Here is a 71,073-nt window from a genome sequence, read left to right on the forward strand (position 1 = left end):
CGACGACCGCGTCATTTCGTAACGGACAAAACTAAATAATAATAATAATAATTTTGTCGTTTCGCACTAACAAACGAATTTTAACAATTAAAAATTTTATGTCGTCGTCGTCATTATTTTTTTTCTTCCGGTTTTCTGTGATGATAATATCAACTTTAAAAAAATAAACTGATAACGTGAATTAAAAAAAAAAAAAAAAGAGAAAAAAACGTTAAAACGATGATGAGTGAAAACGTTCCTTTGAAACAAAGTATCCGATTAATTTTTTTGTTTATCGTCTGCTTTCCCCTCCCCCTCCTTCTCCCTCCTATCCACGTTTAACCGCATTCTATTCCCCCCATACCACCGGGATCATTTCAAACGTTTTCCCTCCCCTTCTTTTTCGCAAACAAACCGCGGCTGGTCCGCCATTTTTAATTTTTTTGCGACAATTTTTTTCTTTTAATGTTTACCTTACGTGATTATTTGATTTTATTTTGTTTTAAATCCACCATTTCGTACTACTCGATATAAACATAAACAATTTATTTATTTATTAATAAATTATTAATCACAAACAAACGACAAACGACAAACAATAACAAACACAAAACGTAAAAAAATGTCGGGATTATTAAACTACGCGAAATAAATTAAAAAAAAAAAAAAAAAAATTTATTTTTAGTTTTTCTTTGTTTTTTAAACGTTAGCTGCTAAATCTATCAAAATTTAATTTTTTCGTTTGTTTCTGTTGTTTGTTTCGTTTTTTTTTTTTTTTTTTTTTTTTTTTTATTCCCTTTTTGGGCCAAGATTGGTTGTTACATAAAAAAACGTTTCGATATTTATTTCGTTAAAAAAAAAAAACAAAAAAAATTTATCTAAATACCCGTTAAAAAAAAAAAGGAAACGATTTGAATATCTGATTAATGCAAAAAAATTTTCTTTTCTTAATTAATTATTTATTATTCTCGAAAGGTTTTCTTTTCTTTTTGACGTCAAAGGTTCGAAACGTAATTTATGTCAAGGTTTTTTTTTATAAGTCACATTAATGCCACCGTAATTACCATCGATTTTTTTATAAGAAAAAAACGTTGGAACTAATTTTTTAGTTGGTCGCCATTTTTAAAAGGAAAAAAAATAAAAATTTTTAATAATTTTTAAAAAAAATTTTTTTTCGCAGGTAAAATAATAGCTTAAAATGATTTATTATGAAAACGTGAAGAAAATAATAAATTCGTCGTTCGATCAAGAATAATAATAATAATAATAATAATAATAAAGACGTTTTATTTAAAAAAATTGGGGAAAATGAACATAACGCTCGATCCTAAACAATTTAGAATTGAAAAAACGACGAGAGGAGCGCCATGTTTGATATTTGAAAATTATAAATTTCGATACGGGAATAAAATGAAAGATGAAATACGTTGGAGATGTACAAACAAACTTTGTAAAGCAACAATAAAAACAAACGAAAAAGGAATAACGGAAAAACGAACGGTTCACGATCACGAACCCATGAACGAAAGACGAACGGTTAAAAAAAATACAAAAATGATCGAAAGGTTAAAGGTCAAATCCTTTATGTTACCCACAAATAGTAATTATAAAGATGTCAAAGGTAGGTGAGAAGTTTTCACAAATGTATGTGCAAACCGTTTTTTGTGACGTCATCAAACAATCGTTTTTTTTTTTTTTTTTTTTGTAGGTGACGTCAAAGAACAATTTATTAAACCGAAAACTGATAAAATGGCGGCTACGATAGCTCCAAAATGTTCTTCTTCATCTCTACCAGTTAGATTCATACCTGGAGAATATCGTACCGTACCTGGAGAATTATTAGTCGTTAAAGATAGATCGAATCATTTTATGGATTTATTACGTAAGTAATAATTTTTTTTTTTTTTTTATCGCGTAAAAAAGCGAATTTTTTTTGGCAAATTTTTTTGTCTTATGGATGAAAAATATTTCTGGCCACGTTTTTATATGTCGTAACCTAAAAACATTTGAAAGAGAGAGAGAGAGAGAGAGAAATTAAATTAAATTTGAGTTTTTTTTTTTATTATTTAAATTTTTTGATTCGTTCACACACGAAAATTTGCAATAAAATACAATAAAAAAAAGAAAAAGGAAAATTCGTTTTAAAAAAAATATTGATTTTTATATTTCTAATGTGCCTAATTTGTCATAGAGAAATAATTAATGTGAATTTTTATTTATTTATTTTTTTTGGAAATGATTTTCTAAACGTAATTTGAAATTAATGAGTATTTTATAATTTTTTATTTATTTTAAATAATAATAATATTTTTTTTTAATCGGTTTTACAATCGTAAAAGTTCTTATAAAATGAATTTTGAATTTTAACGGTTTTTAGCGTTACGTTTAAAATTAAAGTGGCATTAGAAAAAATTTAGTTTGGTAAAAAAAAAAAAAAAAACGCAACGAAATCTACCGGACGTATCGTTACCCATTTGCTAAACACTGTTTTCGTTATACTCCGATTGGTACGATTCATAAGCGGTAAAAAAAAAGCGCGAAGTTGATGTTAATATGGCGGCATAAAAGTGTTTTATGTGTTTTGTTTATGTTCCATTATTGAAATATTATTTATAAATTGTGCAAAAAAGGAAAAAGTTTTATATTTTTTTTATTTGTTTTAATGTGATAAATCATTTCAAAACAAAACTACAAGTTTGCCGTAAGTTTTTTCATCTTATTTTTTCTACTAATTCTTTTTACTGCAACGCATATTGTCGACATTGGTTTTTGTTTAATTTGACATTTCACTTTCATTTTGATCGTTGGTTAATTTGTAATGATGATGATGATACACTCGTTTACTAGTTTTACAAAGTTTACTCTAAGTTTATTATTATTATTAAATGCATTTTCCGTTAAAATTATTTGGAAAAGGGAATAAGTAATTAATAATCTCACTTATACTAATAATAATGATTATGTATGGTTGAAGTTATAAAATGTACATATATGTGATGTGAGTAACTTTTTTGAGTTTTTTAACATTTTAAAGAACTTTTATTTGATATTTTTTACACTAAATTAAATTAATGAAAGTAATGAAAGGCCCTATATAGAAAAAAAAATGGAAATGATGATTATATGTTAATCAGATTTAGAGTTGTCACACGATTACTATTGAAAGATCTTTATGATTCCTTCTTCTAAAACTTTTATTGAAACTTAAAATTGTTATCGATATAACCGACAGTTTTGTAAAATTATTTTTTTTGTAAATTGTTAACACAAATCTCATGTCTTACAAGACTACATTCGACAAAGGGTTAAAATTTCTTATTATGTATTCATTAATGTTATCGATTACCTGGGAACCCAAATTCATTTAGAGTCTTTTATTTTATTTTTTATTTAATAATATTTAATCAGTTTTAGACATAAGTGGCTTGAATTAAAACAAAAATGTATATAGAATAATGTTTTAAATAATATGGATTATGGTGATTCAGTTAGTCGAAAACTTATAATGAAACATAATTAAATTTTGATTACGATACAAAATTTTGAATTGATGGCATGGAAAAGGTTTTTTGGCATTTTATAATTTTTCTTTTTGTTTTTCTTTTTCAAATGAGGTAGTTATGAAATATTCATATATATTACAAGATTTTTAATTAGAATTTTCTTTTTCTTTTTTTTCTTTTCGGGATGAAATATGTAAAGTTTAAATTTAAATGAACACCTTGGGTACAATTAAAATATATAAATAATTGTTATAAATTTCTAAGGTAATATTAACTGAGGAGATTTGAGAATGTGTACAGGTTGTGGATTTTTTTTTTTTAAGGGGATACTAATTATGATTAATTTGAAAAGTTTTTTATGGACTTGAAATTCATATACACAAACTTGACAAACTAGTGTGTGTGTGTGTGTGTGTGGGGGGGGGGCTTTTGTGTATGTATGCAATATGTTTTGGGTGAGAATAATGAGCATTACATACAGTAAACATTGAGAGAAACAGAAAAAACTATATAAGAAACCCACAGCCATTGATTTATCATATCAATAACCTCCATTTAAAAATCATCATTATTTATTAATAATATTTAAAAAAAATTAAGTCTTAAAATAATTTAATTAAGGACTTACTTTATTTTATTTATTAGTTGTAAGCTTTAAGTGAAAAAATTTGATTTGAATTTTTTTTGTTTCTCTTCTTCATTGAAATGATTAACAACAAATATAAATAATAGAAATTATTATTATGATTATTTCCGGTGCAGACATGAATTAGTTTGCGTTTTAAATTTGCACGGGTTGTACGGTACTCTCTAGTTGTTTGTTCTGTTTCTAACTTGATTTAAGAAAAAAAATTATTATTATTATTATTATCGTTAAATCAATCGGTCAAAAATTATGAAAAATTATTTTATATATATATATATATATATATATATATATATATATATATATATATATATATATATATATATATATATATATATATGATTAATTAATTTTTTTTTTTTTTTTTACTTTTGACTAATATTATTTCATTTTTTTTTTTTTTACCGGGGATAAATTTTTCTTTGTTGCCTTTCATACCTAGCGGGGCAGAAATAGTTTCAACAACCAAAAAAAAAAAAAAAGAACCTAATAGGTATTATATTCATTCAGACATTAATGATTCATGATTTTCGTTTGAAAAAAAAAAAAAAAATCAAAACTTTTGCCACTCAAATTTTTTTTTTATACCTGCTCTAAAAAATTTGTGTTTAAGGTTTTCTATTTTTCAAATATATATAAATGAACGTGACAAAATTATTTTATTTCGTCAAGTGGATATTAATAATAATAATAATAATGAAATTATTATGTATGTTAAAACATTTACGAAACACGTTTTTCTAAAGATGAGAAATGTTAATCTAAAAAAAACTTTTTATTGTTACTTTTTTTTCCCCCCTTATTCATACGATTAAAAATGAAGTAATAATAATAATAATAATATAAAAAATGTTTCGAAAACAGTCGAATGGAGTCGTTAAAAAAAAAAAAAAAATTTATTATTTATATACGAGTTAAGCGAGGTCGAATACCTGAAAAGAAAAGGGGGAGGGAAAAATGTTCTAAAAAAAAAAAAAAATTATTTTAGTCCTTTTAAAAATGACGTTGGTAAAAAGGTTTTGAAGGGGAAACAAAAAAAAAAAAAACCTTAAATTTTTGTAAAACGACAACAGGTTCTTCGGGTAGGTACGACGACGACGACGACGACTCGTTTTTTTCTTACAATACACATCGAAATGAAATTTGCTATGATGTTCTAATGTAAAATGATACCTTTTAAGGTTTTTTTTTTTTTTTTAGGGTTTTTCAAAGAAAGGTAAATTTTTTTTTTTTCTATAGAAATTTTTTTAGGTTTCTCGCCCCGTGCCTTTTTTTTTCTGTCTTTTAGGATCGGTTGTTAGTCGTTCGATTGTTGTCGAATTATTTAGTCGTATTCGGTTAAAAAAGTTGTTTTCACATCACTCGGTACGTTTGACAAAATCTAAGGGTAATTTTTTGTATTTAATAATAATAATAATAGTAAAAATTTTCACGTAATTTGGGGAGGGGTGGGTTGAAACCCGGATCTACGAAGCAAAAACATTCAATTCGATTTATAATCGTTCGATTGATTTGTTTTTTTTTTTTTCTTTTTTCTTCGAATACTCGAACCTGTTTTAAAGGTTAAAAGAAGGTTTATTATTTTTGGGGGGAGGATTTTTCCCGACAATAAAATTATTTCTGATCTGCTTACGTTGAAACGACGACTTGTCGACTTGTAAAATATCAAATTAATTTTTATTAAAGGCTCACACAAATTGGGATAAAAGGGGAGAGAGGAGAGCGAGCGAAACGGTTTTAATTTTTATATTTAAAATAATAATAATAATAATAATAATAATTAGTTTTTGAATGAGACTAATAAAAGACATGAAAGGGATAGATGAGAGTGTTAATAACGATGGTAGTAAAGAATCCGGGAGATTAACGGCAAATGGCCTCCTTCCAACGCTTAACGAATCGCAAAACGATCAATTCGAAAAAATGGTTCTCCCGTGTTTTTTGCGAACCGTTAAGGGAGGCATGAAATTGTGCGACCTTAACGGATTCAGGTTCATACGAAACAGAGTTGATAGAACGAAAATATATTGGACTTGCGAGCGTAAAAAAAACGAATGTCGAGCCCGGGCCATATCGAACGTTGATCACACGGGAGTTTCATTCAACGAAGTCGATCACAATCATTCGCCTCCCGAATGGGGATCCCATCATCGGTCAAAGAAAAACGTTAAAGTTCGATTGGGGGTGTCATCGCAACCCCACCAAATCAAATACCACGTTCAAGGTAAGTTTTTTTTGAAATTAAAAAGAAAAAATATGGATTATGATGAAGGGAGGGGGGCGGGGGTTGATGTTGATGAGGAAGTGTGTATGCGTGTGGAACGTTTTCACCGAAAAAATCATCGACGATAATTTTTTGTACCTGAATTTTTTTTTTTTTGAAGGTTTCGTTCGGATTTCTTTTGGTGGTCCGGAAATTATTTGTGTCTCGAAATATTTTTTCTCGGGATTTTATAAAAATTTGAATTTATTTAATAATGTCGATGGCCTTCGTTTTTTCAGGCACACACACAAATTTTTTGTTTGTCGTATTTAATGGGTAAAGTTTTTGTCGATCGTAAATCAATTAACCGTATCAAAAAAAAAAAAAAATTTCTCTGGTTTATTGTGTGTGAGAAAACGTTTTCATTGTTTTTTAATCCTTCAGGAATCATATGGGAAGGAAAAACGGGAGGGGGTGAGGAAATTAGGTCATTTAATTAAGGAGAAACCAACCCTTTCCCACCCTCTTGCCACCTATGTAAAATATATGACGATATGCGACGTAGTAGTAGAATATTTTTACGTATTAAAAAAAATTTGACGTGGTAGTAGAAATATTAACGCGTTGACTAATTAAACAGGGATTTTATTTCATTAACCAGAAAAAAAATAAATTAATTAATTTTGGGTTTTTTTTGGGCCACGATTTTAAGACGATGAAATGGCGGCGACATTTTTCCCTGAATTTTTTTTTTTTTTTTTTTAAAAAGTTTCAGTCACGGGTTACTAATAATTTATTTTTTTAAAATTTGAAAATAATAATGATGATGATGATGATAATAAATGATTTAGGGTTGAAATACCATTCGTTGTAAAAATTAATATTTAAAAAAAAGGGGGGGGCCCACGAAGAATCTGCCTACCTAATCTGTCGGAAATTTTTTTTTTTTTTTTTACCTGAAATGATTCGGACGTTAATAATAATAATAATAATAATAATAACAACATTCCGTCGAGGATTTTTTTTTTTTTACGTATGTTTGTTTTTTATTTCAATTTATTTTCGTCGTCAGTGTAGTATTAAGGATTTAAACAAAAGTAACAAATTGATTTTTATCGTTTTCGCGTGAGAATTTTCACTTTTTTTTTTTTTTTTTACTCACGACGGCGGGAAACAAGTTGAAATCGAAAGTAAAATGGAAAAAATTATTATTATTATCTTTGGGGGAGGGGGGAAAGCGAAAGCTTGAAATGTTCGACACACACACACACACACTTGAAGGGGATGATGTTTTTTATAATTGACCTTGAACTTGAAAGAAAAATGGAAAATTTGATTTTAAAACGATCGTAGGAGACATGCCAGTTATTATTATTATTATTATACAATCGTAATTTCTAGAATTTTTTTTTTTTTTAAAGTTGTTGGTTTATGTTTAAACGATGAAAAGGTGGTGGCAAAAGAATTTATTAAATATGGCGGACGTGGAAGTAGCATGTGTTTGTGTGTGTGAATTCACCTGAAAATAATTTATGTGTACCTGTATGTCGGTGTTTCAAAAAATTACGTATATATTTATGGTACGTTTATATACAAAGAATAAGCAGAAGAAAAAATGATGATGATGATAATAATACAGAAAAAGAAAAAAAATTATGAGAATTAAAAATTGTAAATTATTATTTTTAGTTTAATTTTATTATTAAACAAGGAGAATTTTTTTTTTTTTTCTGTTTTTGTTTTTAATATTTTATATTCGCATAAATTTTCTCATGTTTCGATTTTGGGAAAGATATATTTTTAAAAAAAAAAAAAAAAAAAAATGAAAAAAAAAAAACCCCCGTTATATTTTTGTCTCCCTCCTTCTTCGTGCCCCCATCGCTTTACCCCCCTTCATCCTCAGTTCGTTGGTTTTTTTTTTTTTTAAACCTCCCCTTCCCCTTCTCGTCGCTTTTTTTTCTCTCTCTCTCTCCCCTTCTCCCACCTCCCTTATTCATCCCTCCAGTATTTTTTTTTCTATTGCCCCGACGCGAAAAAAAAAAAAAATTTTCAACAAAAAAAAAATTAAAAAAATTTTTCCCGCCTTTTTTTAGCTTATGAGTAACTCTTCCGTTTTTTTTTTTTTAAATATATATAAATTTTTTTTTCTCTCTCATTTTTGATTAAAATCGTTAAAAATATTTTTTTTTTTTTTAATTTGGGGATGGTGTTAAAAATGGAAGAAAAAAAAAAAAATTTTTTTTTTTTATTTAGCGCATGCTCAGTTTTCTCAAATTTCTCAAATCCTCTCTTTCAGCGGGTTAAAATTTTTTATGAAGAGTCGAAAAGTAGCGTCGAAAGTGGTGGATAGGGGGATGAATGTAGAATGGGTAGGACGGTGGTGGTGGTGGTGGAAGTAACCGACGGTAAAGTCGGAAAGATGGGGTGAAATTTTTTTTTGAGGGAACGAGGCAAAGCAATCCAGGTTGGGTGAGAGAGAGAGAGAGGGGGAAAAAAATGATAGGGGTAAGGGAGATAGAAAGAGGTGAGGAGGTAGGGAGGTAAAAAAAAAGCAGGGAAATTTTTTTTTCAACAGTTGTTTTATGTATAACAAATACAAAGAAACTTTTTTTTTTTTCCTGCTTTTTTTTTTTTTTTTTTTTTTTTTTTTTAAGCAGACTAAAATTTAATTAAACGATTTTCATTAAAAAACTGGTAATTGCATTCGCTTTTTAAACGTCGGTTCAGTCTTTTTGAACTCATTCAAAAAAATTTTTTTACAAAAAAAAAAAAAAAAAAAAAATTTTTTTAAGGGAAGATGAAATGGGGTGGGGGTAGGGGGTTGGGGGTGAAGTGTGGCGGGGGGGGAAATCGGTATTGAAAAAAAAAGCTTTTCTCGTCCATTCGAAAATCTCATTCTCTTTCCATCTTTTTAGATTGTTAATAAAAAAAAAAAAAAAAAATTTGAAATTTTTTTCCCGTCACGATTTTTAAGTTGAACCGGTTGTCCGCAAAGGATTGAACGGTCACGACACTGATCTTAGGTTTTGCAACGGCAAATTTTTTGGATAAAAATTTTACAATGGTGGTATTGAATATAAAAATGATCTAAATGCTCTCTCTCTCTCTCTGTAAATTTGTTTTTTTTTTTTTTTTTTTTTTTTTTTTTTTTTAAAAAACCATTCGGGAAAAACAAAATTTTTTTTTTCCCCTTTCTCCCCCCCTTATCCCCCCCCCCCCCCCCCTATCCCGTTTTTTTTTAAATTCCCAAGCATTAGGTCCCTCCCCCCCCCTGTTCCCCCCCCCCCCCCCCCCCTCCCTCTCTCTCTGTCTTTCCCCCCATTTTTTTTTTTTTTTAATACAACGAACGTTCTTCTGGAGACTACAAATAAATTAAAAAAAAAAAAAAATGAAATGAAATGAAATAAAAATATTAAAAAAAATTTCAAACGCCATTTTGACAAAGTTTTTCTATATACACGGGGAGGTTGCCAAAAGTCAAATAGAGCTAATACTTCTTTGAACCTGTTCCAAAAAAAAAAAAAGAAAATTTGCATACTCTATGTTAAAAAGACCTTTTTTCGCGTCATTCGCGTTTATATAAATTATCGCGAGAAATGCATTTTTCCGCGAAAACGTTTTGACGTTTACATACGTTTCGTGTTTACATATGATTCTTTCACGCGGATTTTTCTAGAATTTTTATCCTTTTTTTCCTTTTTGCCTTTTTCGCTTTCCTTTCCTTTCCTTTCCTTTTTTCGTGAGATAACATCAACAAGTGGTAGGTTTGTTATTATTGAAAGAAGAAATGAAATGATGATGACGATCATTCGGATTCTTTTGAGCGACAGCTGATTTCTTTATTATTATTATTATTATTATTACATTTTATTGACGCCTTTCGTAAATGCAAAAATTAAACTTTGAATCGTGGGATTAAATTATTACGTCATCAACGTGAAAAGATTAAAAAAAAAAAAAGGAGACACGCATCTTTTTCACACTCGTTGTTTTCTAATCGCACGTCAAATTTTTTTTTTACCGATTATTATTATTATCATCATCATCATCATTATTTAATGCTTCTTCGTCGTCCAATTATTTTTTTTTTTTTGCTTCCATTCAAATCTCGTACTCAAAAATTTTTTTTTTTTTTTTTTTAAATAAATTCGTGAGGGAAGTTGGGGGGAGGGTTGAAAGGTTGGGGGAGACGAGGGGAGGGAAGTAACGAATTCTTAATCTTTACCCGTCCTTTCCCGAAATTATCCAGAAATTATCGCGTCTGTTAAAATTTTAATTTTATTTCGACAGAATAATAATTTTGAAATAATTATTAATTAATAATTAATTAATTAATTAATTAATTATTATTATTATTGTTATTATTTAAAAAATCATTTTTTGTTTTTATTGTAAATTTTATTTTATTTTTTTTTTGACAATAAGGTGATTTGAAAATTATTATTATTATTATTATTATTATTATTATTATTATTATTATTATTATTATTATTATTATTATTATTATTATTTAAAACGAACAAAGAGTGAAAATAATTGACAAACGTTTAATTAAGCGGAAATTCATTACCGCGAATCGTTTTCAAAACCAGGAAACAATTTTTGGATAAATACAGAGCAAGAGAGAGAGAGAGAGAGATGGGGGGGAGGGGGGAAAGAGAAAGAGTGAGAGAAAAAGAAATGAGAAGAAAAGAAAAAAAGGAAATTTTAGGAAAATTTTTTCATTTTATTTTTATTTTTTTGTTTTTTTATTTATGGTTGTAACGGAAAAACCGAGAGGAAAGCGGTTTAACGGTTAAATAATTTTCCATTTTCCATTTTTTTTTTTTTTTAATGCAATGACTTCAACAACGATGTACTCGTCGTAAAATGTTTTTACGTATGGTTGTTAGGTTTATACACTCTATGAATTTAATTTTAATTTTTTTAATTTTTTTTTTTTTTTTCTCTTCGTTCGAAAATTATTATTATTTTTAAGTGGTTTACGATGAGAGGAAATGCGGATGAGAGGGGAGATGGGAGACGGAAGAGGAGGGGAGTCGGACGATCGCAGGAGCGTAAAAAAAAATGAAATAGGGGAGAGAAAGAGAGAGAGAGAGAGAGAGAAAACGAAATTTAAAAAAAAAATTTTTTATATTTTTTTCGACCCTCGATGAATTGTTTTCATTTAAATTTTTTTTCTAACGTATGTTCATATATATACATAAATTTTTATCCCGTTTGAATAATAATAATAATAATAATAATAATAATAATAATAATAATAATAATAGCAATAATAATAATGTATAAGAGTACACGCGGCGGAACATACATATACACCACGTTTGTGTTCCGCGGTGAAACGCGCCTAATAAAGGGGAAGAAGATACGACCAAACAGAGCGTCGGAAGCGTTACCAACATCGGAGAAAAAAATACAAAAAAAAATATAAAAAAAAAATTAAAAAAAAAAAAAATGAGAGAGAGAAAGAATGAGTGAGTGAGTGAGTGAGTGAACGAACAACGAACGAGAATGAGTAAGTGAGTGAGAGAGAGAGAGAGATAGAGATAGAGAAACGACGGGGGATAGAAACAGAAAGAGAGAGAGAGAGAGGGAGAGAGTAGAAGAAGAAAAAAAAAAAAATTTGTAATTATTTAAATAACGGTTACCGTATATATCATTTTTCCGCTAAGACTCCAGCATAAAAAAATATGGATTTTCATTTTTAATTTTTTTTTTTTTTTTTTTTTTTTTTTTTTTTTCCTCTGTTGATAACTGAACTCTTTTTTTCTTGGGCTTGATTTTATTTTCATTGTTGTTTTAGAATACGGAAGGTTTGATGCTTTATTATTATTATTATACACGTACATGTTTAAAAAAAAAAAAATTTCTTTTTCCAGTGTCGTTTATTAATATTATTATTATCGTAATCGTTGTTAATATCGTCATCATCATCATCATTATTGTTAATTTTTTATTGGAGTGGTCAGTTTGAAATTATTATTATTATTATTATTATAATTTTTTGTAAATACCGGTAGTCGATTTTCGTTAATATCGAATCGCGTTACGATTTATTCGGATTTTTCCATCATTATTATTATTTTTTGTTTTTTTTTTTTTTTTGGAAATTTACAGTGAAGTAAGGGAAAAATGTAAACGAATTCATATTACGTGTGAGTTATTATTATTATTATTTTTTTTTCTTATTTTTTTTTCATCCCGGTCGAGTCGAGTGCGTGCGTGCGTGCGCGTCTTTAACTTACGCTAAATTAAAAAATTTAAAATGGCGGATATTCTCGTAAACGCCTTTACATATGGTTTTAGTATTATTATTTTTTTTATCTTTTATTATTATTATTATTATTATTATTATTATTATTAGAGTTTACTACGAATATCCGTTAATTAATTAAAATAATTAATAATTAATTAATTAATTTTTAAAAAAAGGAATTCGTCATGTTTTTATTACGGGTGTTAAATTGTAATTTTTTTTCTATTTTTCTCTTGTCGACGAAACGAGGGGGAGGGGGAAGGGGGAAAGGGGATGATTGTGTGCGTTCGCAGCAGTCAGAGTCACCGCGAATAAAAAAAAAGTTTTAATAAAAAAACAAAATGGCTGTCGTCCGAATATTATTAATAATAATTTTTTTTTTAATTTTGCATGTTAATCGATCGTTATGATTATTATTTTTCGTCTTCCATGTTGTTATTATTATTATTATTTTTCTTAGTGCTGCTTTGAATACCTAAAAAAAAAGAAAATAAACAATGCTTCACGGCTGTTTGTTTGTTTGTTTGTTTGTTTGTTTTTTAACGTTTTTTTTCTTTTTTTCTCGTAGATAAATTTTTTTAAAATTTTTTTTTCGTTGTTATTATATTATTAGGTACAGGTGTAAATTGACAAATAATAATAATAATAATAATAATAATAATAATAATAATAATGAATAATAATGAATAATAAAATGGCGGAGGCGGTTAATTTTTTTTATATTTTTTATGGATTTTTTTTTTTTTAAGAATGTGGAATTAGTTTAACGATTATTATTACTGTTATTACTATTATTATTACTATTACTATTATTATTATTATTATTATTATTATTATTATTATTATTATTATTATTATTATTATTTTATTACGTTACCCCAAAAAAAATAGGAAAGAAATTTTCAAAAAAAAAATTTTTTTTTTATTAATATTAAAATGGCGTCTTCAGGTATGCGCGTAAGTTAATATAAATGAACGTTTTCGAAAGACGACGCTCAAGGGCAGCGTCTTGTTGTTGTTGTTGTTGTTTGTTGTTGTTCTTCTTCTTCTTCTTGTCTAATTCATTGTTTAAAAAAAAAAAAAAAATGGGTGTGTGAATTTTTATTTAGATTATTATTATTATTTTTTGTGTTTTTTAAAATATATTTTCGTGTTTTCGATCGAGTCGATTACGTCATCTGACGTCGATATATCGATTCGATTTTTTTTTTTTTTTTTTTTTTAATAATTTTTCCGAAGGATGATGAATTTATTCGTAACGGTTGAAAATGGTTGTTGTAGACGAATGACGTAATTTAAAAAACCGTTTGTCGTTGTGTGTGTGCGTGCGTGCGTGCGTGCGGGTCGCATGCGTTACACAACGTTTCGATTCGGTTCAACCTGTGACGACGTTTTGTAAAAATTAGGTTAAGTCGTCTGGCTCTTTGAAAAGGTTTTTTTTTTTTTTTTTACCCCACCGCGTACCTCTTTTATATATGAATCGGTTATTGTTTTAATTTGTCCGAAAATACCTGGACTTCAGGTATTGTATTGTATTGTTAATGAAATAAAAAAGTTGCACATGTTTTTCTATTCCCACGATTAGAGAATCATTCACGAATTCACGTTATTTTTTTATATTCTTTTTATATATATCTGGATTATTTTATGGTTAGGGGGGGGGAAATTGAAAGAATAAAGATGGCGACATGATGTGATAATGAGATAGAGAGAGAAAGAGAGAAAGAGAGGAAGTTGATGAGGTAATTTATTTAAGTCGAAAACACAATGGGTAATAAAAATTTAAGTCGGTACCTATAAGTTTTAAGGTTTTGTATCAGAACGACTAGTTTCGTTTGTGTTATGTATATTAAAAAAAAAAAAAAAGAAGAAGGCCGTACCTGACCTGGTGACGTGGTATTAGATAGTAGTAATTATTATGTTTTTATTTTACATAAACGGAATGTATCAATCAATCAATCAATCAATCAATCATATATAATCGTTTAGTTTTTAATAATTTTTGATAATTTTTCTTTCGCGTTTCGTTTGTCTGGTTCCACGTCTTTTTAACGTTTGACGTAATCGAAATTATTGGTAAATCATGGTTATAACCGCCCTCACGATTTTTATTTTCGATTCGTTGTGTTTTTTTTTTTTTTTGTTTATATATTTATTTTTTTATTTTCTACGACGGTCACGATGAGATTTTAAAAATTTAGGGTTTAAAATTTTTCATGGCGGACCCCTTTGGGAATGGGTTTATTTTTTAAAACGAAGCCCCACTTAAGACGCCGCCCTTAGTATTATTATTATTTTTTTCATATTTAAAGTCGCGTTTAATGCTTGATAAAAAAAAAAAAAAAAAAATATTAAAAAAAAATTATTTTGCAACCCCTGATTAAATTCATCAAAACTCCCGATGCTTCCCCTCTCGTTTTTTTTTCTCCTGCTCTCTTTCTGCCCCCTCCCCCGCCTTCCCCTCTCTCATTTTTTTTCTCTCCTTTTTTTTTCTTTTTTTTTTCTCTCTCTCTCTCTCTCTCGGTCTCTCTCCCTCTCTCTTGTTTTCTCTTTCTCTCCCCGTTTTCATCCTTTTTTTTTCTTCCCTATTATATCGGTCGTCTTTTTTTTTCTCACTCTCATTACGTATTTCCCTCTCTCTCTTTCATTTTTTTAATATTTTTTATTTTATTTTTTAACTCTCTCTTTACTCTCTCTCTCTCTCTCCCCCTCGTCCTCTCTCTTGTTAAATTTCAAATTCAAATTTCTCAAATTATACTTTTTTTTTTTTGTCGTCAATAATCTGAATCATGCGCCGTTTCAAGCAATGCAAATTAAATATTTAAAATCTCCAATAAAATTTTTATAAAATTATTTCATCTTTTCTTTTTTTTTCCCTTCTACTACTACCCTTCTACCTACCTACCTACCTACCTCCCTCATCGTCCTCCATTTTTCCTTCTCCCTCTGTCCCTCCATTTTTTTTATTTTTTTTTTATTTTTAACCTCCCTCTTCCTCTCTTCTCCTTTTATTCTTTTTCCGAACTCCACCGATCTCTCTCTTTCTCTCTCCTTTTCTTTTCGTTCTTTTTATTTTTTCTTTCTTTCTTTTTTTCTCTGTTTTCCTGTTTTCTCTTCCTACTTTTTCCTTTTTTTTTTCGTTTTCGTCTCCTCATCTTCCTCCTCCCCCCGCTTCCCTGTATCCTCTCTTTCTCTCTGGACTTTTTCCCCATTCTACCAACACCGTTACCGTCGCACACTCTTTCCACCCTTTTTCTTTTCTTTTCTCATCTTTCATCCCTAGCAAGTAGTAGTAGTGGTAGTGGTACTCTAAAGCACGGGCCTATTTTTTTTTCACTTTCTCTTTCTTTCTCCATTGTTTATATTCTGACCATTTTCTTAACTGCCGTAAACACGAGTTTTCCTTTTTTCCTTTTTTTTTTTTTTACTGAATCGTTCACTTGCTTTGTTAATGAATTTTTTAGCGGGTACCGAAGAAAAAAACAAAACAAATCGAGGGGTGGAAAAGCTTTAGTGTGATGTCTTTCTTTGTCTTTTCATTCCCTTCACTCTCTCTCTCTCTCTCTCTTTCGCTTTTCCATTTTTATAAATTAATTTAACAGTTATTGATTTATCCGATTTGTAATTTTTTTTGTTGTTTATTATTATCATCATCATCATCGTCATCATAGGCCTTATTTGAAAGAAAAAAAGAGAGCAAAACGTTTAGTATCTTTTTTTTTTAAACGTTGTTTTTTCGTACGAAACCCTTTAGGCCCCCCCCCCCACAAAAAAAAATTATGTTTTAATTCATTCAAACGTTTATTATTATTATTACCATATAAAATGTATTACTGTATATTTCGAAGTCAGGTTTTTAACATAATCAATGTGTTGGTGGCGGCCATTTAAATTTTTTTAAATACGTCTAATTAATTAAGAAGATTTATATTAAAAAAAAAAACCTGTTCGCGTTTGTTTTTTAGAACGGCCCGTTAAAATTTTTATTAATAAAATGTTAATAAGGTTGCCCGTGATGAGGTCCCCCCCCCTTTTTTTTTATATAATAAGACTCGATTTGATGACGCCATCTTCATAATCATAGTTAGGCTTTTTAAAGGGAGAAAAAAAAAGACCGGAAATTGTATTATGTTTATTTTAAAATAATATTATATAGACGACGAGTACCTACAGACTTGGCAGGGTTCGAAACGAAAGGTATACTAAAAGAGAAAAAGAGATAGATAGATAGAGAGAGAGAGAGGGAGAGAGAAAGAAATAAAATTTGATGGATTAGATGGTTTGGTCAAAACTGTTCGTAACATTTTTTTTTTTTTTTTTTTTAAACCCAATCAAAAGAAGCCTAAATTTTTTATTTTTATTTTTATAACATTGTCGTTATTATTATTATTATTAATAACATTATTATCTTTTTAACGTGAACGTCGAATGACTCCAACTAAAAATTTATTTAATTTATAATAAATATCATAGAGTAAAAAAAAAAACTGGTCAGAAATGAAATTACGTAGACTGTTAAAGTTTTTTTTTTTTTTTTTTTTTTTTGAAAAAATAACGTAAATTTTATATTATTATTATTATTATTTAAAGCCAGGTGTTCCTCTATAATATTATTCTCCTCTTTTTTTTTTTTTTATTTATCGTGGAATGGTCCGTTTTTGTTATTGGTCTTTTTTTTTTTTTTTTTTGAATATTAAAAAAAAATAATAATAATAAAAAATATTTTCTTTTCGGTTATAAGTGTGTATATATCACTTTGTGCTCATCATCATCATCATCATTGGTTCTTTATACGCGTCACGAATCACGAACCTCGTGAGGTTGCATCTGAATATTTTAGAAAAAGAAAAAAGGAATGATTTTCGACCGAACGCAATAAAAAAAAAAAAAAAAGTGAAATTAAAAAAAATTTTTTTATTCTTTATGTGACCTTAATAAGCATCATTAGTTCAGGTAGATATTAACAAAAAGAAAAAAAAATTTTTTTTTTTAAATTCGATTTTTTTTTCTCCCCTTTGTGTAGTATTAAACGTTAAACGATTTTGTGTTCGTATTATTATTATTATTATTATTATTATTATTATTATTATTATTATTATTATTATTATTATTATTATTTGACCTCTTACCGCCCTCTAGTATGAGTGAAATTTGAAGTTGCCAAAAATTTTCACCATCTTATTCGATTTTGTGGGAGAGGGAAAAGAAAATTTTGTTAAACTTGATATGCACACACGTTTGATACGCAAATACGAGTTTATCCGTAATGACGTCATTGATGACGTGCGATACGCATACACACAACACGCACACACGACAAATTAGATTGCGCGTGAAGGCGCGTGATGTTACTCTTGTTATGTTATTATTATCATCATTTTTTCTGTCGTTCGTGACCCCAATACATAAAGAAAAGTCGTGGCAGCAACTTTTATTTTTATTTTCTCTATGAGAATCATATATAAGAGCTTAACACTTTTTTTCTATTAGTTTCTCGTATAGATTAAAGTTTTGGGTTTTTTTTTTTTTAAATTTGGGTTGACCGACAACAGTTTGCACGTAACGAAAAAATGAACACGTGTGAATAGCAATCGAAAGAGAAAGGGGAAGGGAGGAGAGAGAGAGAGAGAGAAAGAGAGAGAGACCCTTGATAGTATTATTTAAATTTATTTTATTAATTAATTAATTAAAAAAAAAAAAGACATAAATTGTGTGACTATGAATTTTAAAAAGGCATTTTTTTTTTAAATAAAAAAAAAATACTAACTGGGAGCAGAAGTATAAATTGGGGTGAATTTTTTTTTAAGGGGTAGTACCCTAAAGAGAAGAAGGAATAATAATGATAATAAAAAATATACATGTATGCAAGAGCGTGAGTTAGTATGTATATTAGTAATATTTTTTATTTTGTTAAAAGAAGACATTTTGATAAAAGGTTTCGTTCGCCTCGGAAAAACTAAATTTGTTAGGGTGATTGGAAAAGTGGTCGTTTTTCCATTTTTGTTTACCCGCGATATGTTCAGGTTGCCCTCTTTTAGGTTGCATCTGCTGCCTGTTATGTAATTTTGTTTTGTTTTTTTTTTTGTTTTTAAGTGTTGTTGTTGTTGTTGTTTTTTTGTTTTTGCACTATTGTTATGTTTTGTTTCTTTAATTTTCTATCGTTAACGATTTCCTTTTGATAAGCCATTTTGTTGTATACTCGAATTGGTTTTTCATTCTTTGTCAAATCTATCTTAGATATATATACGACACATAGTCGTTAGGGTAAATAAAAAGACGAAAAAACTAAAAAAAAAAAAACAATCGATAGAATTGACTCAAGTGATTTAAATAAGACATGATTTCCTTAAAGAAAGACAATATGAAAGAAATGTCAGACAGACAATTGTCATCGAACGAAATCGAAAAGGTTTTGGAACTTCAAAATTCGAATTTGCTTCGCAGATTGCCGGGTTTCGGTTTTCCCGATTTCGGATTGGGAACACACGGGTTGGGTTTACCACCGTCGGAAGATTCTAACGTGACTATTTTCAGCAATCATAAAAATTTCGAAGGAATGTTGGAACAGCAAAAAATGATACAAAGTTTATTGAAACACTATCAGAAAAATTTAGTCGCGGATAACACGTGGATGAATTCATCCAAAAGTCTTGACTTGAAGTGTAAAAAACGTTTTTCGACGGGTGATTTAGACGTGGAAATGAGGAGGGAAATGGAGAAACCGGTCAAGGAAAACATTCCGATGGAAGAAGTTAAAAATAAAATGAAAATAAAAAAAGACGAAGATGGAAAAGTTTTTTCGAAACAAAGGAAAACGAATTTCACGTCGAAAGAAGTGGAAACACTTTTGGATTGCGTACGAAAGAAAAAAGAAGTTATTTTGTTTGGAGTTGCCGGTGGGAGAGGATGGGCGAAAGCGTGGCAGGACATTGCAAAGGTAAGATTCACTCTCTGAAATCTGTTTACGTAAATAAAATAAAAATAAATTAAATAAATAAATGTAATTTAATTTATATATATTTAAGGTGGTGACTAAAGTCGAAGGAATACCAAGATCGGAAGGTGACGTCCGGAAAAAATGGACATACTTAAAATGGGAAGCTAAAAACACGAGCAAACCGGGAAGGGATCCGGTTTCGAAACAAGTTTTGAATATTCTCACGTCTAGAGATAGAGAAGTACAGGAAGCGATGAATTTAAGGAATCTGGATTTTACGGACGATGGTGAGTGGTTTTTAAAACCTTTTTGCCATGGGTGTTTGGATGCAGGGAAAAACTCTTGAGAAGATTTCTTCCAGAAAACTTTCTTCTTCTTCTTCTTGTTGTTCTTTCGAGAAAAATCTCAATCGTCAGGCAATTGAAAAAAAAACCCTAGAGAATAAATGCCGGTAGTTTGGTATGTGTGTGTGTGTGTGTGGCGTAAGAAAACATGGCCGTTTTATTATCATCATTATTTTTATTCATTCTCGAAGATGCATACACTCCGGAGCGTACATAGACGCAACAACGGTCGTTTTTCATTCTTTATTTTACACGCATACATTTATGTATTTATTTGTTCGACGCCATATTAATCAAAAATTAATGGATTTTTTAAGTGGAGTAATAAAATGAAGAAAAAAAAAAACATTTTAAGTTACTTATAATTTTAAATTACGTTTAATACGTCGGATAAAACAATTTTCAACCCCAATTTTAATTATTATTTTTTAACTCGTTTCGTCTCTCTCTCTCTCTCTCTTTCTTCTTCCTTCTACTTCATGTCTTCTGGTCGTGATGTTGATTTTTATTTATTTATTTATTTATTTATTACCGGTTTAAAATGTTGTCGAGTCATTGGTAGCAGCAAGGAAGCAATCAACCACTTATTGGCGGTCTAATTTAATGACTTTTCAATTTTATTCGTCTATTCTATTTTTTTTTCGTGCCACATCTTGAGGCAAAACATTAAGAAATGAAACGTGGGGGGGGTGAATAGGGGGAAGAGGTGAGTAGGTAGTAAGAGAAAGATATTCAGTTTCAAATGAGTTTTAAAACTTTCGAAAATAATAATAAACGGGTTAAATTCGAATTCTATGGAAATTTGCTTTTTAACGGATGTGGAAGAAAATAATAATAATAATAATAATATATCGGTTCGAATCCATAAAAAAAAAAAAAAATTGTAATGGAATATCATAATAAATCTCTCACGTTACACCTAAATGTGCCATACCTGAACATGCGATCGTTAAATGTTGATGAACACAACGTAAAGAATGGAAAAGATTTGAATTTTGGCGGGCTTTTTTCGTTTCGTTTCGTTTTTGTTTTGTTTTCTTTGTTCTGGTAGGTGACGTAACGTAACATGCTCAAAGGAAAAATAATCGGTTTCCTGCGCAGTTCGCCATGTTTTCAATTATATTTAGTGTATTAAACACTCGATCGATTATATATACGAGAGCGTTTGTTTTTGTTGTAAAAAAAAAAACAAAAAAAAAAAACAAAAAAAAAAAGGAAACTTGAAAAAATTTCGTTTGTAGTGTGTTTATTTAAGTAGGGAGAGAGAAAAAATTATTATTATTATTATTATTATTATTATTATTATTGATACTAACATTAATAATACCGTTTTATTATTATTTGGGTTTCATTCAAAATCCTTTTCTTTAAATAAAAAAATAATTTTTTTCATTGATAATACGTTGTTCGCGTTTTTGTTACGTACACATACACAAACGTAATGTTAAAAATTTTGACACGCACATACACGCACACGTGCACTCACACACATACATACACACACGCGTAAACAAAAACAACAAAATAAATTTTTTTTTTTTTTTTTTTTTTTTTGCACTCGTAACGTAAACACATAGTAGTAATGTTGTAATTGTCGTCGTCGTCGTCTTCGTTTTCGTTGTTTGTTATTGTTGTTGTTGTTGTTGTCGTCGTCGTTTGTATTTTTTTTTTTTAATTTAATAATTTTTTGTACGATTTAATTTTGTACGCACATGTGGCCTTGTCAATATTATTCGTGTGTAAATTTTTTCGTATATTTATAAACACTAAGTGAAATTATTTCGACAGACGAATGACAGACGACACAAGTATAACGTTAAATTTTTAACGAGTAATATTTATTTATTTATTTATTACCCCCGGTACGTTCGTGTCAAGTTAAATTATTATTATTATTATTATTATTTTTTTTTCTCTATTGGGGAGGGGGCGGTGGTTTTTGCATCGTCACATAAAAATCAACTGGTAATTATTACGTAATTTATTTATTTATATTTGTTTTTATTGTATTTAACCTCTTCGTAATTGTAATACTAGTTATAATAAGAAAAATTTGCATGTTGAAATTTTGTGGTTAGTGGGTAGGAGGAGTAGGAGGAGATAGGGAGGGGTGTTTACGAATGGGGAGGGAAAAAAAAAATTTCCTTCGGTTAATTTTTGAGTATTTGCGATTGTGTGTGTGTGTGCGGGGTATGTATGTAAATAGGGGTAAATTTCAGGGGGGTGGTGATATTGGCATCGAAGGCGTTTTGCCCCGTCGTATACTTGGGGGGTGGATGTTGTTATCAGTCAAAGCGAAGCGTGAGATAGTGGGTGGAAATTGTTTTGTTTAAATGTTGAAATAGTAGTAAAAATTATGGTTATGATTATTATTATTATTATTATTATTATTATTGTTGTTGTTGTTGTTGTTGTTGTTGTTGATGACGAGTTTTTGAAATCTTCTTCTCAACAGGTGAATTTTTTTCGCGCTTACCTCGGAGTCAAATTTCGTTTGTTAATGTTTTTATTAAAACCAATGAAATCAATGAGTAAAGAATGAGTTAGAATTTTTCAAACTGTTTGTTGTTGTTGTTGTTGTTTTGCAAAACTTACCGTAGGAAGGGGGGAGAGGGGAGAGGAGGTTTTTATATAATCGAAAGCATTTTTTCCATCGCAGAAAATTTTTCAACACGCGGGTCGCCTTCGAAATCAAAATAAAAAATGAAATTAAAATATAAAAAATTACTGGAGTAAAAAAAAAACAATAAAGCATTTAAAAGAAAATGACAAGTGTTAAACGTAAAGCGATTACAATCGAAACAAAATTGGCCGTGATAAAAATGTTAGAAAGTGGTGCTAAAAAAAGTGACGTATGCAGACTCTTCGATTTGGTCAATTCGTCGGTCGGATCCATATGGAAAGCGAGAGATAAAATCAAATCGATACAGAGTAAAAACCTAAAGAAAATCCGTAGGCCCACGCACGAAAACCTCGATACGGCACTTATAAAATGGTTCAGGGAACGACAATTGTTAAACCTTCCCGTTAGCGGATCGGGTTTGAAAACGAAAGCGCAAGAATTGGCCAAAAAATTAGAGGTTGACAATTTCGAATGTTCGAACGGTTGGATCGACAGGTTCAAAAAACGTTACGCGATATCATTTACAAGAGGGAATAATCAAAGCGACGAACGTTGTTGTTTGGATTTGACGTGGCTTAAAGAATGGACGGATTTTGGCGGGAAAAACATCAAATACGAATTCGAAGATAGAAACAAGAATTACGGCGGAAACAGTTTAACAGGTATGTTTTTTTTATGTTTGAAAAAAAAAAAAAAACATGCCTCCTCGCATTATTACTATTATTATTATTATTATCATTATTTTAACATGTCGTTTATAATCAATAACACGAAATCAATTTTTTTTTTTTTTTTTTGTTGGTACGAATGTCTAATCTTTGTATATATTTTACAATATAATACGGGGGAGGGGAAGGGAGGGAAGGGGAAAATGCTTTCGGGTATGATAATAACCGATTAACATTATGACGTCATTAATTAAATTTTGTTTTCTTTGCACTCACATATGAGTTGGATCTAATGACACGATTAATATTTTCTTACAATTAATTTCAATGCGTTTGTTTTTTTTACTAAATAATTGTTTTTCCGTTGTTTTTTTTTTGAATCGTTTCGGTTAATTTTTTGTGGTTGTTGTTGTTGTTGTTGTTGCGTTTGAGTAATAATAATGTTTTATCAGTTTTTAACACACACACACACACACTCGAAATATTTATTTATGTGTACACAAGTGTACAAGTGTAGTAAATATAAAAGTTTTGGTAAGGAATTACTCAGCGTAAACAAAAACCAAAAGTGGTTTCCCCCCCCCCCTTTCCTTCTTATTGATAATGAATAGACATTATTGATAAAAGTCAAAAAATTAAGGAAAAAAAAAATAATAATAATAATAATCATGTATTTATTAATGTTGATATAAATACGACTTTCCGTGTGACGTAATGAGTTTTAAAAATTTTGTTGTTGTTGTTGTTTTTCGCTGTTTGTTTGATTTTGCAAGATTCGAATTTAAAAAAATTTTACCTGCGTTTTTTTTTTTTTTTTTACTATAACGCGAAGTGTCTAATTCCACGTCTAGTATCACATTTTCTTAATACGATATCGGAAAATGGTTACTTATATATAAGTACAAATTCAAGTCGTAATTAAAATTATACTCGTTTTCGTTTATTTTGCTTATTTTTGCATGTTTCTCCCCCCCCCCTCTCTCTCTCTCTCTTTCTCTTTCTCTCTTTCTTTCTCCTTAATTTACAGGATTTAAAAAAAAAAAAAAATGGTAAAAATTACGTGATTGAATGCGACGCCATTTTTTTTTTTTTTTTTTTTTTTTGATTTCTTATGTAACACTCCCCGCGTTCATTATTTTATATAAATGACACTTAAATAATATTTTTTTTAGTTCAGTTGAAAAGTTTAGTAATTAAAAAAAAAGAAAAATAATTAATTTAATTTAAATTAATAATAATAATAATAATAACAACGGACGGGAGCAGTAATGCCAATGTCAGTTAATTACATTTTAATTTTTATACAACAAAACAATCAACCATTTTGACGTGTTACCATGGTAACGTGTTATTCTTAACAAATATGGCGGCGTCCGTTCACGTCCACGTAATAAACAAATTTTTATATGCTATCTTATTGATGTTTTTTCGGGTGGGGGGGAGGAAATTTTTTATATAACGAACGTTATTTATTAATTTTCCGCCATTTTTTTTTTTTTTTTTTTTAATACAATAAATATCGAATCGTGAAAAAAAATTTGATGGTTTTGTCTAATTTGATGACGTGGAAAAAATAAATAGGGGAGAGAGAGAGGGAGAGAACTCGGATTTGAATTTTCCCGCGCAAACTTATTTTGTTACGATCGTCGCTCTATCGACGGTTTTTCGAAATACGAAAAAGTGGTAAAACAGCGCGGTGGGTCAAAACACGAAATGTCATTTATCGAAATTTTTTTTTTTTTTTTTTTTTGTTTTTCCATTTTGTTTTTCTTTTGCCCCCCCCCCTCTTTCTCTTTCTCTCCCCCCCCAGTCCCGCCTTTTTCCCACCAACCTTTTTCAATCAATTTTTATTTTTTATTTTTTTCTCTTTTAATTACACGCGTTCGACCTTAAAAAGGGTCAATTCATTATGGCGCAACATCGGATTTTATTATTATTATTATTATTATTATTATTATTATTATTATTATTATTATTATTATTATTATTATTATTATTTTAATGTGCGTATTTCTACGCACTATACGAACACACATTTACGCACACACACGCACACACGTTTTATTTATTTATCAAAAAAAAAAAAATGATTTGCTCTCGATTTTGATGTCGTGATTGATGGCAAAAAAACAAATGAATGAAAATTCGATGATGTATTCTTGGGGGAGGAAGGGGAAAGAAAGGAATTTAAAAGGGAAAAATGATGACGAAAGCAAAAAGAGAGAAAGAGAGAGAGTGAGAGAGTGATGACGTACGATTGTTTGAAAATATACAAAAAAGCGAGGGAAAAAAAGATTAGTAAGATGAAAGTAAGATGGAGTTAGAGTGAATGGAAAAAACGTAACGAAAAAAGAAATAAGAAGAAGAAGAAGACAAAAAAAAGATGTAAGAAAGAAAGAAAGAAAAAATTGTATTCGTTAAAGAGAGAGAAAGAGAGAGAGAGAGAGTGAATTAAATGGGATGCTGCGAACGATATCGATAATGACGAATACGACGAGGGCGTCGATGATGATGATGATGATGGCGGTGATGGTTTCATCGGTTTCGAACGTTTGCGTTGATGATGATAATAATAATAATAATCTATTGTTTTAATTTAAAAAAATTTTCAATATGGCGATTCTTTGAGGAATGATGATGATGATGATGATGATATTAATAATGTGCAGGGAGGGGGAGGAGGAAGAGGGTGACCCACGCAAAACGTCCAAATTTAAATCTAATTAAATGATGCGTTCACTTTATTATCATTATTATTATTATTATTAATTTTACGCGTTTAAGAAAAAATTCTCCATTTTGTTTTTGTTTTTGTTTTCGGTTCGTTTTTCGTTTCTCCACCACAAAAATTTTATTTTAGTACTTTTTTAAGTAAAAACGTCAGAAACATCTGGATTGTGTTTAAAAAAAAAAAAGTTTCCTGGCGTAAAAAATATAATTATTTTTAGATTTTTAAAATTTTTTTGCTTTATTATCATTATCATCATCATCATCATCATCATCATTATTATTATTATTATTATTATTATTATTATTATTATTATTATTATTATTATTATTATGTTCTTGTTTTTTTTTCTGGGAGCTTTGTATACACGATACGTTTTAATAACGGTTGAAATCGTTTGTGAAAATTTTTATTACTTTTTTTTTTTATTATTTATTTGCTACCTCGTTCTCTCTCTCTCTCTCTACCCCTTTTCCCCCCACGATTCGAAAGGGTAAAAATAATAATGATAATGATAACGTAATTGAATTTTTCCAGGTGTAAAAATGAATGACTTTGTTTGTTAAAAAACTTTTAAAAGTTTCACCACGGAAACGAAAAATAAATTAAATGTGGAAATTTTTTTACCCCTTCCTCGCCCCCCACAGTTTATTTTTCATTGAAATTATTATCATTATTATTTTCCATTATTTCCCATACGCGGCGTGAAAGGGAGAATTTTCATTTACGGTTAATTTAATATAATCAATAAGTTTCCCTACCCCCCTTTTTTTTTTTTAATACGGAAAAGCGGAAACGGAAACCTTTTACGAATAATAGGAATGTTGGAATTCGATTTTTTTTTTTTTCAGCCGGAAAACGGCGGATTCCTTGAAAATATTTTCCGGTTTAGGGAGAAAAATTTCTGGTTAAAAGGGAAATTACGGGGGGGAGGAAATGGAGATGGAAAAGAGAAAAAGAAAATTTCTTATGTATTTTGCCGTGGGAGATAAAATTAAGTCGTTAATAATAAGGTCAACGCGGTTATAACCAATGCAATATTTGTTGATACCATGATAATAATAATAATAGTCGATACGTCACGGATACGAATGGCGTCTGTCGGTTCGAACAGAAAAAAAAAAAAAAAAAAAAAGGTAACGAAAAATAAAAATGATGGTGGTAATACTACCCTCTCGCACTCGTCGTCGTCGTACACCACCGCCCTCTCAAAATTTTCGCCATCTAATTCCACTGCATTTGGCAGCCATCTTAAACGAAAAAAAAAAAAAACGCCGCCATGATTGATGACGTAGAACGGTCAACGTAAATTATTTATGTATATACAAACGATCGATTGATTTAAAAAATTCGAACGCGGCGTTCGGACGTTCGCGCGTAACTGAAAATATTTACGCGGGGGAGGGATGAAGGGAAGGGGAGGGAGGCGACAGTAAGAAAAAATTTTTTTTATTAAACGTTTAAATGATTAATTATTAGTTGAGTCATTTTTTTTTAAAAATTAATTAATTATTATTATTTTTTTTTTTTTTTTGAAAAAATTTCTGTCGGTATTCTAATACGCGACAAAAAATTATTATTATTATTATTATTATTATTATTATTATTATTATTATTATTATTATTATTATTTGTTATTGAGTTAAATATGATAAGGGGAGTGGTATCCGGTTCTTTTTTTTTTTTTTTTTAAAAAAATAGAAACGATAATAATTTTTTCAATTTTTTATTTATTTAAATAATTCATTCGAGCATAAAAATAAAAAAAAAAATTATTTATTTTTAATTTTTTTATTTTATGGATTTCCAAAAAAAAAAAAAAAAGATGGAATGTCTGATGACACGTTTTTTTGGGAGAAAAAAATTTAAACAAAAAAAATTTTTAAATTTCAGCCGGGTTATCACATTATTTGACTTGGTTTTGTATTTCCTTTTCTTCCCCCATTTCAACGTACACACACATATAAAAAAGACGTGGCGGTAGAATTGGTCAAGGGCGAAGTTTTGTTACGTCATAATTTCTTCCCTTCATTTCTTTGATTCGTTTTAAAATTTTTCTATGGTTTTTTTTTTTTTTTTTTTTTTTTTAGGGGTCTGTCTGTGTCGAACGAAACCTTAACCATTTTTTTTTTTTAAATGATGCATGTGAGAGTAGTAAAAGATGATGATAACGAATGAGAAAGAGAGAGAGAGAGGGTGAGAGGGAGGGAGAGAGAGGGAAAAAACGTTTGTGTGCGTTAAAGTCAAGGGGAGAAATGAATTGATAATAATACTAATACTAATTTGGGTCGATTTTTTTTTCGGTAAAATATTTTAAAAATAAATTTTGAAATTAATTAATTTCACTCTCTCTCTCTCTCTCTCTTTCTATCTATCTATCTATCTCTCTCTCTCTCACTCGCTCGATTTTTTTTTTATTTTATTCGATTTAACGAAACGAAACGAAATTTTTTTTTTTTTTTTTTTTTTTTTTGGGTAGAAAATAAATAAATAAATAAACGAATTAGAATTCTAAATATAACGATTTAAAAAAAACGACGCCATTTTGATTTTTATGTAACCGTGAAACAAACAGTCAAATTCGAACGAAAAAATCATCATCATCATCATCATCATCATCATTACGAACGGGAAATAAGAAAATGAATTAGTTATTATTATTATTATTGATTTTATAATTTTTTTTTTGACAATTTAAATAATAATAATAATAATTTTCGGTCATTCGTAGGTCAATCGTTACATTTTTTTCTCAAAAAGTACCGAAGAAAATAAAAAAAAAAAATCGATTCTCGTTAAATAATTGATGATGTTATTTTGTAATCGAATCGAATCGAATCGAATCGTATTCTCTTTCGAGCTTTTTTTTTTTTAAATTCAAGTCGGCGGTGAGTTTTCGTTTGTAGATTTTTGTTTCTGTTTTCCCTTCCCTCCCTCCCTCCCTCCCTCTCTCCTCTTTCCCTTCGGACGTTGGTTGTTTTTATGTTTTGTTGGTAGTCTGTCGGTGAAATTTAATAAAAGACGACGACGACGAGGACGACAACGACAAATTGTAAAATAAAATTCCAAGTAGCCATTTTTTTTTTTTGTTATTCTTTTGTATTTGTCGTATACCGAAAAATTTATTTAAAAAAATTTTCGTAGAAAAAAAAAAAATGTCGACGAAAAATAAATGTTGTTTAAATGAGTAGTACTCCGAATTTAGTTCCTATAGGAGGGGACGCCTATTTTTATTATTATCCCATCTCTAAATATTCGTTACAGCTGTTTTTTTTTTCTTTCTTTCTCTATCCGGGAGAGTGAGTGAGTGAGAGAGACAGAGAGAGAGTATATATAAATATATATATTCGTTCTACCCATTTAAATCCCCCCTCCCTTCCGTTCTCCGTTTAGTTCCTGTCTCTGACGCAGTTTTTGTTAAACGAGTAGCGCTGTCGTCTGTCGATACTCGGTCTTTTCATTTTCTCGCTCTGTTGCTAATTCGCATTGAAATCGAAGTTATTTTCCCCCTTTCCTCTTCCCTTCCCCTTTTCCCCACGTCATCTCTCGCGCAATCTCGTACTCGTTTCTATCTCTCGCACACACGCACGTTTTCTCTGTCTGTCTGTCTCTCTCGCACACACACACGTATACGCGCGCGCGCGCGTCGCGAAATAAATTTCGATTAATTTTCAAAAAAAAAATTGTTATTAATTTATTAACGTGATTATTTATTTATTTATTTTCGAATTCTGTCGTTTCATAAATTTAATTTCGAAATAATAATAATAATAATAATAAAAATGGCGATTAAAAAAGCAAAAAAAAATTTTTTTTTACTTTTCTATAAGTTAAACAAAGGATTTGAAACAATTTAAATCCCTTTTCAAAACCGTTGTTGGGAATAATAAATTATCCATCATGGCGACATTATTTGACGTTAAAACGTTTGTACACACACACACACACACACGAGGAATAATAATAATTAATAATAATAATAATAATAATAATAATAATAATAATAATAATAATAATAATGATAATAATGATAATAATAATAATGGTGGCGGTAATGATTTTTAATACGGAAATATTTGAAAAAAAAATATTGGGAATGTAGGACTTAGATGTATGTACGCCAAACACACGCACTTACGCACACACGCATATATATTAATTTATTAAAAATTATTTTCCGGAAGGAAACCGATTTGGGGAGGCCTTGGGGGGTGGGGGGGGGGTGGGGAGGGGTGGTTATTAAAATTTCTGTTAATGTCTTCACCATAACGGATTTTAGAAAAAGAGAGAGAGAGAGAGAGAGGGGGGAGAGAAAGAGAAAGAAAATCAACGCGGTCGATTCGAAAAAATAAAAAATAAAAATAATCGAAACGATTCGAAAAGAAAAAAAAAAAAAAAAAAAATCAACGACGCGTGTATAGGAAATCGACGGGAGACTCGGGTTCCTTCGTTCCGTTCCCTTCGCTTGCCTCACTCCCAACAACAGATTTATTCTCTCATCCCGTCGTAATATGTCTATTCCACGAGTAGTACCGGCCCATTTATCGACCAAGAGCATACTCGTTCCCGTTTCTCTCGTTTGTGACGTCATTGAGTATCCGGCGTCGCCGTGACGAGTAGCGTCCTTTTTCGCTCTATTTTTACTTGGGTGTGGTTTGAATTCGTTTCTCGGTTTTTCTCGGGTTGTTCGGATCATTCATTATTATTATTACTTTTTTTTTTTTTTTTTTTTTGAATTTTATCATTATTATTATTATTATTTTAAATTTTTATTTATTTATTTTTCCGTCGTAATATTTATTATTATTATTATTATTATTATTGGTTGTTGTTGTTCGAGTAATGTAAGTTCGGTTTGAAAATACGCGCACACAAACACACACGACACACTCGTGTAATATTGGACTACCGTAATAATAATAATAATAATATAATCACATCATTATTATTATTATTATTATTATTTAATTTTTAATTTTTTTCGATTGTTTGTTTGTTTGTTTGTTCGCGAATTTTTTCGTTTTTTTTTTTTAATATTAATTATTATTATTATTATTATTATTATTATGTGTGATGTGTTTTACACTTTTGTTAATCATGTCGTAAGTATTCAAAGACAAATAAATCATGATGTGGTGTGTGTGTGTGTGTTTGTGCGCGTTCGACAAAATTCCCAACATGCGAAAATCATTTCTTTATATTAAATAATAATAATAATAATAATAATAATAATAATAATGATAATAATAGTAATAATAATAAGTAAAATAAAATAAAATAAAAATAAAAAATAAAAACTTTTCTTACGTTACTGTCGCCATTATTGTTTTTTATTATTATTATTTCAACTTTTATTATTATTATTATTATCATTATTATTATTATTGTTTTTTTTCTACACGTTTTTAAATTTTTGTCTCTCTCGCGTTTAGAAAAAAAAATGAAAAAAAAAAAAAAATTAAAATAATACGATACTAACCGAAACTGCGAATTAATAATAATAATAATAATCGTAATATTAATAATAGTTAATAATAATAATAATAAAACAAAAAATAGACAAAAAAAAATTTTTTTTTTTTTTTCTGTTCGTTTGTTCGTTTGTTCGTTCGTTCGTCGAACGGAATCGAATTTCGAAACGAAAATGTCGTCGACGGCGTTCTTTCTCACAACGTTTGTGTGTATGTGTGTGTGTGTACACTCTTACTCCTTATATTATTGATTTTTTTTTTTTGTATAGACGAATCAGTGCCGTATGTTATTATTTTTATATATATATACATATATACGATTCGCACGCGTTTATTATTATTATTATTATTATTAATTAAAAACGTATTCATTCCTACATTCATTCATTCATTCATTCATTTTTAAGTAGCGTTAATAAATTGGGTCGATTGCTTGTGGCTTAAATAATAATAATAATAATAATAAATATATTATATGTATGATAGACTAACGAAAAGGAGACGAATATGCATAAATTATCATCATCATCATTATTATTATTATTCTCTTTTATTGTTTTACGGGAGAACCAACCTAAAATGGTTCAAGGTCGTTTTAACGGTTCCTTCGCAAGCCATATTTAGTTTTAAATCTCTTACATCGTAATAAAAATAATAATAAACGTCGTCGTCGTTTTTTTTTTTTTTTTTTTTATATTTACATTTTATTATTATTATTATTTATTACCAATAACGATTATTATTATTATTATTATTATTATTAAGTAAAACAAGTGTTGCCAACGTTAAAAGGGAAAAGGAAATTTATTTATTTATTTTTATTAAGCACGACTGCTAAAAAATGTGATTTTTTGGTTTAATGGTGGATACATTTTTTCTTCTGCTCTTTATTATTATTATTAATATTATTATTATTATTATTATTATTAATATTTAAATTCACGTTAACAAAGATTGTTGTTGGTGTATTTTTAAAACGCTTCGGGTTTTTTTTTTTTTTATTAATAACAAACAAACAAACAAACAAAAAGAAAAGGAAAGTTGTGAAAAAAAACTTTTGCTTTTTTTTTTTTATTAAACAACAAACAACGTTTGTTTGTTTGTTCTGTTGTTGTTGCATTCCTCTTCTTCTATTATTATTATTATTATTTTCATGCTTTTTTTCCCGTTGTTGTTTGTTCCATATGAAATGCACTCATTAATTAATTTAATTTTTTATTTTCCCCTCCCCTCGGATTCCCTCCCCCCTTTCGTGGTTTTTTTTCTCTCTCTGAATTTAAACAAACTGGGCTCGTGTTTGTCGTCGTGAGTCGAACAAACAAACAAACATGGTTGTTGCATCTGTCGTTTTTATTTATATTTACGAAAAGTCGAGAGAGAGAGAGAAATAATAATAATCGAACGCGACAACAACACGATTTTAACACCTGGCTCCGCCATTGCGTTATATATATATTGGCACACAATAATGAAAAACGTTCGCGAACGTTTTCGTTTTTTTTTTCTTTTTTGAAAGAGAGAGAGTGAGAGAGAAAAAAAGTAAAGATTGATTGCGACAAGCAATATGTTTTTAATTATTTTCATATTATTATAATAAAAAAAAACGCCTCCTCGTTTATTTTATGTAAAAAAAAAAAAAACTTAATTAAATAATAAAAGGCATGGTTCCATGATCGTGATGACGTATTTACGGGACTATTCGTTATCGACAGGAAAAAAGACGACGACGACGACGACGATGTTGGATGACGTTTCGAGACAGTTTTATTTGTAAACACATCATCCTTTTCTCGCATAATGATCATATATATATGTGAGAGAAAGAGAGAGAGAATGTTTGTTCGTTTGTTCGTTTTGATTTGAGATTCGATTCGTTCAAATTCGTTAAGTAAAAATAAAATAAGAACGAAGACTTTTGCGTCGTGGCAGAAAAAAAAAAATTTTTTTTTTTTTGGTTTTTGTATTGTATACGTATAAACTCCCCCCCCCCCCATCACTCCACCGCCCTCTCGAACGTTTTACATATACGCACGTCGTCGTGTCGCAATAATTTGTTTCTTTTTTAAACAGTGACATCTTTCGGATGTAATTTGAATTAACAAAATTCCCTTCCTGTCGGATTAATTATAAATAATTTTTTTTTATTTGTGGGTGCGTGCGTGCGTGCGTACGAGAACGCATTCGAACGAGTGGGTCAAATCGAAAACGGTTTTTGTTTAAAAATAATAATAATAATAATGATAATAATGATGATGATGATGATTCTAAAAGTAATTTTTATATAACGTTTCTCTCTCTCTTTCTATCTCTTTCTGTCTCCCCTATTTTTTAGACGAAGGCCTTTAATCCTTACGTTTGGGGATTAATGAAGAAGGTTGTGGTTCTGTTTTTACAATCATAATTAAAATATATATTTTATTTGAATGAATGTTTCAAACGTTAAAAACATGCTTAATCGAATTTCAATCCGGATGATTAAAACGACCAAAAAGAGCTAAACGAATGTTTCCGTTGATATCGAGATAAGACGCGAACGCGTCGACTGCTAGAGAGATTTTTAAAAAAAAAAAAAATTTTTTTTAAATCTAAAAATTAAAACCGTTCGATATTTCGTGTGTGCGTGAGAGAGAAAGAGAGAAAACGTTCGGTTCGTTAACTGTTGAGTATCGTGGCGGCGGCCATTTTGATTTTAAAAAATGAATATATACTCGTGAACGATTGTTCGGCCATTTTTTTTAATTTTTACTCTCTCATACGATGTTTAAATATAAAAAAAAATAAAAGCAGACGATGTCATAGAGTAAATAATAAATATTTTAAAAATTTTTAAAAAAAGAGAGAGAGAAGAAAATTTTTTTTTTTTTTCTTTTGGTTTGAAGGGCATTTCGAGGATGTTATTTGCACACCGCGTTACAAATATAGCTCGGTCAAAAGCCAAAACGAACATTTTTTTTTTTAACGATCTCCTTGTTCCCTTAAACTAACTCTATCTATCTCTTTCTCACTCTTCCCTTTAATTTATTTACCCGTTTCCATCTCTTTCTCTCACGTTTTTGTTGTGATGCAAATCCACGTACGTCGCCCCACGGGATTTGTTTGGAACGATACCAGGTTATTATTTAACGGAGCAAATCGAGAACAACATGACTGACTGACTGGGTTGTTTGGTCGGTTGGCAGGGTTGTCATTATTTAAGGGTTGATGACTGTAAACGTAAAATAATAATAATAATAAGGAGGGAAAATCAATGGAAACGTATTTCGAGTTGAATATTTTATGGTCGGATAATTTATCGAGTGTCAACAAAATGGCCGAAAAGAAAAAATATTGTTGTTTGAATCCTCTATTATTATTATTATTATTTGCGAGACCGTTCCCCCTTCCTCCCCCTCCTCCCGCGAATATTTTTTATTAATGATTAAATTTAAAAAAATTTTTTAATTTGTTGCGCAGTTAATTTTTTTTTTTTTGTTTAAATAATCGTCGATCCATGATATCATCATCATCATCATCATCTCGTTTTATTTTTTTATCATTTTTCGTTGTTTTCAAACAAACACAAACGTTATGTCTCTCTCTCTCTCTCTCTCACACACATTTTTTTTCCCCCCCTCGTGAAAATTTGTACGGCTTACGGGAAAAACAAAAAAAAAAAAAAAAAAATTTTTCGACGAATGAGTGAATTGGCTTTGCTACGCATAAACCATTTGATCGGAAATCGATTGGAAAAGTTTTTTATTTGTGTCACCGGTTTGTGTTTTTCCCAAAAGGTTGTTTTTTGACATCCCTTTTCCTCCTCCTCCGTTGCACCCCCCACCCCCTCCCCCCACGGCTCTTTATCCGCATAATGTCTGTTGATGACCTCCTTACCGTTTGAAATTGTTGAAAAAAAAAAAAGGTTTTTCGAAGGTCGTTGCTTGTTTGTAGACGTACTCACGCGAATAAATAGACGTTATGTTGTTATTTTTTTAAATTCAAAAAAAACATTTTTATTTCCGATTAGCCAATGAATACTTGCGGTTAAAGAAAAAAAAAGAAAGAAAAGAATTGAAAGACACGATAAGAACTTTAAAGAGAAAAAAGTTAAAAAAAGACACAAAAGAAAGAAGGAATTTGATATTTTTTTTTATCCGGCTGTCCATGAGGAAATGAGGAATGGACGATAAAAATTCAGAGGAAATTGAAACCCCAAAACCCTCCGAATACCGCAGAATGGTATCAGACGTGTGGGAATATTGTACTAGAATCAGTGATACCCTCGTACAGTGCAATCACTGTTCGAAAGTAATGAGCTTTCACGGAACGACAAACATTCGGGTGCATGTTGGTAGACATTTTGGCATGAAACCGGTGAGGTGCAGGAGTACCGGGCGATTGCCCAGGAATATCAAACGTAAGATAACGGTTTGGTGAAGGGTATTAATAACAAAATAAACACAAAAACATAAAAAAACATAAAGAAACATAATTACATTGGTTATTTTTTTAATATGATTTAATATAGTGCCTCCGGCGAATCCGGGCCAGCAACAACAATTACACCAACAGCAGCAACAGCATACGCCTCAGGTTTCACCACAATCGCAACCTCAACCCTCACCTCCGCCCACCATCAATCAGAAAAAGGCGGGAGGAGGAGGAGGAGGTTTGCCTCCTCTGGCTCCGAAACCGAGCGGCGGTACGAAAGGAGGATCCTCTCAATCGAGTAGTACCTCATCGTCGGCGACCATCAAACAACTTCCGAAACTATTGCCGAAACCTCAAACTCCCCCGGAGGTATGCCTAAGGTGGAATTCGTATCATTCAAACATGCAAAACACATTTCCTAGTCTTCTGAATAACGAACAATTTGTCGACGTGACGTTGGCATGCGATGGAAGGAGCATAAAGTGCCACAAGGTAAATAACTGTAGTGGTAGTAGCAGTAGCAGTAGTGCCTTTAGGTTCGCGACGATTCTTGTGCCACGAACGTTTAAAAACAATAGTGATGATAATAATAATAAGTAAATAACGAACTCTTTTTGTTATTTGGGAGTTCGTTTAAAAGTCATTTTAATTACCCGACAATCGTAAGTTGGTCGCATTTTTAAATTTTAGCGACGTTACGTAATTGCTGTTGATGAAACGACTTTGAATTTTTCATCTTCTTTCTCTCTCTCTCTCTCTCTCTCTCTCTCTCTCTCTCTCACACACACTCACTCTTTCTTTCTTTCTTTATTAGAAAATAACATTGAAAAATCTGTTATAGTTTAGTTGTTTAATAATAATAATAATAATAATAATAATAATAATAATAATAATAATAATAATAATAATAATAATAATAATAATAATAATAATAATAATAACGTTTGGATTTTGACCTCGCGAATACATTGACTCTCATTGTACAACGAAAAAAAAAAAAAAAAAAATGGTATTGAGAAGCGTTTTTAATGTGAATCATCTCCGCGGTTATTATACAATCGCCATATTTGTCGGTAAAGATTCATGAAATTCGTCCTTAGATCTTTATTATTATTATTATTATTATTATTATTATTATTATTATTATTATTATTATTATTTTCGTTGTCGTTGTTGTTGTTCGCGAACGAGAGAGCAAACAGAAAAATAACTTATCAATTTCAATTATGTAAATTTTTATTATTATTATTATTATTATTGGGTCTCGCCCTTGTTAGGAAACCTTAAAATGCTGCCACAGGTTTTTTTTTTTTTTTTTTTTTTTTTTTTATTCCTACGTTGTTATTAAAAAATAAAATACGATAATGATAATGATATTGATAAGAGAGAGAGAGAGAGGGAAAACGTTCGATGTTCGTTCATCTTTTTCTTTTATCTTACATCGTCATTGAGCCTTAGAATTATTATTATTATTACTATTGATTTTTTTTTTTTATTAATAATTATGAAATGCGTTTGTTAGTTTTTATCACGCGCACAAACACACCCACAGGAATAGACGTGAGGTACGACAGCATCGTCTTCCTTGCATCTTTTATTGTTAAGGAAAAAAAAAGAAAAGTCGGTGGCGAATCGTAATTAATTAATTCGAGATTTTCATTCTTTTGCTTCAAACAAAATTTGTTATTACGTCACAATTTTTTTTTTTTTTTTAGGTCATGTTGTCGGCATGTTCGCCGTATATGGAAGAATTGCTGTCGTCTAATCCTTGTCAGCATCCGATAATATTTTTAAAAGACATGAAGTTTTGGCAATTGCAAGCTCTCATCGACTTCATGTACAGAGGAGAAGTGAACGTGACCCAAGATAAACTTCCGAGTTTGTTATCGGCTGCCGAAGCATTGCAGATAAAAGGTACGGGTACCTACCATCATCATCATCATCATCATCGAGAATGATTCTTTTAATCTCACTTATTTATTTTGTTTTCTAAAAAAAAGGTTTAGCTAGTCCAGTGAATCACAGTGCCCCTCCAAAAATAACTCAAGTACAACCCATGCCTACGGCGCAACACGATATCTCAGATGAAATGGACCAAGTCACTTACATGAGACATCTTCAATTGCAAACGGATATAAAAACCGAATATGACGATGAATACATGCAAGACACGGATGAATCTCCTCCTCCGACGCCAAAAGCTAAGGTTTGCAGCATCCATTTTCCCCTTTCTCCTCCTCCTCCTCCTCCTTAATGTTAAAAAAAAAAAATGTCTTCTGAATCCTTTGTGTTTTCGATTTTACAGAAGAGAAAAACATCGCACGTTTCACCGTATGGAAGTATCGGTGGTGGTGGTGGTGCAAATAACGTCGGGACAACGTCGGGGGGGAATAACATAATACTAAACAATAATTCCCACAAACAATTATTAGTTAATAAGACGACGAAAAGGGAAAAGGAAAGGCATTCGGAACCTTCTACGTCGAATCAACACGTGACTCAGGCACTACCCAATCAACACGGAACGGCGGATCAACATAGGAGAAAAAGTGATAACGATAAAATAGTAGGGGATAGCGATAACGAATATAAGGTAAGGTTATCAGGAGGAGGAGGAGGAGGAGACGTCATCGTCGTCATCATCACGACACTTTTCCCTCCATTTTGTTTGTTTGTTTGAGCACTGATATGTTTTTATGTTTTGTTAGAATTACTGCGAAGACAACAGGCATCATACGACAACTCAGGACGAAGAACTCGATTTAGACGAGGAGCACGCTCAAATAATACTTGAAAGATATTCATCTCAAAATGTAAGGCGACGACGACAGGTTTGCGACAGACATTTTTTTTTTCGTTCGATCCACGTGATCGTAGCGTCGCGTCGACGTCGTCACGAACGGTTGTTTATTATATATAACGAATTATATTTTCAGAACGATTATTCGAGAACGGGAGACGGAGGAGGTCCAGAAGGTGACGGAGATGAAAATAGTACAACGTCCGGATAACGGGACGCCACGTCGTCACCGCCGTCACCGTCATCGTCATCGTCATCGTCGTCATCATCAACGTCATCATTTCCCTCATCGACTCTTCGCGTTAATTTACCTCCAAGAACAAAATTTCAACCTGGATTTAGCCGAAATTTATTGAAAAAATTTTTCAATCATAAATGACACCGCGAATAATATTTTAAATTTCCCGCCGAAATGAAGAGATTTCGTAACGGAAAATAATTACGATAATGATGATAATGAGATAATAAGATTTTGTATCAAATGACGAAAGGGACGCCATGTTTTTTTTGTAACTGGCGACCGGATATTGATTGTATTTCCCCCCCCCCTCCCAAACGGGAAATTTGTCGAGACGGAATTTTTATTTATTTGATTAATTGATTGATCGATTGATTAATTATTATTATTATTATGTTAAGTAAAATTTGTTAAAATGAATCGTAATGTGGCGGGAAATTTGTCGCCAGTTTAAGGTCATGATTAAGAAGAGAAGGAATGAAAACAAAAGGAGAGTGAGAGAGAGAGAGAGTTTGTATTAAAAGGTTTTTGTTTGGTGGAAAATGGGGCACCGGATTTCGTTTGAACCTGAAATAATAATAATAATAATAATATTGGTCACGTGACGGCTAAAACCAGAGTTTTGAAAAAATTTATTTAAACGTATACTATTACTTAATTGAATTTTTTTTGTTTGTGTGTATAAGATTTGTAAATGATTTGATTTTTCCTTATTCTTTATATAAAACATGAAATGTAATAATAATAATAATAATAATAATAATAATAATAATAATAATATTTATGCGCATGCTTTACCCACAACAAATGACGATTTTGAAAAAAGGAAAGAAAAGAAAATTGAAAATTTACACGGGCGCCATATTGAATCGTCGTTGAACGCGGTTAATTTTTTTTTGTTTTCGTTCTTTCGTCGCCATTATTGTCTTTACCACCGCCACCACCACCACTATTACCACCATAACAAGTACAAAACATTGATCAAGACTGATTTGAAACAATCGCGAAAAAAAAAAAAAAAAAAAAAAATCAATCAATTTGTGTGTGTGAGGGAAAAAGAAAATTTAACCGACGCCATTGTCACCGCCGCCATCGCGCTTCACGAAATCCTATCCCGTTTGACAGAAAAAATAAATTTAAAAACAAACGAACAATTGTAAAAAGAACAAAACAGAACAAACAAACAAACAAACAGAGTACTTACAACGCCGTTGTTGTCTTATAATTATAAATTAAATGAAAATTTCAAAAAAAAAAAAAAAAAAAAAAAAACTTAACGGTTTTTTTTGTCCCGGTCAACGAATATATTGATGATGCCCTTTTCCGAACAAATTTAAACAATAACGATAATGATAATAATATTACTAATAATAATAATGATAATGATAATGATAATAAAACGATTTGTAGATTTCGTAAATAATATTTATTATTGTAAATGTACAAAAACAAAAAAAAAAAAAAATAGAAAAAACAAAAAAAAAAAAAAAAAAAACAAATACATAGGAAATAATAATAATAATAATTAATAATAATACTAATTAAATAAATAATTAATAATGGTAAATATAGTAATTATAGTAATGGTATAATTGTAAAGAAAAAAAAATTATTTATATATATATATATATATATATGTACGTATAAAAAAACTCTTGATTAAAGTATTTATTATGTATGTGTTATGATTTAGACTGATTATTATTATTATTATTATTATTATCATCATTAGGGATCGCGAAAACAAAAATATATATATATAATCATCATCATCATTATTATTATGATTTATTTACTTAATGGAAAATTCAAAACAACAAATAATGATGATGATGTTAGTGATATAGTTCGATGGAGATGTGGGTGTGCCTGTACACGTGAGAAACGTATTGTTTAGAGGTTTATATATATATAAGTATACGTGTTTTTTGCGTGCACGTGGGTGTACACGTGTAAGAGTCACACACAACAAACACAAGGGAAGAAAATATAAAAATGATGAAAAAAAATTTATTTTTCTTTCTTTTTTTCGTCCGACCGTGTGTCAGTGAAAAGTTTATCATTAACGACGATGGTAGTAGTGTGGTAATAATAATGATAATAGTAATGGTAATAGCAGTAGTGGTAGTGGTGGTGGTGGTGGTAATGATAATAATGATAATTGATAAGAAAAAAGCAATTTTGTGAGAATTTCGAGGGGAGAAAAACAGACCCACAACAACCCGATCGAAACAATATGTATGCTTAGCTTACGATCGCATTATGTGTCTTTATTATTATCATCATCATCATCACAACTACTACTGCTATCATTATCATTATTATTATTACCATTACTATTATTATTATTATTATTATCACTGTAATAAATATATATGTATAAACGAATAGATTTAAAAAAAAAAAAAAAATTATTATTATTATTATAAAATTAATGATAAGAGAAAAATAAGAAAATAATAATGATAATTATGATTACTATTATGATTTATTAATATTATTATTATTATTATTATTTAATTTTTTATTTTTATTTCTTTTTGTTTCTGTTCGGTAGATTTATCAAGTAAGTAGCGAGTCAAATAATTAATTTTTATTTTAAAAGTTTCACCCATTTTTAGATACTAAAATAAATAAGAGAGAGAGAGAGATAGAAATTATTAAACGAGTGTGTATAACCATGTTAAATAAATAAATAAATAAATAAAATGACATTAAAATAAAAATTTATTTATTAATTAAATAATTTATTTTTATTTTAATTATTTATCGAAATATTACAAATGCGGAAAGAATGAGAAAAAGAGAAAGAGAAAGAAAGAACAAAAGTTTCGTTTATTATTATTATTATCATTATCATTATTATTATTATTATTATTATTTTATATTATTATTATTATTATTATTATTAACATCGCTTATTATGAAGTGGTCAAGTAAGTTTTTTATTTTTTTTTTATTTTTTTCAAACCGTTGCGAAACATTCAAGTAATTTTTTTTTTTTATTAACATGGTGCAAAAATTAAATAATAATAATAATAATAATAATAATTTGATTTATTTTATTTTATTTAAAAAAATTATTTATTTTTTTATTTTATTTTATTTAAACCGACATTTTGAATTTTTGCGTAATTTTTTTATTTATTTATTTTTTTTTTTAAATTCGATTAAAAAATATTTACATTCGGGTAATTTTAATTTTAACTTTTTTTTTTTTTTTTTTTTTTTTTCTCGATTAATAAAATTTTATTTCCTTATTAAAAATGATAATAATAATAATGATAATAATAATAATAATAATAATAATAATTTTCCCATTCGTTTCAATCGGATTTTTTGCGTGGTAACTTAAGTTTTGCAATTTTTTTTTTTTTTTTTAATATATCAAAAATGAAATTTCATTAATAATTTTTTTTTTTTTTAAACGATACTAATAATAATGATGATAATAATAATGATGATAATGATAATAATAATGATAATAATAATAAATTTATTACATAAAATATTTATATATGTGTGGATACGAGACAGTGAGTTTTAAAAAAAAAAAAAAAAATAAATTTAAACAACATGCAAAATTTTTTTTTTTTAATTGAGTTGGTTTATTTAAAATAATAATAATAATAATAATTTCAACAAGTTTTTCTTTTTATAATTACAAAAAAAAAAAAAAAAAAAAAAAAAAAAGAAAACATTTAACGTTAAAATAAAATAACTTTCATAATAATAATTTCGTTTTTTACACATAAAAAATAATAATAATATTAGGTTTAGTAATTGATTTGTCACAGATTATTTTAATCGTTGCAATTTTTTAAAATTTTTATTTCCTCTCTTTAGAGTCTCTTTATTTTTTTCATATTTAAAAATTGTTTTCTTTTTTTTTTCTGTCACAGTTTTACTAAAACATTTTTAATATTTACATTATAATTTGTACATAAAAATTTATACATAAGTAATAGAAATAAATAAATAAAAAAAAAAAAAAATTATTTTAATCTCGCAACATAATGATTTGTTTGTTGTTCGAGAGCCGCTACGAACATGACATACAAATTCTGCTATCTTCTACTGTTTTGTAACTGGAAAAAAAAAATGCATTCGAATTTCTTCTTGTCTATAATAATGATTGGTTTTTTTTTTTGTCTTATAAATAACTTACTTGATAAAAGAACAAGAATTGCAAAAATGTTCTCGACAAATAATACATTCGTGTAACAAATTAGTATCGAAATCACAAAATGAACATTTCATGGGTGGGTTAATAGAATTATTATTCGAATTCAATTTCTAAAAAAAAAATAATATCACATTGATAATTTTTATTTTATATGGAAAAATTATTATTATTTTCGAATTAAATAATACTCACACCGTTTTATAATTTAATTTTCCATTAATTGTAAAATAATTTGTGACGCTCTTTTGTAAAAATTTTTTATCATCAAATGATTGTGAAAAACATGTTTTAGTATCATCATCAAAATTTTTTTTATTTATTCCATTTGAATATAATTTTTTACATCCATCAATTAATTTTGTAATAGTTTTTTCTTACAAAATAAAAATAATCGTAAATAAATAATTAATATTAATTAAGAAATTATTTAAAGGTTTTTTTTTCTCTCTCTCTTTATTAAAAATCATCTCACCTTGTATATATTTTAAAACATTTTCATCATTTTCGTAATCGCTTATATGAACTTTTGATTGCCTACAAATGTGACTATCAAAAGGACGAGCTCTTTTAGTCATTGTAAATAATTTAGTAATAATCGAAATAAATAAAAAATAAATAAAAAAAAAATAAATTTTATACTGGATGTATTTATAATAAAAAAAAAAAATTATTAACAGTTAAAAGAAAAGGTCGTGGCAGCAACTATTATTTGAATGATTTCAAAATGGCCGAACGTCGTTTGAGTTTAATCGTTTTCATGTAACTTTTTCTTTTTTTTTTTTTTTTTAATGTCATAACAAATTTATTAAATTTTTTTTTTGTAATATGTAAAATTTAGAAAATGAAATTTAAAATAATTTTAAATTAATTACTTAAAAAAAAATATTTAAAACGAAAACGTAACGAATATCGAATATGACATTTTGAAATCATGTGTTTAATGTGATTTACATTCTTTTTATTCTGAGCATTGGTGACAGAGAGAGAGAGAAAGAAAAAAAAAAGCTTTAACGAACTTATGCAAGGTAGGATTTATATAAAATATTTAATATTTTTTAAATGATTTTAGTACAAAACAAGTACTTGTGCAACAGTAGTTGGGTTGTTTTACAAAAGTCATGTATGAAAGAGAAAATAAAATTTTTTTTTTTTAATTTTTCTTTCACTTTCCATTTGAAATGAAATAAATAAAAGTTTTGTGTAATCGAAACTTTTTAAATTATTTTGAAACACATTATTATTATTATTAATTAATTATATAAATATTCAATTTGAAAACGTTTCTACTTTTTTTTTTAATTTGCTATATATAAAGTTAAAAGGATTTGATGATTCTTTTTTGTTTTCGACAAAAAAACTTTTAAATCATATTCGAATGTGTGCAAAACAATAATTTTTTTTTTCGATTCATCAATCATGTTATAAATAATGTTATGTTAAATTTTATCGTAAAATGATCACACACACACACACACACATTTCTCTCCCTCACTCGATAATTTTAATGACACAAAATAATATTTCAATATCCCATCAAAAGAATCTATGGTAATTTGTTTGTGAAAGAGAAAAACTAATGAAATTTTATTATTATTCATGCATGACAATAATATGAGTAAAACAATCGAGAAGACATACATGCACACACACACACACACACAAATTTTCCAACAGTTTGAATAGAGAAAAATTGATTTTCGAATAGATTTATGAATTAATTAATAAAATAATGTGTGTTATTATGTATGTATGTATGTCTTTTCCATAGTATCAATCATTCGATAACAATGTTTTGTACATATTCTATATCATTTTATTAAAAAAAAAAAAAAAAAGAAATTATTATCATCATCGATATTATTATTCGCACTAAGATATTTTATGGTTTTTCCTTTATTTAAGTTTCGATTGTAGAAAACATTTTCACATTTGTTTGTTTGTTTGTTTGTTTTAAAAAGGGAAAAAACATAAAAAATTATTTTATGTTTTGTTTAGCTTAAGTAAATTACAAAAGTTAAGAAAAAAATCCAAAATGGTTGATTGATCACATTTTTTAATGTGTGTTTAAACAAAAAGTTTACAATTTTTTTTTTTTTTTTTTTTTTGTTTAATTTTATCACGTAATTTTTTTTTTTTTTTTTTTTAATCCTTGACTCGAACCTTAATGACCCTTTTTTGTACTTAAGGAAAAAAATTGTAAAAAATTGCGCGCAATTTCTGCTTTTTTAAAAGAATAAACTTTTAGCGTTAATTATTCTCGTAAATATAATTTACTTTGTTTGAATTGACAAGGTAAATCACGTGACATCATCACGTCGTGCCATATAATGTATATTCTTTTTTCATTATTATTATTATTATTTTTTTTTTTGATAGGAGGGAAGATAATTTATTAACAATCGACACAAATCGATCGATCGATAAATCGAACCCATTTTTTTTTTAAATTTTCAAATGAGTTCAATTTTCAATAAAAATAGAAAGAAAAGTTTTTTTTTATGTCGAGCAAGGGTCAAACCCTTTGATTTTAATAACAAACACAAATTTTTAAATGCTGTTTCGGTTGTTTTTTGTTTGTTTGTTTGTTTGTTTACTAATAAAAATAACTGAAAAGGAAAAAATAATAATAATGTTGAAACGGGGAGGCTGATAAGAACGTTTTTGATTTAATTGCGCATTTTTAAACACGTTCAAAATTTTCCCGGTATTCTGTGTCAATCAATCAATCGATCGATCGATCGATCGATTGAATAAGGAAAAAGGGTATTTTTCGTTTAAGCTGGCATAATCGAAGGTTTAAGGTACAAGGATGATGGGTTCGTTGTAGGAAAATATAAAAATTTTAAGATGTGATTTTTATTATTGAAACAAAAAAAACAAAATGGCGGACTCGTATGATGTCTTGGGCAGGTTATACAAATCCAGTTGCTAAGTGCAAATAATTATTATCATCATCATCATCATCATCATTATTATTATTTTTCGTTAACCTCCTCTCCCTTACTACTCGAATGTAATATTTACCTGTCGATTATGTAAATTTAAAAAAAAAAAAAAAATATGGACGCCATCACTTGTCGTTCGTATTGCATAATTTTTTTTGCGGAAAAAGAAAATTTTTTTTTTTTTTTTTTTTGCAAATTTTCAATTAATTTTCATTTAGTTTGTTTGTTTGTTTGCTATATTTTTCGACAATTCGAGTTTAACAACAACAACAACAACAACCAAAAACTCGTTTTTTTTAAACGATGATGACCTTTTTTTTTTTAAACTTCCTGAAAGGTTGAATTTTAACGGTCGGTTTTTAAAGAACTGATTTGGGCGTAACTTGGTGCAAATTTAATGATGAATTTATCTTTATGTTTACCTTATGGCTTATCGTTCCTCCCCGCACCCACCCACGCCCCCCAACATCCCCTCAAATTAAAATTTTTATGTGAGTGAATCCAGTAAAAAAGGGGGAACAAAAAATTTGGGGAAAAGGTTCTTTCTGTTTTCCCCTCATCCTTCCTTTTATTGATAACCCGGATAAGTGAGATAAGGATAGATGGTTCGTTCAGGTTCAGGTTCGTACCTTTTATTTCAACGGTTGCGTTTGGAAAATGGCAAAATTTTGTGTTGTTTCTGGTTGCATTTTGTTTGGCATTTTGAATTTCATACTCCTCGACAATCGTCCCCGTTTCCTTCCCCCCTCTCTCTCTCTATTTGTCTCCCCTTCTCTCTCTTGGCAAATAATTGACATAACATACGGGTAGGAAGTGATGGAGTGAAGGAGTACTTGGTAAACATGGGAAAAAAATTCGAAACAAATCGAAACCCGTACGTACTTAACGCGTTTTAAAAATTTTGTTTAAATTAAAAAAAAAAAAAAATTACGTAATGTTTGTTGTTGAGACAAAGTATATAATAAACGAATGGAATATACGGTGATCCATACGCACAATCGCACGCACAATCAACGTTTCAAAAACTTTTTTTGTTTTCTCTCCGTTTGTTTGTTTGTTTGTTTCGTGTTATTGTAATTAAACGAAAACAAGTAAGTTGAAATTATTATTATTACTATTACTATCGTTGTTATTATTATTATTATTATTATTTTTACTGTTTTGGTATCGAAGGTAATTATTATAGGAAATCGTTCGTTTGTTTGTTTGTTTGTTTGTTTCTTGTTTGTTATTAATCGCGTAAACAAATTTTACGGTTGTTTTTTTGTTTGTAGAAAAAAATCAAAATGAAATACGCTTTGGTATTTGCTTTTTTCGCCGTTTTTGCCATCGCATCCGCTTTCCCGAGTGAAAATTCGGAAAAGGAAGAAGAAACGAAATCGGATTTGAAAAAATTAGATGATGCTAAAGTCGAAGAAACTGGTGCTCAAGCTAAATCTTCCGTTTCCGGTGCGTGGTGATGATGAAAGGATTTTTTTTTTTTTTTTGATTTTTCCAACCTTTCCAACGAAACGACTAAATTTTCTTTTTTTTTTTTTTTTTCTTTTTCTTTTTCCGTTTTGTTCTCGATGGTGTTGTTCACGATGATGATGATGATGATGATGGTGATGATGGTGATGATGGGGATGATGATGATGCTGTTGGTGATGGTGGTATTTGCAGATGAAGAAAGATGCGAACCAGGACAAAGTTTTGCCAAAGAATGTAACACTTGCACGTGTCCAGACAGCGGTTTGAAATCATTGGCCGGATGTACTCTTAAACTTTGTTTGTAAAAATAAAAAATTCAAGAATTATTGAATGAATGAATGATTGATTGATTGAAAAATCAATCAATCAATTCATCAATCCGTCAATTTTTATTTATTTTTTTGTTTGTTTCCTTTCATTCAATAATTATGTAACCAATCGTTTTCTTTTTTCTTTTCTTTTTTTTTTTTTTTTTTATTATTTTTATTAAATTTTAAATTTTTTTTATGTAAGTTTTATATAAAATAAAAAAATGTACAAATCAAATTGTTGAATTTATTTATTTAATTTTCTTTTTCTCGATTGTTGTGGTTGTTGTTGTCGTTGTCGAACCTTAAAACGTTTCGTTTAATCCTTTTGTGATTGTTGTCGTCGTTTTGGTAAATGAAAAGTAAAGTTGGGAAAAATAAGGAAAATTTGTTTTGAGTTTTATCTTTCGATAAATATACGTTCAATGTTAAAATAAAATAATAATAATGATAATAATGGTTTTCACGTTGAGAACTGCGACTTGAGGTTTTTGTTGGGTGTTTGTTGTTGTTGTTGTTAATGTTGTTATCGGAACTGATAAGTTTTTTTTTTTATTAAAAACGCAAAATTATAATCGCTATGTTGAAAAATTTGAGTGATTTTGGTTTTTTTTTTTTTTTAACAATTCTTAAAAAGCTCTCTCTCTCTCTTTCTCTCTCTCTCTCTCTCTCTCTCTCTCTCTCTCTCTCTCTTTCTCTCTCTCTCTCTCTCTCTCTCTTTCTCTCTCTCTCTTTCTCTCTCTCTCTCTCTCTCTTTCTCTCTCTCTCTCTCTCTCTCATTTTCTACTAGTTCTCAGTCTTTGTCTTTCTCTCTCTCTAGTTCACCTAAATCTCACTCCTGTCTCTCTCTCTTTTTCTCTTAGTTCTCACTCTTTGTCTCTTTCTTTCTCTCTTTTTTCTCTTAGTTCTCACTCTTTGTCTCTCTCTCTTTTTTTCTCTTAGTTCTCACTCTTTGTCTCTCTTTCTCTCTCTCCTCTAGCTCTCACTATTTCTTTCTTTCTCTTTCTTTGGTTCCCCTAGCTCTTACTCTTTGTCTTTCTCTCTCTCTTTATCCTAGGCCTCACTCTTTGTCTCTCTCTGGTTCTTCTAGGTCTCACTCTTTTTTCATTTGTCTTTCTCTCTCTTTTTCTTTTTTTTCCTCTTACACAACTCATTAATAAAACAAACATAGTAGTAGTAATAATAATGATGATGATGATGATAGGAATGGTCCCGGTGTTGATGATGATGATATTGATGATGATGATGATTATGATATGTAAAACAATTAAAAAAAAAAATTTTTTTATTTTTATTTTTATTTATTTTTTATTGAATTAATAAACATTGATTAAACTGCGTGATTATTATTATTATTATTATTACTTTTTATTATTATTATTACTTTTTATTATTAAAATGTAGCGGGTAATTATTACTCGTTGCGTTTAATTACTTGTCGTTATTATTATTATTACAATTTTTATTATCGTTTATATGAATTTTATTACTCGCAAATAAAAAACAATTTTTTTTTTTTTTTTTCTTGAAAAACCTAAAAACAAAAAAAAAGTTGTTGATGATGATGATGATGATGATGATAATGATATCGAATGAGTTCATTTATTATTTTAAAACTAATAAATAAATGAAATAACAAACAAACAAAATTTTAATTTTAATTTTTAATTTAATAAAAATTTTTTTTTTGTTTTTCAGGTAATAAAAAAAAAATGAATAAGAAATTCGCCATTTTGAATCATCCAACCAACGTCCCCAGCATGGGATTCATCCGGGATTTTTGGTCTCTTGAAGATTTGACGAAATGGTTTTAATTATTCTGGACCGCGGGATCATCTGTAAAAAAAGAACGGAAGGAAAGGATGCAAAAAATGTGAGTTTTAGTCAAAATTATTTTTTCTCTCGTACAAAAACTTGTACCGGAAACGGAAACGAATTTGGGAATCGGTATTAAGGATTAGAGATTAAGGATTGGGGATTAAGGATGTGGGTGATTCGATTCGGATAGTGCTCTCTCTCTCTCTCTCGCTCTCGGTGCACTCTCTGCTCTCTCTCTCTCTCTCTCTCGCTCTCGGTGCTCTCTCTGCTCTCTCTCTCTCTCTCTCAAACGAACGTTTACCTGTTGCTGGTGGGGGGCAAAGTTTTCTTTCGCAATAGGATTCGATTCCGTCATCGCCGCACACGCACTTGTTACACTCTTTGAAAAAAGTTTTCCCGGGTTCGCAAATTTTTTCGTCTGAAATTTTCAAAAGGAAAACTAATAAAAAATTAATGAGTGAGTGCGAATAATAATGATGATGATGATGATGATGATTCTTTTAAAAAAAGAATCAAAATTATCATTATTATTATTTACCGTTTTCTGCCGTGACGAAAGCAAAGCAGACGATAAAGGAAACGATGAGTATCAATTGAAATTTCATTTTGTTTTTTTTTTCCACTATTCAAACGAAATTTCTAGAAAATAAAAAAACAATAATTAATTAATTAATTAATCGGTTTAATAACAATGGTTTATTGTTCGGTACGCGCTTTTCCATACCCCCCCACCCCCGCGCGCGCGAGGATTTGATTACGGGTTGATTACGGGGGGGAGGGAAATGAATGAATGGCAAGTTCGATAAACTTAATTTTAAAAAATTGGGTTTTATATTCGAGAATAAGCGAATCGAAAACGGAATCGATAGATCGATCCATCGGTTTTCCTTCCCTCTCTCTCTCTCTATTGAAGGGAAAAAATTTCGGAAAATTTTCAAAAAAAAAAAAATTAAAAAAAATTAAAATTAAAACTTACTTTCTCGTATACAATAAGAAAAAAAAAAAGAAAAACGTTTAAAAATTTTTTTTTTTTTTTTTTTTTTTTAATAATAATGATTCGAACGGGGAATTTTCCGGCGGTTTTATACCTGGCGAAGTGAGGAGCCGAACGTGCGTGAAGTGATAAGATCAGAGTCAAAACTCGATATGTGTCGTAGTCGTCGTGTAGTTAAAATTTAAAATGAATACTTCCGGTCGGTACGTCGGTACGTCGGGGCACGAGAAAAATACGACGAACGGTTTTATTTGGGTTAAATTTGCTGAGAGGGGAGCGGGGGGATGGGGATGTTGGGAAATGCCAAAGAAAAATTTTTTTCTTTTTTTTTTTTTTTTAATGCGTTCTCTCTCTCTCTCTCTCTCTCTCTCTGATATTTTCCGGTGGTAGTAGTAGTAGTAGTGATTGGAAAAATTCGTGCATTCGTTGTTGTGTGTGTGTGTGTGAGGGAGAAACCGGGAAAACTAATGAAAATGAATTTAGGAAAAAGTTTTAGTCAATTACGCGGGTCTTATTACGTATTAACAAAACGATAATGAACTTGATAATGCTTTTAAATATATTATTATTATTATTATTATTATTCGTATAAGAAAACGGTTATAAAAAATTTTCTTTTTTTTTTTTTTTTTTTTATCAAACGTCGTTATCATTATTATTATTATTATTATTCATCAATTTTTTTTTTTTTTTTCAATGATTTTGACAATTAATTATCATTTCGTTTGGAATTTTTCGTTTTTTTCTAGAATTTTCTTTTGGGTTGTAGTTTTTTTTTTTTTTTTTTTTTATTCATCCGTCGGTCTGTAATTATGGATTATTATTATTATTATTATTATTATTATTATTATTTAAATAGTTTAGTAGTAGGGAAATAAAAATAACGTTTAAAAGACACGAATCCAACACGTGTACAGTACAATGACGTCACGTTTCATTTTAAAATAATTTTTTGGGGGGTTTTCGTCGGGTAGGAAAAAAAAAAAAAAATAAATTAAATTAAATTAATTTTTACGATTTACATATAATTTTTTTTATTAATATATATATATTTAAAAGCGTATAAAAAAAATTATATTAACATTAATAATAATAATAATAATAGTAATAATAATTAACATAAATATAATTAAATGAAAGTCGTAAACGTTTAATGAGCTTCTTCACCGCATGTCAAAAGCGTGCACGTGGCTGCCGATTTATGTCCTGTTGGTGGGCACGTGCAATCGTTGCAAAGTTTTTTAAATGTTTCTCCCGGTGTGCACGAATCTTCATCTAAAAAGGGAAATTTAAAAAAGTTTAATTGAGACCCTTACTTTTCGACGGGGGAGGGAGAGAGAGAGAGCAGAGAGTTAGGGGGGGGGAGAGAGAGAGAGAGAGAGAGCAGAGAGTTAGGGGGGGAGAGAGAGAGAGAGCAGAGAGTTAGGGGGGAGAGAGAGAGAGAGCAGAGAGTTAGGGGGGAGAGAGAGAGAGAGAGAGCAGAGAGTTAGGGGGGAGAGAGAGAGAGAGAGAGCAGAGAGTTAGGGGGGAGAGAGAGAGAGAGAGAGCAGAGAGTTAGGGGGAGAAAGAAGAGAAGAGAGAAGACGGAAGAGGACAAGGAGACAGGGAAGAGGGAAGACGGAAGAGGACAAGGAGACAGGGAAGAGGGAAGACGGAAGAGGAGTAGGAGGCAAGGAAGAGGGAAGACGGAAGAGGAGTAGGAGGCAAGGAAGAGGGAAGACGGAAGAGGAGTAGGAGGCAAGGAAGAGGGAAGACGGAAGAGGAGTAGGAGGCAAGGAAGAGAGAAGAGGGAAGAGGACAAGGAGGCAAGGAAGAGAGAAGAGGACAAGGAGGCAGGGAAGAGGGAAGAGGAGAAGGAGGCAAGGAAGAGGGAAGAGGACAAGGAGGCAAGGAAGAGGAAAGAGGACAAGGAGACAGGGAAGAGGAGAGGGTGAGAGGAGTACGGAACGAAAGGGTTGTCTCTTTTACCTTTGTCTTCGGCTTTTTCTTCTTTCTTTTCTTCTGCTTCTTCCTTCTTTTCTTCCGTTTCTTCCTTTTTGTCTTCTACGTCTTCTGCTTTGGCTTCGTCGTTTTGTACGTGCTCTTCTGTGTGCTCTGCCTCCTTGGTTTTTTCTTCAGTTTTGGTTTCGGTTTCGGTGTGGGGTTTCTCTTCGGTTTCTTCTTTTTTTTCATCTTCGTGAGTTTCAGTCTTTGCAGCGTCATCTCCTCCTTCTTTCGGTTTTCCATCTTCGGTTTGTTCTTTGTGTTCTTCGGTTTCCGCGTGAGTTTCTTCTGCGGCTTGATCGCTCTGTGGCTTGTCTTTGTGTTCGTCGTCGGTCACGGATTGAGTTTCTTCTTTGGGTTGATCACCCTGCGGTTGTTCCTTGTGTTCTCCTTCTTTGTGTTCTCCTCCATTTTCCGGAACGCAGAGTTTTTTCGTGCAAACCATGTCGGTTCCATCGTCGGTGCATTTACACGAATTACATTCCATTTTAAACGTTGAACCGGGTTCGCAGACGTTACCTTTAAAACATGAGATCGTAGAAACGTTATTCGGTTAACAATAATAATAATAAAAGAAAACAAAAAAAAAAAAAAATTTTTTTTCTTACTCGGTTTTGCTTGGATCTCCATAATTAAAAAGCAGCTTAAAGCGGCCATTAAAATCATTTGGAACTTCATCTTGTTTCCTAAAAAAAAAAAATAAAAAAATAAATAAATAAATAATGAAAAATATAAAAAAATTTAAAATTATTATTATTATTATTTTAATAAAACTTACTGTCGGTGTGTGTGCGTGCGTGCGTGCGTGTAAATTTAAATACTGAAAAACTTTAAATTATTATTATTATTATTGTACGTGTGAACACTGCAAAGGATTTCAACAGACTCTTGTCATTCTCTGTGGGAGCTTCCCGTTATATACCCAGATAGAACGATCGATCGTTGGCCGACCAACGAACCGACCGATTGATCGATAGATCGATATATCGATTACGATTAACGTACGTAAAAATCGTCATATACGAATAATAAATAGAAATATGATAATAAAATATCAAAATAGGCTATCGAACGGCAAAAAAAAAAAAAAAATGATAAAACCGGGAGGCAAACGACAAAAAACAAACAAACAAACAACAATGAAACGATTCTCGAATGACAACGACGACGACGATTACGATAAATTTTAAAAAATCGAATGTTGTCGCGAAATTTCGATTAATCGATTTTTTAAAAAAAAAAATACATGAATGAATGAAACAGAAAACGATGATAATTTTAAATTAATTAACGTGAACCGTTAAGATTAATCATTTGTTTGAATAACCGGAATTACGTCACACTCGTCAAAATCGATTAACGGTTTTTTTTTTTTTTTAAATTCTATAAATCGGAGGCGGGGGGTGGACGGTGGGGTGGGGTGTGTTTCGTTTCGTTTGGTCGGAAATTTTCTCTAAAAGGATAAATAAACATGTCCGTAACTGTTTTCGTTTGTTTGTTCGTTCGTTTGTCTTAATTAATAAGCCCCCCGTCCTCCCCTCCCCCCGTACCTGAAACGACGAAAGAAAAGAGTAAGCTTAAGCCTAAGCCTTGTTAAAGTCAATTTACAATAACAACAACATTTGTTATAATAATAATAATAATAATAATAATAATAATAATAATAATAATGATATAACAAATATTACATTTCCAATTAATAATAATTAAAATAATAATAATAATAATAATCGCGCGCTTTTCAATTTTTTTCAATGTTCGTAAGATATCGATGACGTCACGGACACCGCGACCGTTAATGCGAAAAAGAGAGAGAGAGAGAGAGGGAGGGAGAAAAACATGTCAAAATTAAAAAAGTAGTGTCATTAGAATCAATTTTTTTTTTTAGGTTAAGGTTAATGAGGGTATTTATTGTTTGCTGCCATTATAACCCTAAGTTATCCGTCGGAAAAATACCTATTAATAATAATAATGATGATGATGATGGAGCCCTAAAGGTTAAAAGACAAACTGAATTTTGCGATACCACCAACGACGGAAAACAAGTTGGAAAATTAAATGAAAAGTTAGAAAATTGGTTTACGTGATTTACAGCAGCAGCAGCAACTGCTGCTGCTGCTGTTTGTCGTCGTCGTCGTCTGTATGGTCCCCCTTGCTACTGTCAATTTTCCATTTTGGTTCGTTACGTCACCGACATTAACTTTATTTACATGTAACTGATGATGTTTTATTATTATTATTATTATTATTGTTAAAAAAAAATGAGTATTATCGTTTATTATTGGAAACGTTATCGGTTTTTATTGACCCGATATATTATTATTATTATTATCATTATTAAATTCGTTGATTTACAAAAAATGTCGATTATAAAAAACGCGAGAGAATGTTAAAAAGTCCAAACTTTGGAATGAGGAAAACTCATTCATATGCCACTGATGGTGGGGGGGGGTGAGGGGAAATGACACAATCACTATTAGAAGAACGCAAGAAAAAAATGAAAGGGGAAACGAGAACAGAATAACGCGGACAACAACCAGGTACGAATCGTTACCCTAGAAAGACAAGTACCACCCTTTGGATGAATTGAGGGTTCCCTAGCACTAAACCGCGGATATCAATCATCCTGAGGGAAAATTCCAGAATTAATTCGAGCATTCATTAGGAGGGGGGAGGGGGCGGAAAAGGATGAAATTGAAACGAAATTTGAAACGAAACCGATTCAAAGCCTCGGGAAGCCATGGGAAAGAATTACAAACCAACATTCGAAACATTTATTCCTGAGGGAACGAGCAAAAGACCTGAAATGAAAAGCGAGGGAAGGGGAGAGGAGGGGAAGAAGGAAGAAAATTCAATTCAAACGTCGTGGAATAAAAATGAAAAAATTATTCATCGAACGGTAGGGTGGCAAAACAACAACAACAACCGACGAAAAACGCTTTTTTAAAATTTACTTTAGAAACAACATCATCATCATTATTATTATTATTGTTGTCGCTGAGAGAGAGAGAGAGAGAAAAGGGTTAAAAATTTAAATAAAATATTTTGTTATTAATGAATATATAAATTACATAATATTACGAAACGAGAGAGAGAGAGGAAGAGAGAGGGAGGGAGGGGGAGTAATCCCGAGTGTCACACGAGGTTATCGGAGAGGGGAGAAAAAGAAGAAAATCGAAAAAAAAATTTTTTTTTTTTTGTCGCAAAAAAAAAAGAAGAAAAGAAACGATTTTTAAAATGTCGACAATAGTTTAATCAAAATTATTATTATTATTATTATTTATTTATTTCGCACGCGAGAGAATACGTTTGTTTGTTTGTTTGTCTGTCTGTTTGTATCAATCAAGAGCAAAAACGCACGCACGCACGCACGCAACAAGATTCGAAATTTTCAAACCTAATATTATTATTATTATTATTATTATTAATTTTCGAAATATGAAAAAAAAAATGTCAATATCGACGCTGTCGTTGTCATTATTATTATTATCATTATTATTATTATTCGACACGTTATCGATGACGTTATCAGAACCGCGAATCAGTGAGTAAATGAATTAAAAATTACCAAAAAAAAATCGAATAATAATAATAATAATAAAAAGTATTGCCAACATGAGAAAAATAATTTTTTTTTGTATGATTTCAGGGGAGGAAATTTGCATACCCGGATCGATATTTAAAAAAGGTTGCGAAATGTGTTCATGTTCTCCGGATGGACAAATTTTATCATGCGTTCCAATAAGTTGTAAAAATCTTAAATTTTAATCAAGAGAGAGAGAGAGAGAGAAAATACTCATAATGAAAAGGTGAATCCTTTTTTTATCTCTCTCTCTCTCTTTCTCTTTTAGAAAAAATAATTAATAATAAACTCGTATGAAAAAAAAAAAAAATCGTTTTTTCGATCTAAGGACTTTTTTTTTGATTCCTTTTCTTTTTCCCGATTTCCTAATTTTTTGGAGATGAAAGAAAAAGATGAAAGATAGAGAGAGAGAGAGAGAGAGATAGGGAGGGAGGGAGGGGGAGGGAAAGGGGGGGGGAGCAGACCATTTTCGATAATTTCCTATCCAAGCAAAAAAAAAAAAAAAAGAGCATTCGTGACCGTTTAATTTTCATGTTCATTATTATTATTATTATTTAACATTGAGAACATTTCTCACGTCATTTTTTTTTTTTTTTTACACGAATAATAATAATGATTATTATTATTATTATTATACTTGAATCGTTCAAGGTTTAAAATAAAAAAAAAAAAAAAAAACAATTTTATCCCCGCAGACGAGTATTCCATGAGGGTTTCCTTGGGGAAAAAAAACAAACAAAAAAAAAAAAAAAAAAAACAAGAAATATCCGACCTCTCTCTCTCTCTCTCTATCTATCTATCTATCTCTATCTCGCTCGCTCGCTCGAACCATTTCTCGTTTGCGTGACTTTTCCGTGTGACGTCACACGTTATAAACGGAATTCTCCTAACCCGATCGAACAATCTTATCCGTTAACAAAAAATTTAAATAGGTTATTATTATTATTATTATTAGTTTTCCTAAAGAAGAATGCTCTCTTTCTCTCTCACTCTCTATCTCTATCTCTTTTCTGTCCGTTTGCACTCTGATCGACAATTAAAAATATTATAGGGGCAAACAAAAAAAAAATTGGGATAGATAAACAAATCCCGCGGGGAATAAATTTAAATTGAGGAAAATGAGGATAATAATTAGGGATTATTAAGTGGAGGGAAGGCGGGCGGGGAGCGGGGGCAGAGGAGAAATACGAAAAGCGAATGAGGTTATGGGAGTGACGAGGAAATCGTCTTTTTATCTCTCTATCTCTGTTTCTCTCATCCTTCTTATTCTCTTTTATCTCTCTCGCTCTCTCTATCGTTTGCGTGACGATTTCGTTTGTCGGCGGAAAATTTTTTCCTACACACACATCTATATATATTTATCTGCACTTTGACTTCCATCATAAAAATTATTATATTATGTATATTAATTATTTCCTGTCCCCGTATTTTCTATCTCTCTCTCTCTCTTTTTTTTTTACGTATAAATAAAATTATTTCGTTTATTAAAGTAAGTCCTATCGTCAAAAAATCGTTTTCCGTCGGTTTTTCAATTTCATCGCGATCGTTTTACCGGATTCCCAGTGACGCCAACACACCGAACACAAATAAATATTTTGTTTGAAAACTTACCCAATCAGGAAAAACGCTGTCGACGTTCCGCCATTTCCACCGTCGTCGTCGTCGTCGTCGTCCTCATACTAAAAAAATTGTTGTTTTTCGTAAAATGTTCTGTCGCGCGTTCCTGAAAAACAAAACATTATTATTATTAATATTTAGAAGAAAAAAAGGGGAGTTTTTGTAAATAACTAAGGTCCAATCAAGGCTACCTTTAAGGAAATCGCAAAAAAAAATTTTCTCGAAATTCCCCCCCCCCCCACTTCTCGTACCCTCACTCGACAAATTTTTAAATGAAAATAATTAACGTAAAAAAAAAATCTTACTCGTAATAATCAAATAATAATAATAATAATAATAATATTTGAAGAAGGAATCCTTTTGAATTTTATTTTTCTTTTCCCACGTTCATCCACATCGTTGTGAAATCATTTTAACCAATCACGACGAATCGAATCCAAAGCTGAATGCTGAAAAAAAAAAAAAAGTTTATAATAATAATAATAATAATAACAACCACAAACAATGGATACGTACTCATTGGAGACGACAGCAAACATCAGGACAAATCCGGGCGTAACAACCAACATGACCGAATAAGATGTAGAAAGGGGGGTGGGGGAAAAAAAACAGAATCCATCGGAAGGCGTTTGGAAAAATTATTAAATATTCGTGTTATCATCATCATCATCATCACCGTCCGTCCCTTCGTTCGCCGCCATTTTGTACATAAAAATGGTATCGAAACCTATTAAAAAACAAGGTTCTGACAATAACAACAACAACAAAGTATCCATCAACAACATGTGCACCTCCACCTGAAAAAAGAAAGTAAAAGTAAAATATTATTAAATATGGCGTCGTCATTGAGATTAATAATAATAATAATAATAATAATAATAATAATAATAATAATAATAATAATAAATAATAATAATAATAATAAATAAATACATTTTCAACTTCCTCACCGTATTATTATTATTATTATTATTATTATTATTATTATTATTATTAATTAACATTTTTATGAGGATACAAAAAAAATTAATGGATAATTATTTAAGTGCATTAAAATTGCAATTACAATTAAAATTAATACCTTAATTGACACCTTATACATAAAAAAAAAGACCTTAAAAAAAAACGAATGCCGACAACCAATCATATAAATTAAAATGCAATAAAAAAAACATGTTGTTTGTTGTTTGTTGTTGTTATAGTACTCTTAACAATAATTACAAATTTAATCCAGGCAATAACAACAATAACAACAACAAAATAATGTTTTCTTTGCCTAACCCAATTAATAATTAAAAAGTAATAAATAAATAAATAAATAAATGAAGTTATAAAAGGTTAATTAGTTGAGACGAGTTTCCCAGAATGAAAACTCTTTTTCTATCTCTCTCTCCCTCTCCCTCTCTCTCTCTCTTTTTCCCGCCAATAAAAAAAAACTTTTAAATTTTAAAAATTAAAAAAAAAAACAAAGACATTTTTAATTCGTCACAAAACGAGTTTTTTTTTTGCGCTCGCGAACGCAAACGGAAAAGAACGATTAAGAAAATTAAATTAAATGGAAAAGTATATAAATAAGGTACGAGCGAATAATAATAATAATATATCGATAAAGTAAATCGGGATACGTTCACGAAAAGAGTGAGAGAGAGAGAGAGAGACGGTCGGTGGTATATATATAAACGTAATTAAGGTTTTTCTTTTGTGCAAACGTCGTCGTACCTGAAAGTGTTTTTTTTCTTCTCCATCGAAAATGTTGAAAACCATTTTTTTAGTTTTTTATTGTCTCGGTTTTGTTTTTGCTGCATCGCCTAGAAAATTACGTAAGTTTTAATTGTTTATTTTTTTATTTTTTTTTTTTCCTTTTTAGGGGAAAAATTGTGAAAATTAAAAAAAGAAAATGTCGTTTTCGCTTTTGCTTTGTTTTTACAGCTCCCGAATTACCAAGATGTAAAAGATCCGATCCGAAAATCAACGAGTGTTTGATGAACGCCATACAAACGAGCATACCAATTTTACAACCAGGTACGAATTGATTCGTTCGAAACCATCGATTCTCCTACGGGAATAATAAATTTGATTTCTTTCCAGGACTTCCGAAATTTGGAATATTTACATTGGATCCATTGAAAATCGTTTCATTGGAAATCGGCGAGGGTTCGAATAACAGGCCCGTTTCCATCAATTTGAAATTTAAAGATTTCTCATTGGCTGGAATAAGAAGTGCCGTCATAACGAACGTCGTGTAAGTTTTTTCACGATTTCCCTCCTCCCCCCCCCCGATTTTCACGCTGAAAAATAAATTTTCATTTTTTTTTTTTAAAATGTCTGCCGATAAACAAACAACAGGAGCGATTTAAATAATTACCATCTCGAAATCCGCGGATATTTAAAAGATCCGGTCAAAATCGAATCCGATTACGAAATGAAAGGTAACATATTATTTCTCCCACTTGTCGGCAATGGAAAATGTCATTTGACATTGGGTGAGTTTTTTTTTTTTCTTTTTTTTCTTATTCGCATTGAAACGATTGACTTTTCTTTTCTCGAATGCGAACGAATCCTTTTTTCTTTTAATTACAGACGACGTCAAGGCTGCTCTCATATTGAAAGGTTCGCCCCTCACCAAAGATGGTAAAGTTTACATGGATCTCAAATCATTGGAACTCAAACTCGAAACGAGTCGACTTCATATGAATTTTGAAAATCTTTTGAGCGAAAACAAAGAAGTCGGTGAGTGTTGATTGAATGACTGAATTTTCAAATTCGATTCGATTTATCGATTCATCGATTATTAACGTTAAACAGGTGACAACTTGAATCAATTCTTGAACGAAAATTGGAAGGAAATTTTCGCGGAAATAAATCCGGCCATAACTCAAGCTCTTGGTACGGCTTTCAAAGAAATCGCAACGAGATTGTTCAACAAAATACCCTACGATGATGTTTTCCTACCTTGAATTAAAAAAATAATGATAATAATAATAATAATGATAATTTGTAATATTTAATTAAAATAAATAATTAATAAAATTTAGTTTGTTGTCGTTTCTCTCTCTCTCTCTCTCTCTCTCTCCTTCACCCCTGAGAAAGTAATAAAGAAAGAAAAAAATTATACAATCGATCGATCGATCTATCGATTATCGTTTAGTATCGATCGATCGATTTTTTTAAACTTACTTGTTTAATCGTTCGATTTGAAATTTCGAGATCGATTCAAAACGAGTTTAAAAAAATTTTTTTAATATAAAATTCTTGCAAACACAAACATTGGATTCTTATTCGTCGAGTCCCTCTAATCGAAAACACCGAAGAAAGATTTCCACAAACATTTGGGAAAATTTCGAAAACAAAAATCCTGGAATCGACGGATATACACAAATTCTCGGAAATGAAAATAATAATAATGTTTTTAACGTAAATAGTATGATTTACCATCGTTTCATTTCCTCTCTTTCACGTTCTCACACGAGACAAAAAGGGGGATTCGATTGGGGAAAAAAGTCTACACGTTCCTAAAAGCAAAAATGAAAACTGTTAACTTGATAAATCGACATTTACATCAAATTAAACAAATTTTAATTACGTACATTTTATCCAGCCAATCTTTAACTTTTTTATCGGAAAAACTTTCAGAATCGGATAAACCATCGTCGGGATCATCCCAATTCAATCCCCAAACGTTTAAAATTTTATCCGCTAAATAATCCTTGTGACGTATCAAACATTTCTCATCGAACATTTCACATTTCGGCCACGACGCATCCCTCTTTATTTTTTTTTTATTTTTTATTTTTCCAATTACGACGTTATCCGACGTTAAATCTGAAAATAGAAAATTTTTTCCTTTTTCATTTTCCAAAAAATAATAATAATAATAATAAAACAATCAATAAATATTTACCGTTTAACAAATAATTTAAATCGATTGTTTTTAATTTACGCACGTTCGATTGACCGTTCCAAAGTTTTTCCATTTCGATTTCGAAATTTTTCATTTTTTTCAAAAAAAATTTTCCCGGATTTATCATTTTTTCATTTTCCGTTTCCGTTTTTGATATTTTCGACGAAAAAACGTCACCGCCACCATTGGAAACGAGTAAATAAATTTCATCATCTTTGACGTTCTAAAAAAAAAAAAAAAAAAAAATCCTTTTTTTTATTTAATGGTCATTATTATTATTATTATTATTTCTTTGGGATCTCGTACCTTAAAACATTTTCCACCCGTCACCCAAAAATTAAATCTCGTATCGAATAACGGATTCAGGCATAAACCATTTAATTTGGCCATTTTCAATGATTTTTCAGGTCCCGTCAAAGCCCGGGGTAAAGACTCGGAAAATAGTTCCAAATTTTTCCCATTCATTTTATTCGTTATCCCTATGATTTCGTTCACGTTCAACGATTGTAAAATAATTAAATCGTTATTATCGTACCTGAAAAAAAAAAACAAAAGAAAGAAAAACTTAATAAAATGATTCAATAATGATAAAATTATTATCTTTTTTAAAATGGCGACCATTACGTTCGAACCGTATTAATAAATTGAGGTGGATATTTAGTCATGTGAGTCCACATTTGAACGGATTTTCCTTTTCTCAAATCAATTTGTATTAAATTATGATTTGTTGACAAATAATAATAATAATTAGTATTCGATTTACTGTCGGTCATCGACACGATATTCTCGCAATCGTTAACGACATTCAATGGTGAATATTCAATAATTAATTTATTCGTAGGCTCCTGAAATTAATAAAATCAATAAAATTTTGTCTTCTGCTTTTTTTTTTTTATAAAACGAAACGGAATGAAATTTAATAAAAAATTTACTCTTATGTCCGCCGTGTAAAAATAATTACGATTTGAAAAGTAAATCAAATTTTCCAAAAGGTTAACTTGATTCCATTTATCCATTACGGGAGTTTTGCTTACGAATGACTTTTTAGTCGCCTTCCATTTTTTTTTATCCGTTTCAATATCGTAAATATTAACGCAACATTTAGAATCGGATAATATTATCGAACGAGAATCGTTTGAAATGTAACAACATGTAAATACATTCGATTCCGATGATGGTTTTTTTTTACTCCAAACTTTCGTTATTTCATTTAACTTTGAATCAACTTTGAATAAATTCAATAAATTTTTTTGCCTTACCAATATATAAAGAAATTCATTTTTAAATCGACTCGATATTTGTAATATTGATAAATTTTTTTTCAATGTGTGACACAATTGATAATTCATGTCGAAGGAATCAGGTTGTAGCTTGTTGACAACTGAAAAGAGGAAAAAATTTAGAATTTTTTCTAATTTAACCCCCCGAATGGAATGAATGATTATATTAAAATCGTACAAAATGTGTTTTGCGATTCGAGATATCCGGCATTTATTAAATAAATTTCACCGGAATTTGATTGAGTCACATCTAAATTTCCACCTGTGTAAAGCCAATTATAATTTCCATTGAATTCAGGTTCTGGATCTTTTTTAAAATGTTTTATGTAATTGATTAAATCTATTGAAAGTTTCGTTTCATCTCCGTTTAATAAATTTCGAATGCTTACAAGTTCTGCAAAAACGATTTCAAATATTTATTCGATTCATTCATCAAATTGAATAAATTATAAAAATTACCTTCTTTTATGTTTTGCATTTCTAAACTTTCCAATTTTTTTTCCCATTTTAATTTTTTCCTGACAAAATTTAATGATTTGTTTTTCGTTCCCCCACCGCAACATAATGGATGCCATAATTGAGTTTGATATTCGAATGATTTAAAATAAGGAACTTGACCCATGTGTTCAATATCATCATCGACGTCTAAATCGTTTTCGTTTATTTCAAAAAGAGGATGTGAGTGCGCGTCTTTAACAACGAGATTATGCTTCGGAAAACAATTATGAGGAATAATACAACTTTCGTTTATTTGATTCATTAATTGACGATAAAAATAAGAATCCATTTTCTTGTAAAAATTTTCATTCTCGTTACCGGCTTACCCTGAAATTTAAAAAAGAAATTAAAAAGAATTCATAATTTAAAAAAAAAATAAATTTAGAATCACTCTTACAATTGATTTCATAAAAAATTTTAACGTTTCGATTGTAATATTATAAAAAAAATTTAATTATTAAATTTTATAAAAGTGAAAATTCGTGAACAAGATTTTGGTCACCATCACGTGCATTTCATTACGACTTGAAAAAAAATTTTTTTAAATAATTTATTTTATTTAAATTCGACATTATGATATAAATTATTATTGTCAAGTATAAAAACTAATTAAAATCGCGAATCAAATCTTTTTTAAATAAAAATTAACGATAAAAATTAATTTAAAAAAAAAACCATTTGAAATGATGTCTTCTCTTCACGACTCCAACGTTTTAAACGTGGCATTAGAATGAGAAACCATTTTACTTAAAGAGTAAAAAAAAAAAAAAAAAAAAAAATATTCCCTGGCGCTGAAATTTAATTTTTTTTTCACAAGTTTAAAAACAAAACAAAACAAAAAAAAAACTTTTGTTAATATTTTGCGTTATTTAAATTATAAAAAAAAAAAATAAAAATAAAAATTACTTTTAAATAAATAAATAATTAAAAAAAAAAATAAAATCGTTACCGGAAATTACGATTCGGTGTTATTATATTTATTATTCAATGGATTCCAAATTCCGTCTGCTTCCAAGTCGTACTTAATGTACAATCTTTATGGATTTTTTATTTCAAAATTTGACGTCTAAAATTAACATAGGCTTTTGAAAAACCATATAGTCGCCGACAATGGGAACTGTACACGCAAAAGTATTATTATTATTATTATTATTTTCATTTAATTATTTATTTATTTATTATTATTATTTTTTTTTTAATAACGGCCATCGTTATTTTTTTTTATTTATTCCTTGTTTCTTTTCTTCACACACACGGTATATTTATTATTATTATTATTATATTATTTTCAATCTTTGAATAAACATTTTCATTTTTACAGGATTCAGGTGGTTCTAAACAACCTAGAGTAAGTTTTATTTATCTTTAGTTATATTTTAATTAAAATAAATAATATTTATGTATATTATTATTAATGATGATATTATTTTACCTATTAAAAATTATCCCCCTCCGGTTCCAGTTTATCAAAACCGTTAAATTTTTCCAACGCCGGAAAAAGTAAATTAGTTTTTAGTCGTTTAAATTATTATTATTATTATTTTTATTTATATAATGAATAAATTTAATTATAATAATTCATTATAATAATTATAGGTTGAAACTACGACCGATTCATGTAGCGGTCATGAAGCTGGAAAAAAAGTTGATTTATCTGGAGTCGGAGTAAGTGTCCTTTTTTTCATAATTGAAACCTCTTTCATAACATGAAAAAAAAAAAAAATTTATTATTATTATTATTATTATTGTTATGAAGGCTAGAGTTGATAAAATAAACATAGAAGGTTTACAAAGGACTAAAGATGATGTTGTCGTTGAAACAGTTCAAGATCTATTTAAAGCCAAAGATTTTCAAGAAGTCATTATAAATGCGCACAAAGTTCGTGGAAAATTAGAAAAATTGGGATGTTTTCAAAACATTGGGATTTTTATTGATACAAGCACAGGTGCAGAAGCTACATTGGATGGATTGGAGGTGATGATGAATACATTTTTTTTTGTCATGTACGAATCCAATCATGTTGACACGGATAAAATAAAGTTTTTATGATGTTTAGGTTACATTTTTTGTAAAAGAATTAAAACGAATGATTGGGGGTGCTAATACAATGGTCGGAAACAATGAGGGATCGCTTGTGGTTAGTTTAAGAGCACCAAACATGTTTGGAAGAGGGGAAAAATTACAAGCAGAATATTCATATGGATCAAGGCGTACAAACAATTTGAGTTTATCATTTGTAAAACCTTTAAGAACGAAATATGACGCCATGTTGGTTGTTTTTTTTTTCGCATAATTAATTATTAATTAAAAATTATGATTTTTTAAATAAAATTCCGGTTTCAGGTTTACATCATCAATATTTCAACACGGATCCGATTGGCCTTGGTCTGGATATAGAGTTATAGAAAGAGGAGTATTATTCGATTTAGGTTTTTCCTCAATATGTCCTGTAGGTTTTGATTAAACACTGACCATACAGGTATGACTCTCTTAGCATTGCAATTTTAAAAAAGTCATAAAAATATTACAGTTAAGACATAATATACAGTATGAGGGTGCTTGGAGAGAAATGGGAACTAGTTCTAGAAGTTCTGCATTCGATGTAAGGCAAGAATCTGGTCATAAAATTAAATCTGCCCTTCGACATATTTTAACATTTGATAAAAGAGATGCCCAAATTTTTCCTTCGTCAGGTACACTTTTTAGGTACGTACATATAAGATAAAATAAGAAAAATGTTTAAGTCAAACCTTGAATTTTGGATATACGGTTGCATCATAATGGTGCCTATGATGTCATCAGATATATATAACAATAATTCATTATTTACAGGTTTACAACTGAATTAGCCGGTCTTGGTGGCGACATTAAATTCCTTAAAAATGATTTTTTTGCTCAGTACAATTTTCCGTTAATTGCCGACATGGTAAGATTTAAATAAATATTGTATTTATCCTGTAAAATAATTTGTAATTAACCTTCCATTCATCAAAGGAAAAATGGAAAAAGTGAAAACATTTTTCGTACCTAGAAGATATTCTGTTCATAATTAGTTTTTGTTAATTTAATTTTTTGTGAAATTAAACCAAAGGTCATTGACCTAAATTTATTTTAAAGTTCAAGGTCATTAAAAAACTATTACGTAATGCTTGTTTCCCGCCCCATCCACCCCCGCCTAATTAGGTTCTTTTGCTTACTTTTCATTAATTTGTTTCTTATTTTTAAAGGTACTTCAAGCAACGTTACAAGCCGGGTATTTACAACCGTTGGGAGACGGCGAAGCTGTTGGCCTCCCTGATAAATTCTACGTGGGGGGCCCTATGAGCGTACGTGGATTTGAAACAAGAGGAGTCGGTCCTCGTTCGGATGGCAACGCAACAGGATCGAATGTAATTTTCTTACACATAATTTTCTCATCGATTGGATAAAAAAATAATAATAATAATAATAATTTTTCTTGTTTTTTCGATAGGTTGCGTTAGCTGGTGGCCTTCATTTATATACTCCGTTGCCTTTCAGACCTGGAAAAGGAGGTTTTGGCGATCTTTTTAGAGTTCATTTTTTTTTAAATATGGGACAATGCAAGGAATATGAATTTGGTAATTTTTTTTTTGTGTGTTGGTAACCTTGATTAAAAAAAAAAAAAAACAGGAAGTGATGTAATGATTTGTCTCGTAGGTAATGGTGTTACGGAAGATGTAAAAAACATACTCGACGGATATAGATTGTCATACGGATGCGGTTTAGCTTTAAGATTGGGTCAATTAGCCAGAGTAGAATTTAATTACGTAATACCACTTAAAGCACAAGATGCCGATGTTACCGCTGAAGGTTTTCAGTTTGGAGTCGGTCTTCAATTTCTATAGCCCCATTTCTTCTTTTTTATTGTTTTTTTTTTTTTTTTTTTGTTAATATCTTCTTGTGTTAGAGAGGCTATACTTAATATGTGAATTCATTATTGAGATTCGCTTTTTTTCATTTAGAGAGAAAGAAACGAAAAACGAAAAACGAAAAAAAAAAAGTAATATTATTTTTTTTTAAATAGTAACATTAATTAACTAAAAATGTTTTACCCAAGAGTTCCCTGCATTATAAACAAACAAACAAACAAACACACAAAACAAACAAACAAACAAAACAAAAAAATTATCATTGCATTTAATAATACGAGAAAAAAAGAAATATTAAAAAATTGATTAATTTTTTTTTTTTTTTTTTTTTGATTATTATTATTTTGTCTACCATTAAAGAAAAAAAAAAAAAAATTTTTTTCGTTAATTAAATAATAATAATAATAATAATAATAATAAATGTACCTTAAATTTTAAAAAATTTATTTTTATACAAGAGGAAATGACGTGAAAAATGACTTCCGGTTATGTGAAATATGACTGACTTCCGGTTACGTTAAAAACAATTTTTTCTTCTTCGCCTTAAAAAGAAAAATGATATTTCCTCATCTTCTATCTTTATTTATTTCATTCATTTATTAATTTTTCTTCTTCTTCTTCTTTTTCATTATCATTGTCAGAGTAAATCATTATGAATTTTAAAACCTGTAGAGAACAAAAAAAATGCTTTGTTATTATTAATATTAATAATAAACATTATTATTATTATTATTATTATTGTAATTTTCACGATGATGATGATGATGATGATGATGTAAAAAAATAGAGTCAAAGGTGACGCGATAGTAGTAGTAATAATAATAATAATAAAACATTAAAAAGACTTGAAATTGTGTGTAAACTACAACCATCACACAATTTTTATATAGATATATATTAGTAGTATTTATTTATTTATTAATTAATTAACCCAAAATTTGTAAATTCAAAAAGAGATTAACAGAGTTCTAGTAAAAATTTAATATACATATATTTATGTAAGTATATGTAAATAAGTTATTTTAATTTCAAATGAATCCTTTAATCCTTTCATGTTTACTAAAAAAGATGGCAAAAAAATTTGGGATACCATTAAAGAATTTCAATTTATGAACAATATCTATTACGAATAATTAAATGCAAACATTGTAAATCTTAATTATTATTATGGTCACTCTTAAACACGACAAGGCTCTTATTTGTCGGGGTTTTTAAGCATTTATCCCAGGTTTATACCTGGGGATTCCTTAGGGATAAATGCTCCAATATCGGTGATGCTGCTGTTTTCGAAGAATGTGGGCCGTCCCACATAGTGCGATTTCCTGGATGGTTTCCCCTTTCAGGTTCTTCATAATCTTCTTTAAATTTCCTTTTATTGAATGTGGTGGCATGGCTCCCAGTGCTGCTCCCACGATGACCGGAATCGTTTCTGTTTTCGTTCCCCACATCCTGGCTATTTCAATTTCCAAATTTCTATATTTCAGCTTTTTGTCTGCTTATTTGGCTGTCTGGTGTTTTTTTCTGCCGGTACGGATACTTCAATCAGCTTACACCATTTTTTGGAATTATGTCGCAGAATGATATCCGGTTTGTTAGCTGGCACAGTTCTGTAAGTGTGGATTTGTTGATCATATATAACTGTGCATGGGCCTACTGTCGTAACCGGGTTTGGAATGTGGTTGTACCACTTCTTGGGTATTCCATCCATTCCATATTCTCGGCATATATCCAATGGAGATATTGACAAATTTTATTGTGCTTCTCCAGATATTCATGTTTTGCAAATATCGGACAACCGGAAATTAAATGGTCGATGGTTTCCGATTGGGATTGGCGAACTTTGAGAATTACTTTCTCATAGTTATGGGTCCGCAATGTCTGATATTGTTCGGCTGTAATAAACGCTTCCATTTCAATTTTAAGTTTTCCACGTCGTAGCCAATTGTGCGTGCTCTTCTTATTAATATCTTCGGCATTTATTCTTTTTAGGTATTGCCCATGCAACTTTTTCTGTTCCCATTTGCCTTTTAATTTCTTCTGAGATTGGGCTTTGCTATCATAAGTTGCAAGTTGCCCTTCTTCCATTATCTCGTTTTCTTTATTTTCTTGGACGATTTGTTTTGCCCTTTTGAGAACTCCTTTTTTTGTAGTTTTTTCTTCTGCATGTATAACTTGGGCTAAGATAGGGTCCTCTTGATGGGATTCTATGTATTTTCTCATTCCAATTATGGCATTCTGGTATGCCGCTTCCATTTGTCGTAATCCTCTTCCTCCATCTTTCCAGCTGACGTACAATCTATCCACATCAGCTTTTGGATGTAACGCACCATTCATAGTTAATATTTTCCTTGTTCCTCGGTCCAGGCGTGTGATTTCTTCTTTTGTCCTGTCTACGAGGCCAAAACTATATTCTATTACAGGAACTGCTAATGTGCCGACGGCTTTCCTCTTATTTCTTCCATTCAGTTCCGACTGTAATATAAGCCTCAATCTTTTAAAATATTCTTTCTTCAGTCGCGGCTTGATTTCCTTGTTGGCTACCCCAAAATTTTCTTCAATCCCCAGATATTTGTATGTTGATCCAGGGGGTCCAATTCTTTAATAAGTTCTTATTCAGCGCCTTCTATATTTTCCTTTTGTTTTAACTTTCCTCTGACAATATTAACTCTGGCACATTTCTCTAACCCAAATTTCATGTTGATGTCAGAGGAAAAAGTTTGTATCGTCCCTAACATTTTCTTCAATTCTTCTTCGCTCTTCGCATATATCTTCAGGTCATCCATGAACAACATATGGGTGATTTTCCTGTCTCCCGGTACCAATTCGTATCCTTGATCTTTGATATTAAGTTGCCTGGACAGAGGAATTAAAGACATGCAAAATAAAAGTGGCGACAATGAATCTCCCTGAAAAATTCCTCTTTTTATAAATATTTTTCTAGAAGAGTATTTTTGCACTTCCAGCTGGGTGCACCAATTTTTCATACTCTTCTCCTCGCAGGACGCTGTAATTTTAGGGTCTACTTTATATATTTTCAATGCCTCAATAATCCATTCGTGAGGCACACTATCAAAGGCCTTTTGATAGTCAATCCATGCCATGCATAAATTCTTCCTCTTTTGTTTTCCACTGTCCATTTAATCAATTTATTTATTAATAAAACTTCTTTGCAGCCATAAGACCCTTTTCTGCATCCATATTGTTCAGGAGGAAAAATGTTATTTTTTCTCAAATGCCCATAAATCTTTCGGTTCCATAGCTTCTGATTTTTTTGGGCAGCAAATACGTTTTTCCCGTGGTTATCCATTCTGGCATTTCTTGCCGTTCCATTATTAATTTATTTATGGATACCAGTAAGAACTTATGGGGGTACTTGTAAAATTCTTAATCCAAAAGTTTTGTACCCTATCTAATCCGGGACTTTTCTAATTGGCCGTGTTTTTTAGGCATATTTCCAAATCTGCCATTCTTATATCCGACATTGTTGAAGAAGCAATCCAGGCATGTCCTTCTTTTTCTTTATTCATCCATGTAGAACTCTTATTTAATGGATAAGATTTTTCCCATATATTCGACCAAAAGTCTGCCATTTTTCCTATATCCAAGGTGGTGGATCCATTTTGCTTATTATTATTATTATTGTGATAACGTTTATCAATCGCACGTTATTGCGATAATAGAGTTATAATAATAAAATTTAAAGAATGATTATATCTTAGAAAAATATATAAACAGGTGCACATCAAATTACTACTTAATAACCGTAATTAAATAATAATAATAATAATAAAGT

The 71,073-nt window shown here is 29.8% G+C and overlaps 11 protein-coding genes across 11 annotated transcripts; 9 read left to right on the forward strand and 2 right to left on the reverse strand.

Moving 5' to 3' along the window:
* Positions 1–1,287: 1,287 nt before the first annotated feature.
* Phum_PHUM595740 (uncharacterized protein) lies at positions 1,288–2,396 on the forward strand (the record flags this gene model as incomplete). The annotated part of the gene is made up of 3 exons (XM_002432561.1): positions 1,288–1,600; positions 1,688–1,861; positions 2,377–2,396. 3 exons carry the CDS (start codon positions 1,288–1,290, stop codon positions 2,394–2,396), a joined length of 507 nt encoding a protein of 168 aa, XP_002432606.1.
* Positions 2,397–5,937: 3,541 nt separating this feature from the next.
* Positions 5,938–6,831, forward strand: Phum_PHUM595750 (uncharacterized protein; the record flags this gene model as incomplete). The annotated part of the gene is made up of 2 exons (XM_002432562.1): positions 5,938–6,352; positions 6,776–6,831. The coding sequence occupies 2 exons, from the start codon at positions 5,938–5,940 to the stop codon at positions 6,829–6,831; spliced, it is 471 nt and encodes a 156-aa protein (XP_002432607.1).
* Positions 6,832–18,927: 12,096 nt separating this feature from the next.
* On the forward strand, positions 18,928–19,873 carry Phum_PHUM595760 (uncharacterized protein; the record flags this gene model as incomplete). The annotated part of the gene is made up of 2 exons (XM_002432563.1): positions 18,928–19,486; positions 19,629–19,873. 2 exons carry the CDS (start codon positions 18,928–18,930, stop codon positions 19,871–19,873), a joined length of 804 nt encoding a protein of 267 aa, XP_002432608.1.
* Positions 19,874–22,636: 2,763 nt separating this feature from the next.
* Phum_PHUM595770 (cenp-B, putative) lies at positions 22,637–23,717 on the forward strand (the record flags this gene model as incomplete). The annotated part of the gene is made up of 2 exons (XM_002432564.1): positions 22,637–23,156; positions 23,713–23,717. 2 exons carry the CDS (start codon positions 22,637–22,639, stop codon positions 23,715–23,717), a joined length of 525 nt encoding a protein of 174 aa, XP_002432609.1.
* Positions 23,718–35,516: 11,799 nt separating this feature from the next.
* Phum_PHUM595780 (bric-A-brac, putative) lies at positions 35,517–38,779 on the forward strand (the record flags this gene model as incomplete). The annotated part of the gene is made up of 7 exons (XM_002432565.1): positions 35,517–35,754; positions 35,866–36,260; positions 37,484–37,688; positions 37,769–37,974; positions 38,074–38,361; positions 38,477–38,581; positions 38,705–38,779. 7 exons carry the CDS (start codon positions 35,517–35,519, stop codon positions 38,777–38,779), a joined length of 1,512 nt encoding a protein of 503 aa, XP_002432610.1.
* Positions 38,780–46,937: 8,158 nt separating this feature from the next.
* On the forward strand, positions 46,938–47,950 carry Phum_PHUM595790 (serine protease inhibitor, putative). The gene is made up of 3 exons (XM_002432566.1): positions 46,938–47,028; positions 47,212–47,386; positions 47,600–47,950. The coding sequence occupies exons 2-3, from the start codon at positions 47,224–47,226 to the stop codon at positions 47,710–47,712; spliced, it is 276 nt and encodes a 91-aa protein (XP_002432611.1). The 5' UTR covers positions 46,938–47,028; positions 47,212–47,223; the 3' UTR covers positions 47,713–47,950.
* Positions 47,951–51,677: 3,727 nt separating this feature from the next.
* Positions 51,678–52,997, reverse strand: Phum_PHUM595800 (major latex allergen Hev b, putative; the record flags this gene model as incomplete). Its single annotated transcript, XM_002432567.1, has 2 exons — positions 51,678–51,802; positions 52,496–52,997. The coding sequence occupies 2 exons, from the start codon at positions 52,995–52,997 to the stop codon at positions 51,678–51,680; spliced, it is 627 nt and encodes a 208-aa protein (XP_002432612.1).
* A 2,963-nt stretch (positions 52,998–55,960) lies between these two features.
* On the forward strand, positions 55,961–56,278 carry Phum_PHUM595810 (uncharacterized protein; the record flags this gene model as incomplete). Its single annotated transcript, XM_002432568.1, has 2 exons — positions 55,961–56,054; positions 56,160–56,278. The coding sequence occupies 2 exons, from the start codon at positions 55,961–55,963 to the stop codon at positions 56,276–56,278; spliced, it is 213 nt and encodes a 70-aa protein (XP_002432613.1).
* A 3,414-nt stretch (positions 56,279–59,692) lies between these two features.
* Phum_PHUM595820 (protein takeout precursor, putative) lies at positions 59,693–60,667 on the forward strand (the record flags this gene model as incomplete). The annotated part of the gene is made up of 5 exons (XM_002432569.1): positions 59,693–59,732; positions 59,799–59,952; positions 60,057–60,193; positions 60,291–60,440; positions 60,516–60,667. The coding sequence occupies 5 exons, from the start codon at positions 59,693–59,695 to the stop codon at positions 60,665–60,667; spliced, it is 633 nt and encodes a 210-aa protein (XP_002432614.1).
* Positions 60,668–61,269: 602 nt separating this feature from the next.
* On the reverse strand, positions 61,270–63,678 carry Phum_PHUM595830 (uncharacterized protein; the record flags this gene model as incomplete). Its single annotated transcript, XM_002432570.1, has 7 exons — positions 61,270–61,532; positions 61,612–61,834; positions 61,918–62,146; positions 62,236–62,456; positions 62,544–62,992; positions 63,070–63,285; positions 63,351–63,678. 7 exons carry the CDS (start codon positions 63,676–63,678, stop codon positions 61,270–61,272), a joined length of 1,929 nt encoding a protein of 642 aa, XP_002432615.1.
* A 1,338-nt stretch (positions 63,679–65,016) lies between these two features.
* On the forward strand, positions 65,017–67,256 carry Phum_PHUM595840 (sorting and assembly machinery sam50 protein, putative; the record flags this gene model as incomplete). Its single annotated transcript, XM_002432571.1, has 9 exons — positions 65,017–65,054; positions 65,151–65,364; positions 65,447–65,658; positions 65,734–65,819; positions 65,904–66,096; positions 66,223–66,316; positions 66,618–66,779; positions 66,863–66,989; positions 67,069–67,256. The coding sequence occupies 9 exons, from the start codon at positions 65,017–65,019 to the stop codon at positions 67,254–67,256; spliced, it is 1,314 nt and encodes a 437-aa protein (XP_002432616.1).
* Positions 67,257–71,073: the final 3,817 nt, after the last annotated feature.

This window comes from Pediculus humanus, genomic scaffold (assembly GCF_000006295.1).
Source record: "Pediculus humanus corporis 1103172108315 genomic scaffold, whole genome shotgun sequence".
Taxonomy (NCBI): domain Eukaryota; kingdom Metazoa; phylum Arthropoda; class Insecta; order Psocodea; family Pediculidae; genus Pediculus; species Pediculus humanus.

Bases quoted from the DNA above. Each gene is read 5' to 3' on its own strand.
- Phum_PHUM595790 (XM_002432566.1), top strand. From the start codon at position 47,224: ATGAAATACGCTTTGGTATTTGCTTTTTTCGCCGTTTTTGCCATCGCA. The intron at 47,387-47,599 runs GTGCGTGGTGAT...TGGTATTTGCAG, and splicing joins AGCTAAATCTTCCGTTTCCG to ATGAAGAAAGATGCGAACCA.